The sequence below is a fragment of the Chenopodium quinoa genome, unplaced genomic scaffold (genome assembly GCF_001683475.1).
Source record: "Chenopodium quinoa cultivar QQ74 unplaced genomic scaffold, ASM168347v1, whole genome shotgun sequence".
Classification (NCBI taxonomy): domain Eukaryota; kingdom Viridiplantae; phylum Streptophyta; class Magnoliopsida; order Caryophyllales; family Amaranthaceae; genus Chenopodium; species Chenopodium quinoa.
The window spans coordinates 2,903,073-2,973,389 of record NW_018744874.1 but is presented as its reverse complement, the minus strand read 5'-3'; the positions used below and the strand labels follow the sequence as shown (position 1 = coordinate 2,973,389).

The 70,317-nt window shown below is 35.8% G+C and overlaps 8 protein-coding genes across 8 annotated transcripts; 6 read left to right on the top strand and 2 right to left on the bottom strand.

The window, feature by feature from the left end:
* Positions 1-1,296: 1,296 nt before the first annotated feature.
* On the bottom strand, positions 1,297-2,115 carry LOC110705218 (auxin-induced protein X15-like). Its single transcript, XM_021883076.1, has one exon. The coding sequence runs from the start codon at positions 1,828-1,830 to the stop codon at positions 1,540-1,542; it is 291 nt and encodes a 96-aa protein (XP_021738768.1). The 5' UTR covers positions 1,831-2,115; the 3' UTR covers positions 1,297-1,539.
* Positions 2,116-3,529: 1,414 nt separating this feature from the next.
* LOC110705217 (putative disease resistance protein At1g50180) lies at positions 3,530-8,039 on the bottom strand. The gene is made up of 2 exons (XM_021883074.1): positions 6,852-8,039; positions 3,530-5,398 (listed from the first exon to the last, which is right to left on the bottom strand). The coding sequence occupies exons 1-2, from the start codon at positions 7,906-7,908 to the stop codon at positions 3,816-3,818; spliced, it is 2,640 nt and encodes an 879-aa protein (XP_021738766.1). The 5' UTR covers positions 7,909-8,039; the 3' UTR covers positions 3,530-3,815.
* A 7,665-nt stretch (positions 8,040-15,704) lies between these two features.
* LOC110705216 (uncharacterized acetyltransferase At3g50280-like) lies at positions 15,705-18,516 on the top strand. Its single transcript, XM_021883073.1, has 2 exons — positions 15,705-16,430; positions 17,563-18,516. Exons 1-2 carry the CDS (start codon positions 15,716-15,718, stop codon positions 18,345-18,347), a joined length of 1,500 nt encoding a protein of 499 aa, XP_021738765.1. The 5' UTR covers positions 15,705-15,715; the 3' UTR covers positions 18,348-18,516.
* A 4,498-nt stretch (positions 18,517-23,014) lies between these two features.
* Positions 23,015-36,213, top strand: LOC110705215 (uncharacterized acetyltransferase At3g50280-like). The gene is made up of 2 exons (XM_021883072.1): positions 23,015-24,227; positions 35,349-36,213. The coding sequence occupies exons 1-2, from the start codon at positions 23,585-23,587 to the stop codon at positions 36,140-36,142; spliced, it is 1,437 nt and encodes a 478-aa protein (XP_021738764.1). The 5' UTR covers positions 23,015-23,584; the 3' UTR covers positions 36,143-36,213.
* A 616-nt stretch (positions 36,214-36,829) lies between these two features.
* Positions 36,830-38,427, top strand: LOC110705214 (protein ENHANCED PSEUDOMONAS SUSCEPTIBILTY 1-like). The gene has a single exon (XM_021883071.1). The coding sequence runs from the start codon at positions 36,846-36,848 to the stop codon at positions 38,247-38,249; it is 1,404 nt and encodes a 467-aa protein (XP_021738763.1). The 5' UTR covers positions 36,830-36,845; the 3' UTR covers positions 38,250-38,427.
* A 3,878-nt stretch (positions 38,428-42,305) lies between these two features.
* LOC110705213 (protein ENHANCED PSEUDOMONAS SUSCEPTIBILTY 1-like) lies at positions 42,306-43,961 on the top strand. Its single transcript, XM_021883070.1, has one exon. The coding sequence runs from the start codon at positions 42,391-42,393 to the stop codon at positions 43,798-43,800; it is 1,410 nt and encodes a 469-aa protein (XP_021738762.1). The 5' UTR covers positions 42,306-42,390; the 3' UTR covers positions 43,801-43,961.
* A 9,519-nt stretch (positions 43,962-53,480) lies between these two features.
* On the top strand, positions 53,481-55,352 carry LOC110705212 (protein ENHANCED PSEUDOMONAS SUSCEPTIBILTY 1-like). The gene has a single exon (XM_021883069.1). The coding sequence runs from the start codon at positions 53,624-53,626 to the stop codon at positions 55,049-55,051; it is 1,428 nt and encodes a 475-aa protein (XP_021738761.1). The 5' UTR covers positions 53,481-53,623; the 3' UTR covers positions 55,052-55,352.
* A 6,916-nt stretch (positions 55,353-62,268) lies between these two features.
* Positions 62,269-63,768, top strand: LOC110705211 (protein ENHANCED PSEUDOMONAS SUSCEPTIBILTY 1-like). Its single transcript, XM_021883067.1, has one exon. It carries the CDS (start codon positions 62,276-62,278, stop codon positions 63,698-63,700), a length of 1,425 nt encoding a protein of 474 aa, XP_021738759.1. The 5' UTR covers positions 62,269-62,275; the 3' UTR covers positions 63,701-63,768.
* Positions 63,769-70,317: the final 6,549 nt, after the last annotated feature.

Below are 70,317 nucleotides of genomic sequence, written 5' to 3'. Positions count from 1 at the left end.
ATTAAACACATCAGGCGATTTTTAAAACACGAGAATACATAGTAAAGTACTCCGTAGTAATACATGGTACAAAATCACCACTAAAAAAGGTAACATGGAAAATAAACTTTTCTGTACTTGTTTGATAGGAGTTGTACTTGTCATCTTGTAAGGTAAACGTGATTGGATTTGGATGTAACATGTAAAAGAGAGGACAAGAGTAGTGTACCTCGGATTGTACTGCTATTTAGCATATCTAAGTGCTTTCGTCATGTGAATTAACGCTTATAATCACTCGCATGTTAAGTTCATGTGGTACTCCCTGACGCTCTGATTCCAACCACAAATTTCAACCAATTAAATGAAAAGTGACGCTTTTGAATACTCCCTCCGTTCTTGAAGTAAATGCAAATACGTTGGTGAAGTCAAAGAGATAATGCTTGAATATGAAAAAGAGATTAAAATAAAATTAGAAAAAAAATCGTTAAAGCCTTCGAGTTTAATTTATATCACGCCCTTTCATACGAGAGTCTATTAAATACAAAGTATGGATGGGTCTCCTCATATGTAGCACTAAATACTCTACTTTAGATTGGTGAGGTTTTAGATTGTGACCTTCTTATTACGCTAGCTCTTAATGCTTGTTGTTCGTTGAGAAGCTCCTTTTGGCTTTCTAGATTTTAAATGTCCTACATCTTCGAGACTTAGAGGCGGGGCAGGTGGCTGATGCTCGCAAAACAGGCCAATTAGTATTCGCTCAGATTATCTTAGGAATGATAACATGTTAAAGGACGAACTAATTAAGCAAAATTAAAATTTAAATGTATGGTTGAAACCTTATGTTTGACTTTATATACCATCACGTTACCAAAAATAAGTACATACTACGGAGTACATAGTAACTACAAAAATTACGCTAGTTGACATCACAAAGGGTAACTTTTATGTGATTTGGAGTAATCACAACATTAAAATTTACAATCACTATTATCTTATTATAGACGTGTGGTACGGATAGGAATATATACTTCTTAAAAAATGTTATCAATCCAATGCAATATTCGGTTACACACTTAAACTTTGACTATGTTGCTAAAATTGCTGACTTCTCTTAATGAAAATATAGTTGTCTAATTTTATACATCATACACAATTAAAGTTACTTAGTCAATTAACAATCCATCACCTGTAAATCATCAATTTAATGTCATAATATATTGCTCTATTGTTCATCTCTTTATAATTGAAAAACTTTGAAAGACAACCTTTGGCTTAAAAGTATAAAATGAAATCAACCAAAAGATTATATTAGCAGTTCATTAATCAATAATAATCATCAACCCACTCAATGCATGAAGTGGGGTAAAAAATATACACAAGAAGTTTGTTTCTTGTTGTGCTACTACTTGAGCACACAAGAACCAGAATTAACCAAGAAGTGTAAAAAAAAACACCAGAAAACATAAAAGGGTCACTTCAGCATAAGTTCACAGTTGAATCTGTGAATATATCTCTTATATTTCGTAAATAGTTTCATGTAATTTTTCATTCATTCGACTACTAGCTCAATCGTGCAGTGAGATCGTTGAAGATTTGCTCACTGCACGGAATGGTAAGGCCGCCCATCGGATGATTGTACTCGAACTCTTCTTCAGCTCGATGAAGCAAGTCTAGGAAAGAAGGGTGTCTAAGGAAAGACAAGGGCACTACATGCCTCTTCATTTCTTCGTCGCCAACGTAAACTGCAATGTGGCCTTTTGGAACTGATTTTTGTTGGTTTCTATTCAAGGATGAATGAATCTTAAGGATTTGCTTTGTGTTTGAGATCATATTATGGAATCTAAAACCCATGTTTGGTTTTGTGTAATATAAAACTTTTTTTTTTTTGTTTTTTGAGGAAATAAGTTTGATAAATGAGTGTTTTATGAATGGCTATATATAAACAATATATAAAAGTATAACAATACCATTGGTCATTATGTCTAGCCAACAGAAAACTGATTTTTTTTTTACTCATTTATGTTATAAAAAACCATATAAACCAAAGTTCACATGGCTTTTAGTGCAATTGACAACCATATAAGCAAAAGTGGCCTACATTGTATTTTTTGCAAAATTAATGATTGTTCAAATTTATGAAATGCCGAGTTTTTTCATCAATCATGTGTAGTTTGTTGTCAGTTAAAAGCTTAAAACAATAAAATACTTAGCTTTTAACATAAAATATGTACAGTACGGACCCATTTGTTGGGCAAGTTGAATAGGACTAGCACTGATCTCATCTAAAATAAGAAATGAATCTACTTCTCATGGTCGGTGATCACTGTCTTTTTATGGTTAATTATCGTATTTGAAAATGAGAATATATCGCCTTGGTTTATCCAAAATCTAGATAAAATCTTATCTTAAAATAATAAAATGTCAATTAGTTAAGTCGTTTGCAACTTACTCCTCTCTTCTTAATTCAAGGCCACCAAGGAATTTTATATGACCAACTATATATCATTCTACAATACAGTATTCATCATCCTACAAACTCGAGATTTGTTGATATCAGGTCCCAAAATCTCTAAAATTGGTCCGATTTTGTGTATATTAGCCTACAAATTTAGACAATTTCATACTTTTTCAAACCTCGAAAGAAAAGTGGTTTAAGTTCTTCCCGTGGACCTCACGACACCTCAGGAGACCATTTGGGTAGTTAAAACCATCCACTTTGCTTTTAAACAACGTATTTTGTCATTTTAATACATGCGTCCCTTAATTAACTCAAGGCTACCACAAACCTTTATATGACCAAGCAGTGGTCATATCCTCATTAACTCATATATACTTCCAAACATCATTATATATTCCTAGGATGTACACTATGACCCCAAGAATTTTTTTGATACTGAGTCTTAAAATTTTCAAAATTGGACCAAATTAAAAGCGTAGATTATATTACCTTTAGTTTAAACAATTTTTGAATTTTTGGATTTAAAAGGAAAGTTTCTAATAAATCCCACAACACGCTATTTGAATGAATAGAAAAGTCTACTTTTCTTTTTAACAGGTTCCGCGTATATAGAATATAGTACTCTTAAGGAGTATATAATTCAGAAAGATGTACGGTAGCACAGATAATTTTTAGGAAAAGTACAATGTACTCTGGCTGTCCTATCACACTATATTACAGGGTTGCCGCATTCTCAACTAAAATATGGTATAGTATACTCTGTAGTAGTGGAGACTGGAGATTCATAACTAATTATCAAGTTGAGTCTTCAAATTAGTTTTACATTAAATTGCCCATTGTTTTATTTGTGCATGTAGAGTGGTCCGTGTTTGAAGTAATATCTGGTTCTTTATTTAATAATTTTGCAATAAAATCCCCAGCAATTCAACTAATGATACTTTCACATGTATTTTGCAGTAAATGGCGGTCTTGAAGTTAGAATAATACTTGAAGTATGTTTGACAATTTATTCTGCAATTGAAATTTTAATAATATCTAATGAGGGCCAATATTCCCCCCGTTTCACAATGATGTTTCTATGGAGCAAGAACGTCCATATATGTGATAAGTATCACGGAGTAAATCATATAGAGTAGAAGATCAGATGTTTTGTAAAAGCCTTGGAGCTGCTCTAGATCGAATCTAGACAGTCACATAACTCTTCCAAAACTCCTTTTTGATACAAGTAGTAAAAATATCAAAGACATCATGATTTCAATCAAGTGTGCACAAACACAAAAACACCCAACAGGAGGAAAAAACAGCAGGAAAATTATAAAACCAAAAATGTGTCATAAAGTACCAAACAATATTATTTGCAAAACTCACCAAAATGCTGTCAAATATGTGTAATTTGAACCTGATGAGGAAGCTCTTCAGGAATTTTTGTCAATCGTTCACAAATTCGTACCTCCAAGTACTTGAGATTCGGCATGGAACCATGTTCAACGTTCAGCTCGCGTAAACTTTTAAGGCCATGAAGCCTCAAGTAAGTAAGCTGAGGGAAACCCGAAGCAGAGCAAATCATCTTTTGGCCTACATAAGCTTGGTGATCAAGGCATAGGCTTGTTAAATTAGGAAGCTTTGCTAGGACCGGCATTGGGTCTTGCATAATCCCACAAAAATCTAAGACCAACTTCTTCAAATTAGGAGGAAATTTGAGCTCATGTATTGGTACTGAGACCTCTCCTTTTAACTCGAGTTTGATCAAGTTAGCAAAACTTATTAACGCGTTTACATGCTCTTTGCCAATTATAGCTCTGAAGATAGTAAGGCTAAACACAACCTTAGGAGATTTCTGAATGAATTCAATGTGCTCGTTTTCAAGCATGTATCGCACAGAAGCTTTTCTTAGTTTTTTCATCGAAAGCACATCTTCGAGTAGGAAATGGTTCACATTCTTCAGTGTTAGTAAGTTCTTCAAGTTATCCAGTCTTAACTTTTCAGAATCTTTGATGGTGAAATAGCAAGGAAGGTATAAATTTCTTAGCCTTTCGAGACACCATAATACATTAGGTATCTCGAGCCTTACCTTAGCTCTTAAATCAAGTGTTTCGAGCCACCTTAGACAGCCTATTGTTGGTGGTATTTTTGTAAGAAGCATGTCCCTTAAGCTTAAGTACCTCAAAAAAATAAAGTCCCCAATTTCCTTGGGCAAAGTCTTAGAACTTACAACAACTCCTTCAAGATCTAGGACGCGAATCAACTGAGACTCTCGACAAAGGACTTTAACCGATGCATGATTCACTTCCGGTCTCTCTTTTTGAGAAGGGAACAACAAAAGAGACCTAAGAACAGGGTTTTTCAGGGGAAGTACAATCTGATCGTTACCTTCTTCTCCCAAGTATATAGCCAATCGGCGTGTTTTTCCATTTAGCACTACTTCCATAGAATCGAAGTCCAATATGCTTAGGAAATTTTCATCTTTGAACACTTTTAAGCATAAATCTCTCATAATGGCATGTAATTTACAAGATTTTACACTACCATTTGATGTTTTCCTTTTCCATACTTGAACCAAACCTCTTTGCACCAACTCACTTAAGCAATTTTGAGCAAAATCATCCAATGATTCTCCCCTAGAAACTTCACCACTTGCTAATATCGCGATACCTTCAGCTACCCACATGTTGCACAATTTCTTAGTAGGTACCTCAAAATCTTCTGGAAAGCCACCTAAATGGAGCAAGCAATTCTTGAGGTAATATGGTAAAGCATAGTAGCATATTTCCATAACTTTTTCATACGATTGTTGTTGATTATTCTTCCCATTTTCGTGAGAACTCATGAAACCGAGAAGGGTTTCCCACTCTTCTGGCGTTTTCTTGGTCACCAAAAGACCTCCAAGTGCAATAATTGCCAGTGGAATTCCTTGGCAGAATTTTAACATTTTCTTCGCCATTTCCATCCCCTTTGGAGAACCTACATTGCAATGCAAGATTTATTGATAGATAATATATATTTAGTTTTAGAAGGCCATATTATAAGAAATCTAAATAAGGAATGAAACCGAATTCAGCCAACTATAAGAGATGTGAAAATAGTATAGTGCACCCGGGTGCACCATGCGCATGGTGCACCCGGAAAGAACATTAGACATATTTTAAAGAACATGGGCAAAAAAAAAACATGCTAGTGTTAGAAAAAGAACATACCTATGTTTGACAAAAGAACATGTTTGTGTTTGACAAGAACATGACATTACAAAGAACATAAAGTCTTTACGAAAAGAACATGTTATTTTTCATGGTTATTTAGGTGTTGAACGTGTTTGAAAAAGAACATTATATTTGACAAAAAAGAACATGTTCGTGTTTGACAAAGATGTAGGTGATCATTGGGTGGGCCGGGCCAAGGTTAAAAAATCAGCTCACTTCTCGGGTCGGGCCAAATTTTGGGCCAAAGTTTTTGTGCCCAAAATTGTCCGGACATGCGGGCTTTTCAGGTCGAGTAAAAAAATCAACTAAAATGCATAAAACGCATTCCCAAACCCGCCCAATAAATTAAATTTAAGGGCCGGGTCCGACCCGATTTTGGGGACGAAAAAATTCTGCCCAAAACCCGTCCAAAATCGGGTCGGGCCGTTCTAACTTTGATCACCTCTAGCCAAAGAACATAAAGTCTTTACAAAAAGAACATGATAATACATTAAAGAACATGTTCTTTTTTCTGGTTACTCGAGTGATTGATTTTTTTTTTAATGTACATACATTAAAGAATATACTGTATAATATAAAGAACATATTGTATAATATGAAGAACATATAGTTCAAACTCAAAGAACATAATCATCAAACTTAAAGAACATATTATGCTCATGTTCTTTATAAATATATATAATGTTCTTTTTTTGCCCATATTCTTTTAAATATACCTTATGTTCTTTTCGGGTGCACCATGCGCATGGTGCACCCGGGTGCACCAACCATACATTATAAGAGATGAGGCTATTTTAGAATGCATGAATATATAAACTCAAAAAATTATAGTATAGAATGCATGAATATATAAACTCAAAAAATGCATAATAGTTAAGAGGATCCCTTGTTTTCCTATGTACACGTATAGGGGTTGAGGATTGATAGGTTAATCCTAGAGATCGATAAATTAACATTGGAAACTTGTACACATCAACCTATTAGGCTTTTAGTTCTTATTAATCATATCGGATAAGCTATAAGATCTTGATAACCTTATACGTACAACGTACTAATAATAAACACCCAAAAAATTCAATATAGACATACAAGATGAAGGGTCTAATACCAATTAATTAACATACATCTATACTCGATGAATTGGGGATTAGGAGAAAGTAAAGAAACTAAAATTGAAATATATATGAATGTATAAATGTGAAGTAAACATATTTTACCATTGTTTCCAAAGATTTGTGGTGGAATACGACCCAATTTTGATTGAAGAAGCTCCCAACTTTCATCATAAATTAAACATTTGATCTCATGAACTACTGCTTTCTCATGTATTTGCTCAGCCACCAGCTTATTTTCTGTTGTGAACAAAAATTTGCTTTCAGAATCTCTGTCGTCGTCTCCAGGAAATGCTGCCTTTATACATTCCCAAATATCACAACTCCTTAAATTATCTAAGATCACCAAACACTTCTTTTCAAGCAAAATTTCATAGAGCTCCTTAATTAAAACTTGATCAGTCATTAATCCAATCTCATCACTCGAATTCGTTGCAAGAGAGGTTAAAATCCCTCTTAGAACACCAGAAATTGTGCAATTCTGAGGCACATAAACCCAAGAAAACCTGTTAAAATGTTTCTTAATCACATGATCAAAGAAAACTTTCCTAGCCAAAGTAGTCTTTCCTACACCACTTTTTCCAACTATGCCAAAAACTCTGTTTTCCCCTGCTTTGCCAACCAAATCACCCACAATTTTCTTCACTTGATCATCCAAACCAATATATTTTTCTTCCTTTACAACATCTAGTGAATACCCTCTAGACGTCGATACCTCAGTGTCCGATCTTGTGATTTTGATACCATATGCTTGAAGCCTTGAAGTTAACGTAGCGATTTTAACTCTCAAGGCCTCGATAGCATTACTAGCATCATGAATTGCCTTAGCCTCACCAAGAACCCATAAATACCTTTCAAGCCTATTCTTGATCACAAATGTTTTTCCTGCATACTCTTGCTTTTTATGACTTATGAGTTTAAAAAGAAAACTCTCGACAGCTTCCTCAGCCTCAAGCGCGATTTCTTGTATTTGTACAACCCACCTACTAACCCTTGGATCAACATATCGACATGCATCAGCTTCCCTCAAGAAGCAATGCATCCAATCGAGCTCGTCCCTAAGCTGCTCCACCTTTTCTTTTATCGATACTAGATTTTCTTCTTCCTCGACGAGGAGATTTCCTAGCCGTTGCACGGCTGATTGAACAGAAGACTCTGCCATTGATGCAGGGGAAATCTTATTCTTCTGTTACATATTTTGTTTGAAATTTTTGTAAACATTTTTTCTAAAGAATTTGTGATCAAGTCATGATGAATTTTCATCTTTCATGTTTGAAACATTCAATTAGTTCTAAGCTGGCAGACGGCCTTCGTTGAATTATTTACTCCTACTTGTAATTTAATTAGTAAGTTGATTAATTTTCTTGGTTAACGTGCAATGAACTCAATGTCAAATTACAAGCAAAACTGATCTAACTTGTAACGTAACACCATTGAATGCTACAATTGGACAAACCAGTATAAATATAAATAGATAATTATCATTTTTAACAAGCTAATAATTTTCTTTGACTATAATATATATGGCAATATACTATAATTTAGGAAGATAATTATCTCCTTTGACCATACAACAAACAAATATTATATTTAACTCTTAAATTTGAGCATGCTGCTCCTTTCTTTTGCTGGCCTGGACCGACTTGGTCACTCAAGACAAAATCCTTTGATCAACAATAATAAGGTGGTATAAATTGCATTTAAGGTGATTTGAAATCAAGTCAATAACAAGTCGTGTTAATTTCGAGTCGGGTTAGAAACATATCATGTTGAATTTTTGGGTTGGGTAAATAATAGGTATGGTAAAATTCGGTTCGGGTCAATAACAACTCGGGTTGAATTTGGGTCAAGTCAATAACAAGTCGGGTTGATTTCGAGTCGGGTTTGTAACAAGCTGGGTTAAATTCAGGTCGGGTTAGAAACGGGTCGGGTTGAATTCAAGTCAAGTTAGTAACAAGTCGGGTTGAATTCGGGTTTTGACGGGTTAAAACGGGTTTGGGTCAATTTCGGTTCAAGTCAGGTTCTGTGCAAATTAATTAAATTGGCCGTTATAAACCGGTATATCGGTGCAAGGTGTAAACCGGTAAATTGGCCGTTTAAAATCAAATTGAATGGTTCCACACACCCAATTGGACTCCCGAAAGGTATTAGGGATCATGGTAAAAATTTTGGCAATTTTTATTTCCAGGCGAAAAAAAGTCAAAAATTCCAAAATTGAAGGCTAATATCTACGCTTTTTGAGTAATTTTGGAGGTTTGGGGCCCGGTGTTGAAAAGTCTTGAAATTCTATGAGATACATATCAGGGTCATATAATGCCGTTAGGAACCATATATGATCATTATTTGTTGTCATAAATGTTCGTTGTAACTTGAATTAATGAAATTGGTGCAAGTTGTAAACCGGTAAATTGGTCGTTTAAAGGAAAATTGGATGGTTCCACCAACCCAATTGGAATCTCAGAGGGTATTAGGGATCATGGTAAACAATTCGGCAATTTTTATTTCCAAGCGAAAAAAAAATCAAAAAAATTCAAAATTGAAGTCTTAATATCCATGTTTTTTGAGAAATTTTGAAGGTTTCGGGGCCCGGTGTAAAAAAGTATTAATATTTTAGGGGATACATCTCGGGGTCATATAATGCTGTTTGGAACCATATATGATCATTATATGTAGTCATAAATGTTCGTGGTAGTCTTGAGTTAATGAAATCGGTGTAAGTTGTAAACCGATAAATTCACCATTTAAAGGCAAATTGGATTGTTCCACCCACCTAATTGGCCTCCCGGGGGGTATTAGGGATCATGGTAAACATTTCGTCAATTTTTATTTACATGCAAAAAAAAACTCAAAAAATTCCAAAATTTAAGGCTAATATTCACGCTTTTTGAGAAATTTTGGAGGTTTCATGGCCCATTGTCAAAAATCCTTGAGATTTTAGGGGATACATCTCGCGGTCATATAGTGCCTTTTGGAACCATAAATGATCATTATTTTTTGTCATAAATGTTCAAGGTAGGCTTGAGTTAATGAAATCAGTGCAAGTTGTAAACCAGTAAATTCACCATTTAAAGGCAAATTCGATGGTTCCACCCACCTAATTGGACTCCCGGATTGTATTAGAGACCATGGTAAACATTTCGAAATTTTTTATTTATAAGCTAAAAAAGTCAAAAAAATTCCAAAATTAAAGGCTAATATCCTCGCTTTTAAAGAAATTTTAGAGGTTTCAGGGCTCGGTGTCGAAAAGGCTTGAAATTTTAGGAGATACATCTCAGGGTCATAAAATATCGATTGGAACAATATATGATCATTTTATGCTGTCATAAATGTTCTTTGTAGGCTTGAATTAATGAAATCGGTGCAAGTTGTAAATCGGTAAATTGATCGTTTAAAAGTAAATTGGATGGTTCCACCCACTCAATAGGACCCCCAGAGGGTATTAGGGACCATGGTAAACATTTCTGCAATTTTTATTTCCGGGCGAAAAAAGTCAAAAAAATCAAAATTGAAGGCTAATATCCACCTTTTTTGAGAAATTTTGGAGGTTTCGGGGTACGGTGTCAAAAAGGCTTGAGATTTTAGGGGTTACATCTCGGAGTCATATAATGTCGTTTGGAACCATATATGATCATTATATATTCTCATAAATGTTTGTGGTATGATTGAATTAATGAAATCGGTAAAAGTTGTAAATCGGTAAATTGGCGTTTAAAGGGAAATTGGATAGTTCCACCCACCCAAATGGACACCCAGAGGGTGTTAAGGACCATCGTAAACATTTCGGCAATTTTTATTTCCGGACGATAAAAAGTCAAAAATTTCAAAAATTGAAGGCTTATATCCACGTTTATGAGAAATTTTAGAGGTTTTCGGGGCCCGGTGTCGAAAAGTCTTGGGATTTTAGGGGATACATATCGTAGTCATATAATGTCATTTTGAATCATATATGATCATTATATGTTGTCATAAATGTTCGTTGTACGCTTGAATTAATAAAATCGGTGCAAGTTGTAAACCGATAAACTGGTCATTTAAAGGGAAATTGGATGGTTCCACCCACCAATTGGATTCTCGGAGGGTATTAGGGAATATGGTAAACATTTCGGCAACTTATATTTTTGGGGGGAAAACATCAAAAAAAAATTCCAAAATTGAAGGATCCACGCTTTTTGAGAAATTTTGTAGGGTTCGGGGCCCGGTGTCGAAAAGCTTGAGATTTTAGGAAATATATCCCAAGGTCATATAATAATGTTTGGAACCATTTATGATCATTATATGTTGTCATAAATGTTCATGGTAGGCTTGAATTAATAAAATCGGTGAAAATTATAAATCGGTGAATCAGCCGTTTAAAGGCAAATTGGATGGTTCCACCCACCCAGTTGGACACCCAGAGGGTATCAGGGATAATGGTAAACATTTCAGCAATTTTTATTTCTGGACGATAAAAAGTCAAAAAAATCAAAATTGAAGGCTAATATCCACACTTTTTGACGAATTTTAGAGGTTTCGGGGCCCGATGTCGAAAAGGATTAAAATTTTAGATGATAGATCTCGTAGTCTTATAATGCCATTTGGAATCATATATCATCATTATATGTTGTCATAAATGTTCGTGGTAGGCTTGAATTAATGAAATCTATGTAAGTTGTAAATCGGTAAATTGGTCGTTTAAAGACAAATTGGATGGTTCCACCTAACCAATTGGACTCCTAGAGGGTATTAGGGACCATGGTAAACATTTCGGCAATTTTTATTTTCGGGGAAAAAAAGTCAAAAAATTTCAAAATTGAAGGCTAATATCCACACTTTTTGAGAAATTTTAGAAGTTTCGGGGCCCGGTGTCGAAAAGTCTTGAAATTATAAATGATACATTTCAGGGTCATATAATGTCGATTGAAACCATATATGATCATTACATGTTGTCATAAATGTTCGTTGTAGGCTTGAATCAATGAAATCGGTGCAAGTTGTAAATCGGTAAATTGGTCGTTTAAAGGCAAATTGGATGGTTCCACCCACCCAATAGGATTCCCAGAGGGTCTTAGGTACCATGGTAAATATTTCGGCAATTTTTATTTCCGGGCGGAAAAAGTCAAAAAATTCAAAATTGAAGGCTAATATCCACGCTTTTTGAGAAATTTTGGAGGTTTCGGGGTCCAGTGTTGAAAAGGCTTGAGATTTTTGGGGATAAATCTCGGAGTCATATAATGTCGTTTGGAACTATATATGATCATTATATGTTCTCATAATTGTTCGTGGTAGGCTTGAATAAATGAAATCGGTGAAAGTTGTAAATCGGTAAATTGGCGTTTAAAGGAAAATTGGATAGTTCCTCCCACCCAATTGGACACCCAGATGGTGTTAGGGACCATGTTAAACATTTAGGCAATTTTTATTTTCGGGCGATAAAAAGTCAAAAAATTCAAAAATTGAAGGCTAATATCCACGTTTTATGAGAAATTTTAGAGGTTTCGGGGGCCGGTGTCGAAAAGTCTTGGGATTTTAGGGGATATATCTCGGAGTCATATAATGCCATTTTGAACCTATATGATCATTATATGTTGTCATAAATGTTCGTGGTAGGCTTGAATTAATGAAATCGGTGGAAGTTGTGAATCGGTAAATTGGTCGTTTTAAGGGGAATGGGATGGTTCCACTCATCCAATTGGACACCCAGAGGGTATTAGGGAACATGGTAAACATTTCGACAATTTTTATTTTTGGGCGATAAAAAGTCAAAAAATTCAAAAAATGAAGGTTAATATCCACGTTTTTTTTTAGAAATTTTAGAGGTTTCGGGGCCCGGTGTCGAAAAGGCTTGAGATTTTAGTGGAAAGGTCTCGGAGTCATATAATGCCATTTTGAATCATATATGATCATTATATGTTGTCATAAATGTTCGTGGTAGGCTTGAATTTAATGAAATCGGTGCAAGTTGTAAATCGGTAAATTGACCGTTTAAAGGCAAATTGGATGGTTCCACCCAACCAATTGGAATCCCAGAGGGTATTAAGGAGCATGGTAAACATTTCGGCAATATATATTTTCCGAGCAAAAAAAAGTCAAAAAATTCCAAAATTAAAGGCTAATATCCACGCGTTTTGAGAAATTTTGGAAGTTTCGGTTAGAGCTGTCAATTCGGGTAAACGGGTCGGGTTTGGGTCGGTAAGAGTGGGTTAGGTCAACTCGGGTCGGTAAGAGTGGGTTAGGTCAACTCGGGTCGGGTCAATTCGGATTAATTCCATAACCTATGCAGGTCGGATTTGGGTTAGGTCATGCTTCAGTCGGGTCATACTTCTTATCGGGTTTTTGTCGAGTTTAGTTCGAGTTTATAACTATTCGGGTTACATTCGGGTCGGGTGAAAATAGGTTGGGTTTAATTCAGATTTTCACGGGTTAAAATGGGTTAGGTTAATTCTCGGGTTCGAGTCAGGTTCGGTTTAAGTCAGTAATTTGCGGTTTAGAATCAGGTCGGGTCATTCTCGGGTTTGAGTCGGGTTCGGTTCAAGTCAATAATTTGCTGGTTATAATCAGATAGGGTCATTTATAACTCGGGTCATTCTCGGGTTCAAGTCGGGTTCGGTTCAAGTCAATAATTTGCGGGTTATAATCAGGTTGGGTTATTTTCAAGTCGGGTCATTCTCGGAGTCAAGTCGGGTTATGTTCAAGTCAATAATTGCAGGTTACAATCAGGTCGGGTCATTTCCAAGTCAGGTTATATTCGGGTTCAACTAAATATAAATAGATAGTTATCATTTTTATGAAGCTAATTATTTCCTTTTTACTATAATATATATGGCAATATACTAGGGAACTATAGTTTATAATTCAGGAAGATAATTATCTCCTTTGACCATACAACAAATATATACTATATTTAATTCTTAAATTTGAGGATGATGCTCCTTTATTTTGCTGGCCTGGACTGACTTGGTCTTTCTAGATAAAATGATTTGATCAACAATAATAAGGTGGTCTAAATTGCGTTTTTAAGGTGATTTGGAACCGGGTCGTGAATAATTTGGGTTGAATTTAATTTAGATCGGGTCAATAACAAATCGTGTTGATTTCGAGTCGGGTTAGTAACAGATTGGGCTGAATTTTTGGGTCGGGTTAGTAATAGGTCTAGTAAAATTTGGGTCAGGTCAATAATAAGTCGGGTTGAATTTGGGTCAGGTCAATAACAAGTTGGGTTGATTTCGGGTCGGGTTTGTAATAGGTTGGGTTAAATTCGGGTCGGGTTAGGAAGAGGTCGGGTTGAATTCAGGTCAAGTTAGTAACAAGTCGGGTTAAATTCGGGTTTTGACGGGTTAAAACGGGTTTGGGTCAATTTCGGTTCAAGTCGGGTTCGGTTCAGGTCAATAATTTACTAGTTACATTCGGGTCAGGTCGGATCGGGTCATCTCCAGGTAGAGATGGCAATGAATCGGAGGTGGGTCGGGTGATGCTTCATCCGCCTCCATCCACCAACGATCCATCCATCACCCGACCCATCCATCACCTAATTTTTTTTCATCCACATCTCCATCCGTCATCCATGGATGAATCGGGTGGATCGGGTGATAATTCGGGTGAAATAAATATATAAATATAACTTTTTATTTTCATAATTAAAATCAAGATTTGACAAAAAAAAAGTGATCAATTTTATTAAAACTTTGATACATCTTTCTAATACTTGTTCCTTTTAACTAAATTAAAACAAATGTCAATTCCTAACACTATAATAGACATTAAATTATTAAAAAAGATATTTATTTTTATTTTTTTATAAATAAATTTAACGGGTGGATGGATGGATCGGGTGATGGGTTGGATGTATCATCATCCGTATCCGACCCGATCCATCACCCGATCCATCCATCATCCATCCGTCATCCACTTAAGTTTAGGTTTTCATCCATATATTTAGATCGGGTGGATGGTTATCCATCGGGTTTGGATGATATTGCCACCCCTATCTCCAGGTGAGTTTATGTTCGGGTTCGGGTTTTATATACTCGGGCCAACTCGGGTCTAGGGTTGGTTTTAGTTTGGGTTACCATTTTTTCGAGTTCAGATGGGTCAGTTAATAATCGGGCTTGAGTCGGTATTTTGGGTCGACTCAACTTTTGACAACTCTAGTTAGAATACGAGTAATACATTTTGTCTTGTGAGATTTCTCTTTTCAGTAGATTCCTCTAGAGTAATTTTTAATAAATTTTCAAATTTTGGTAAATACTAATTAAACATTAATGATTAAAATACTTTGATATAAGCATATATTTAAGGCAAATTGGTTAGAATAGCACAAAGTATTGCTTAGGTACACTTAATAGCACGAACTTTAAATAAAGTAATAAACAACATGAACTTTAGAGGTTGAGTGCAGTAAATAACATAAAATGATTTCTAATGTCGAATTTTCCAACGAATTTCATCTATATAATTTAACCCCGCCCCCCCCCCCCACTCCCCACCTCCCACCCCACTCATGCAACTACTATAATCTTTGTAATTAAGATTTGTCTATGGAGCAGGGGTGAGAATCGATCCCAAAATCTCTAGGAATCGGAAAAGAAGCTCTAACCACTTCAACTATCCCTCACTCTCAATATATTACATTACGTAACTTATGTAATTTGTTATGCACATATGTACGTCACTATTACTTCACTAATTTGTGCCATAAACCACACCCAACCCTTGAAAGTTAGTATTTTTTATTACTTCACTCAAAATTCATGCTATTGAGTGCACCTAAACAATAATTTGTGCTATTCTACCAAATTTTACCTCCAATTAATTATTGGCACATACTTGTATTACGGTTAATAAATCATTCTCTTTTCTCAATGAATGACGTTGCAGCTTTATATAGTGGAAGAGAAAAGTGTTTGTAATATGTCATATGTAAACATAGTATTCAGAAGAAAATTGAGGACAATTCTAGAAATAAAGTAGTGATAATAATTCAATTATTAATAATGTGGAAATTTCTTTCTTACAAGCACCATACTATAAAGAAAATTGACCTCTACTCTATTCATTTGATCTTAGCAATAGCAAAAAAATCAAATATGGAGGAAACAAATCATCAACAAATAAATTTTTTTTCAGAATGTTCTATCAAACCCAAATATGAAGTTAAAGCTTCAAAACAACCCCATTACTTAGCCTCAATCGATCTTATGTTCTTATCTTTAGACCATATGCAAAAGGGTCTACTTTTCCATGCTAAACCACAAAACATACAATCTCAACTTTTGGACAAACTCAAAATTTCATTATCTTACGCTCTTGTCTATTTCTACCCTTTAGCCGGTCAACTTGCTACCCAAAAGTTCCCTGATGAACATGCTATTTGGGTTTATGTCGATTGCACCACCGGTCCTGGAGCTCGCCTCATCCATGCTGTCATCGATTTTTCAGTATCCGATCTCTTGTCTTCCTGCGACATACATCCCGTTGTACCTTCCTTGTTTGATCTTGGTGAGAAGGCCGTAAACTATGATGGTCACACAAGGCCTTTGTTGTCGGTCCAAGTGACCGAGTTAATTGACGGGGTTTTCATCGGTTTTACCATGAATCATTGTTTAGCGGACGGGACTTCCTTGTGGCATTTTATCTCGACCTTGTCCGAGATTTTTGTACAGTTGAAGGATGAAAATCACAACGATAATAATCTCACTAAAACTGAAGGTACAAATTTCCAATATCACCACTTTTTTTTTAAACATAAAACGAAGCATATATTAATTAATTTAGAACTTCATTAAATTGATAATTTTTATTAATTGTTACTACTACTTGACTAGGACATGTATGTTAATATATATATTTTTTTTAACATAAAATGAAGCATAGATTACTTGGGCGTGGCTCAAAATATATTTAAGCCTAATATCCAATGATTTGATTAAACCCAAAATGCAAATCATGGACAGTTGTAGTCTTGTACAATAGCAACAGCCTAGCTAATATCACCATCAGTTGTGACTTTTGAGCATTTTGTTTTGTTGAAGTGATTTTTTTAATGTTTCTGCGCGAAACCATAGAATTAGTGGAACTTAACACTAGTAATCTTGTATGTAGCCACAACAACAAATACAACAACCAAAAAATTAATAAAATAAATAAATAAAGAACTCAATCCATACCTTTATAGTCATATATTTTGACATTTGTGTTCAACTTTTGACAAATATGATTATAAAAATTCACAATCATGAATATTAAAATAATATCAATTACTTAGGTGCAATCTTATTAGTTTTGGCTTGATTTATTTTCTAAATATAAATTTTTATAAAAATTTAATTTACTCATTATCATATTAAATTATGTGGTCAAAGATGTTCATTATGGACTGTAAATTAAAAAAAAAATTAAAAAAGTTTATAAGAATAAAAAGGAATGGAGTGATCAAAATAGCTACTACAATTGAGTGAATCTTGACCCACATTTAGCTGCTTAGCTTTATACATATACGCGTAGAAAAAACAAATATTATAAAGGAAAAAAAATTGAATTTATTAATCTAACTATATTTCCATTTTTTTTTATAATCTGAACATTGAAGGAAATTAGTTTTTTTGGTCCTTATAAGATAAAGGTTTGAGATTTATTTATTAAATATAGTTGGTAGTAAAATTAAAATAAAATAAATAAAATACTGTATGTGTTATTCCTAAAACAATAATAATATTAGTTGGTTATTGTCAAATTTTCTCACATGTAAACAAAGTTTAGCAAGACATTTCACTTATTTGGTATATACTCTAATAATTAAGACAAGCCTATGCCAAATTATTAACATGGTTGAATAATGCAGTTTCTTCCATGGACATCACAGTATCTCGAAAACCAATATACAAGCCTTATTTTCCTGAAGGATATGGTCCGATCATCAAGCTACCATACCTCGAACCAGACGAGTTCGTATATAGGTTTGATCCAGGCGTATTAAGAGAAAGAATTTTCCATTTCTCGTCTAAGACGATGTCGATATTGAAAGCTAAGGCTAACGAAGAATGCGACAATGTTATATCCACATTTCAAGCCTTGTCCGCATTTATATGGACGTCTATTACCCGTGTTAGAAATTTGGAACCGAGTATAAGGATTATTTGTTCGTTTGCTTTAAGTTGGCGGACTCGAATTACGCCTCCGTTTTCCCAAGAGTGCTTCGGGAATTACATTGAAGGAGTGCAATGTGCATCCAAGGTGCGCGACTTACTTGGGCTTGGTTTGGGCTCGACTGCGTTGTTAATTCGACAAAGTGTGGAGTCTATAGACGACACTGAAATTCAAAAACGGCTTCATAATTATGCTAAGGCTCCTTATGTGCCGCAAACAGGCTCAAGATCTGCGTATTATGAGCCTAATGGAGTGTTGATTGCCGGGTCAGCAAAATTTGATATGTATGGGCCTGAATTTGGACTTGGTAAAGCAGTGGCTGTTTTAGCTGGGTATGCTAATAAGGATGATGGGAAGGTGACCCTGAACCCGGGTCGCAAAGGGGGAGGAAGTGTTGATGCAGAGATATGTCTGAAACCTGAGACAATGAATGCTCTTGAATCCGATGAGGAGTTTATGAGTTCTGTCTCGATAAAATGATGTAGAAGGGATCGATTCGGTCTCATGTTTTATTTGATTATCTATTTTCCAATACTTTAACCAGTAAGTTTGCATTTATGAAGTAACGATAATAAGAACAAAATATCACGAATACTACTGTATATTATATGGAGTATTAATCTTAGAAATAAACAATTGCTTTGGTGTAGTGACTACTTACTAGTGAGACTGTAGTCTAATACGGATGATAATAATAATGGGCCTATAGAAAATGTCATTGAGTCCATCCCAATTGGTGTTATATACACCATGGTGCACCTAGAATTAGGTGCACCAGGTCCAATACGCGTCCAACAAACGGAGCCAAGACAAACAATCCACGCCCAACTATTGAAACCCAGACACTGACCACACCCAACACACGTGATTCGATTTTTTTTTATAAAAAAAAATAACTGTTCTGAATTTTAAACAGCCATTTTATTTTTTTTAATCATTTTAAAAATATTCTCTCTCCTCTCATAAATTATAAACTTCCTTCAATTAATTCATTTGCATTTCTCTCTCCTCTTTTCAATTTTCTCACTCATCTCTTCAATTTTCTCTCTTTAAAAACTGATAGTCTTCCATGGCGAACGATGAAGAACAACTAAAAACAACTTCAAAAAGGTGAACATCACTTAAATTACTTTAATTTTGATACAATTTCGTTAAATTTGTTAAAATAATTGTCGTTTTGATTTTTTTCTTTCAATTTTTTTTTTTTTTTTTGCTAGAAAATCAGAAGTATCTACTCCTATTGAAGAGGATGAAGATGATATGTAAGTAATTTATTATTTAAATTCACAATTTGAAAATTTTATAATTGAATACTAATTTGAACCATAACTTTTTGAACAGGTTATTAAGCAAAATGTTCAAAGTCAAAACACCAAAAAAGAAGAAATTAGAAGATATATCTAAGTCAAGTCAAATTGTTGATCAAAAAATATTGGAAGAATTAGACAAAGAAATTTCAGAAAGTCCAACAAACATGTATATTTTGGTTTATATATTTCTTGATTAATGTTCATATACGTTGTTTGGTTTGAAATATAATTTATGTTTGTACAACACAAAATAAACCACTGAACATCGCTTATAAACAAATGAACAACCCACAATTCCATGTTTATGTTTGTATATTTGTTTGCATGTTCATTGATTTTAATTATTTTTTATTTTTGTTTGAACAACCATTAAGTAACTTGTGAACAACAAGAAAAAACCACTAAACATCCCCCACTTCAATTTACGTTGGTATATGTTCTATTTAATATTGTGTTGAACACCCTTAAGAAACTTTTGAACAAAAAACATTAAACAACCTCCACTTCAATTTATGTTCATATATGTTTTGTTTATTATGATATTCAATTTGCTTTACATTCATATATTTGTTTCAAATGTTAATGATATTGTTATTTTTTTTATTAATTGTTCAACTACTGGAATGCACCCACTTACATTTGAAATGCCCCCACTTACATCTAAACAGCACCCTGAAAAATCTGATCAACCCTCACAATCCCCTAAAAATTCTGAACCACCAAAAACTTCTGAACAATCACAAATTTCTAAACCCTCTCCAAAACCTTCTGCACAACCTCCAAAAACTTTTTAACAACAGATTCTCCCTGAAACAGAAGAACCCCCTGCGAGAGAAAAACAACCAGAAAACACTGAACCCACTTCAAAACCTTCTTAACAACATCCAAAAACTTCTGAACCAAAGATGCCCATTGAAACAGAAAAAACCTATAAGAAAGAGAAGCCACCAGAAACTTCTGTACTACCTTCAGAATATTCTGAACAACCTTCACAAACTTCTATACCACCCACTCCAGAAACTTTTGTTCCACCTCCAGAAACTTTTGTACAAGCACCATAAAGTTCTGTACAAGCACCATAAAGTTCTATACCACCTTCAAAAACTTCTGAACTTAGTGGAGGCAATGCTAACAATGCAATTGTGCCCATATAATTCATGTTTGATGTTCATATACGTTGTGTATATTATATATATATATATGTATATATATATATATATATATATATGAAGTAATAATTTGTGTATAAATTATATTAAGTATTTTGGTATGATGAAATAATAATTTGTTTGGATGTTGTGTGTTTCCTTATTTTGTTGTTTAATATTTAATAATAAGCAAACCAACTATTGCACACCCTCAAAAAACTTTTAAACAACACAATATAACCACTGAACATCCCCCTAAAGAACAGTGAACAACCCCCACTTCAATATTTGTGTTCATATATTTTATGTTTCATGTTCATATTAATTATTATTTATGATCATATAGCTTATGCTTTATGAAGTTAAAATTTGTTTGGGTGTTCATTGTTTTTCATTATGTTGTTTATTTTTTATTAACAATCCAAAGACATCTGAACTACCCCCACAAACATCTGAACTACCACCACAAACATTTGAACTGCCACAACAAACATCTGCTTAGCCCTCGAAAACATCTTAATAGCAACCAGAAGCCATAGAAAAGCCCCCAAAAGAAATTAAAAAAGCCCTTTGAAACTTCTAAGAAGCAAAACTTCTGATAAGCCACTAGAAGAAACAGAAAAGCCCCCCTGAAACTTCTGATATGCCACTAGAAGAAATAGACTAGCCCTCTGAAACTTCTGATAAGGCATCAGAATCAAGTGAAAAGCCACCAAATTCGTTTGAATGCACATTGCTCATATTCTAATTCTTATTGTTCATATTTTTATGCTTATTGTTCATATTAATTAATATTGTTTAATTTGTTCATTCTAAATACTTATTGTTCATATTCTTATGCTCGTTGCTTATGTTATACAGTTGTTTTGATGAGTTCGTGCTCAAAAGAGAAATATTCTGCATCCAAAAAGACTCACCCTATCATTTTTGTATGGGCGAAGAAATTGGTACATGAATGAATAAAATGAATTGGAGAAAAGAGGAGGCAAGGTTACGAAATATGAGCTGTGTTGCTAGCTAAAAATCCAAATCCAAGTAACATAAGAACATAATAAGGGCGTTGAATTGTGACAAAATATGTTCATAAGTTGTACTCTAATTGTTCATTCATGTACTATATATGCATGTGACAAAATATGTTCATTAATTGTACTCTAATTGTTCATTTATCATATTCATTTTCAATATAATAAATACATACCTATAGTTTTATTATCATGGTTCTTCATTCATTTTAAATTTCTTATTATTAGTTGATTTTTATTATTTTGTACTTAATATTTATTTGTCATTTACATGTTGTATGCCAGATTCTATGTTATTATTTTACATATTTTAACGTATGAGTTTGCTTATAAACCTTTCACCTCATACAAACCAGCTATCAACATATATAGTAATGTGTTACCACTTTCGTTCTTTATTTGAAGCTATTAGCCTATTATACAAGGACTTATTACTATCTCGGTGAGAAAAAAAGCTATAATACAGGTATAGTACTATGTCCATTGATCATATGCTCTTAATAACAACTAATAAGAAAATACGTCTATTATGTTCATTTAAAAAAAAATTAGTGTTCAATTTATGAAAGTAGAATGTTCAAACTTAATACTCCATACTTCGTATCCACTTGTATAAAATTACTTAACACTCGTATATAGAATGAATATATGTTCAAAACCAATGTAACATATAGGTTCATATATCTAATTAATAACAAAATATATAACAAATTCTTAACCACTTATTTAAAAAAAACAATTTTTTTTAAGCAAATGCAAAATATATATGTATGTTCATAAATAACATATGTTCATGAAATTACGTTAGAAGTTCAAATCAAAAAGCATAACCATTATAGCTCAAAAGGCTTCTTTATCAGTTCTGACTTGTTTCTTTATTGAGTTAGAATAGATTTATTCTTTATTCACTGAAAAATATAATTAAAAATATATGTTAATAACCAATCTGTATATTAAGATGTTCATAATTCCTAAATATATGTTCAGAATTATAATTAAGATGTACCGTTCATAATGTTCATAGATCTAAAGAAATGTTCATAAGAAATGTATAGCATGTTCAGAATTATAATTAAGATGTTCAAAATTCCAAAATATATATCGGTAAAAATTTATTTACATAGGATACGTATCATATGTTCAAATTTTTAACAAAAATGTTCGAAATTACCAAAATATAAACGAATACAGGAATGTTCATAATAAAATGAGAAAATGATCGATTCTATACACATGAACTAAATAAAAGGGGTTCATGTATTGAAAATTATATGAATGTGCGTGATTGTTTAATTTTTTTTTTTTTTGACGGGATGCGTGATTGTTTAATTGATACCAACCTAAGTTGATTTTTTTTTTTATCAAATTAACCAAAGTAAGTCAGATATGACTATATGAGGATATACATTAACAACTGTATTACTTTCTGTCTCCAAGTTAGGCAACATTCACCATGAATGAAGCTCCACATACTCTGCAAGTTAGATATACTTTTCCTAATTAAATTCTTCCTAAATTAATCTCCTCATATAGCTAAAATCCACCGCCACCTATTTCGCCTCAACTACTCTGTCGAACCGTCATCATCTTCTCCGGGAAAAAACCAGTCAAATATTAAATTAAATGCAAGATTTTTCCTCTCGATCCTATCTCATTAGTCGAATTTGCTTTTATAATGAAGGTAATTCCAGGAGAATTCCAGCCAAATTCAATCAAAACAGAGGAATAAACAATGGTGATAACCGCATTCAATATACGAAGAGAGAAAGATAGAGAAGAGAGAAAATAGAGGAGAGAGAAATTATGTATGATGATTTAAAATCAGGTAAGTTTAAGAAGAAAATTGAAGAAAAGGAATTGAGAAATTAGAAAATAATTGAAAAAGGAAAGAACACATGAAATAGAAAAGGGAAGAACGTTGAGAATTTGAAAGAAAAAAGCTACAGCTGGCAACTATTAATTACGTGGCATCAACTCATTGGTGGTGCACACAATTTAAGGTGTGCCATGGTGCATATTAGAATTTGCGGAGTCCATCCCTAACAAGCTCTTTTTCCTAACGGATACGGCCCAATTCTCAAGTTGCCTTTTCTTGAGCCCAATGAGTTCATAACTCCAAATATTGACATTGGTCCATTGGAAATTGGTGATTCTCTCACCTACCACAACTTTGATCTTCTTAACAAATCAAATAATTAACCATTAAACTAGCTTAATTGCTGCTAAAACCAAATATGGTGGACTCAAATCATCAACAAATAAAAGTAGTTTCAGAATCTTTCATCAAACCCAAATATGAAGTTGAAGCCTCAAAACAACCACATTACTTAGCCCCAGATGATCTAATATTCTTACCATTAGACCATATGCAAAAGGGTCTACTTTTCCATGGTAAACCACAAAACATACAAACCCATCTTTTGGACAAGCTCAAAATTTCATTATCTCAATCTCTTGTTCATTTCTACCCTTTAGCAGGTCAACTTGCTACCCAAAAGTTCCATGATGAACATGCCATTTGGGTCTATGTCGACTGCACCACCGGTCCGGGAGTTCGCCTCATTCATGCTGTTGTCAACACCGACTTGACTATATCCGATCTCCTTTCCTCCACCGACATACATCCAATTGTACCTTGCTTGTTTGATCTCGGTGAGAAGGCTGTCAACCATGATGGTCACACGAGACCGTTGTTATCGATCCAGGTAACCGAGCTACTCGACGGGGTTTTCATCGGTTTTACCTTGAATCATAGTGTAGCAGATGGGAACTCTTTGTGGCATTTCATCTCGTCCTTGTCCGAGATATTTTTACAATTTAAGGATGAAAATCACAGCAATAATGTCACTTACAACGAAGCTACTAAGTTCCAATCAGGTATATCTTCTTCAATTCATTGTGGATCTTTAATTGTTTAGTTATTAGAACACGTTCATTTTTTGTTTATGACGGAAAATGTACCTTATTAGGAAGGACTAGGATTTGAATCTTGTTGAGTCCCTTAGGTTTTGATTGATAGTTTTGAATGATGACAAACAGCTAAGGGAAACAGGTCTTTGAAAGTGTTCAATACAGTTGGGGGAACCAACTAAAATAGAACACTGTTTTCCTAGATAAGTTATTGATTATATGAGTTATCTATTGAACTAACTTATCTATATACAGGAAACAGTTAGATGATAAATGTGCTATGTACTGGTGGGAAACCAGTATGAACCGTTTCCTTGACTGCTATGCGGAAAAGCAGTCACATACTCTTTATTGTGCATTAACCATGTTACATGTGCAGTAGTTGAGTTGATTCCAAGACTTGGAGCATAGAAGCCTTTCGAAGATATTTCGAAGAAAGATTGTTTGCTCATAATAGAAGTATTCAAGGAAGATTCAAGTCTTGAAGATTACATGAAGAAAAGACGATTTATGCTTTAATATGTTATCTAGGTTTTCATGTAATATGCTCCGTAGTATGCTTGCATGTTTGGGTTATATAAGTGCTTAAAAGTATATTGAAGTATGATATGAAATCTGGTACAAAGTTGGAACAGGTTTCATAACATGTTTCAATTCAGGGAACCAGGTCGGGGAACCAGGTTCACTGTACGAAATATTCGAGCTGCCGTTTTGGAAAAAGATTTTACAAAAAGATTTTTTCGAAAAGATTATTTTGAAAATATTTTGTGCAGCTGGAAATAAGATGAAATATTCTTGGTTACCTAAAAACTAGGAGTATTTATCTTAATTGATTCTATCTTTGTGATTAAATCAAATAAGATAAATACTTTCCTAAAATTACAATATATCTTATTCTCTAAGATTGTGTGATTTAAGGAAACTAGGTTTTAGGAATCTAAGCTTATATAAACTCATCTTATTTCACATATTTCGGGTGCCTCTCCAGAAATTAAAAAGAGCAATTATTTGAGAGCATATACTTAAGCACTAATCCCATTCATCAAGTCATATACAAGAGCATTCTAGTAAAAAAACATTTTCTCTTAATTAGCTTCGTAGAAGTGAGATCAAAGGAGAGTTCTTGATTCTTGTATTGAGTCTTTAACAAAGGGGTTAAAGGTTGGGTGAGTGTTTGTGAGTTCAAACACATTGGGCTTACGAGTGTAAGTCGAGAGCACACTCGGAGTAGAGTGTGGGGTAGACTGGTTCCCAGAGTAGGGAAACAGTAGAGTGTTCTTTGTCTTTGTTTTTCGGAGTAGATTAATAAAGGACTTAGGATAGGAGGACGTAGGCCTGAGTTAGCTGAACCTCGTTAAATTTGTTGTGTTCTTTATTGCTTTGTTTTATTCCGCTGCATAAGGGAACCATCACAACTGGTTCCTTACACATAATCCGAAAAGAAGCAAAAATCGCTAACGATTACTTAACACTCAATTCACCCCCCCCCCTCTTGAGTGCCCATTGAACCTTCAATTGGTATCAGAGCCTAAGCTTCTCGAAAGAGTAACATCTAGAGGAGTTAAGAATGAGTACTCAAGAATTAAGTGCAATCGGTTATGACAACAAGTCACCCAAGTTTAATGGAAATAATTATGCTTGGTGGAAGAACAGGATCCAGAATGTTATCATGGGTATTGATTATGAATGCTGGCTCGTAGTTAAAAATGGTCCTAATATCATTCTCAAGACAGATGTTGAGGGGAACCAGGTTCCCAAGAAAGATAGCGAATTGGTCACTGCTGATCACAAGTTGCTGGAGAAGAATGCTAAGGCAATGTCAATACTACAACAAGCAATAGGTGAGACCGAAACAAATCGTATATCTGGCTGCAGTAGTGCTAAGGAGATATGGGACACCCTTGAACTTGCGTTTGAGGGAACCAGTGAGGTAAAACGGTCTAAAATTGATTTAATCATGTCTAAATATGAATTGTTTGCCATGAATAAAAATGAAAAAATCAATGATTGCTTTCGTAGGTTTATGACTATTGTAAATGATCTTAGATCTCTTGGTAAAAATTTATCTGACGAGGATCTTGTGAGAAAATTATTGCGTAGTTTAACAGATGCATGGACAGCCAAGGTAACAGCAGTATACGAAGCAAAGGATCTGTCTACCTTGTCTCTGGAACAGCTGATTGGTTCCCTTATGACTCATGAGATGCTGATTGACTCTAAGTCTGAGAAGGAACCAGCAAGAGGCATGGCGCTTAAGGGAACAGTAGAAGATGATGAAGATGAAATTAGCATGATTGCAAAAAGATTTGAGAGATCTCTTCGAGATCAAAGAAAGAATTTCAAAGGTAAGCATTTTAAAAACTATAAAAAATCTAACTCTAATTCTTCTTCTACAGGATGTTTCAAGTGTGGAGAAAAAGGACATCTTATTCGAGATTGTCCTAAGTGGAATGACAAACAGTCTAAATCCGGAGATAAACAAGCATACAAGAATGCCATGATAGCTTCCATGTGGGGAGACTCTGACTCAGGGTCAGATGAAGAAGAAGGATCACCCAACTCAGATGTTTGCCTAACTGCCTTTACAAACATCAAGGAAAACAACACTGGTCCAGGAACCAGAGGGGGAACCAGTACATTCAACAAATGCTTTATGGCAAAGAAGGATGTACTACATGAACGCAAGGTAAGCTTAGAGCAAATTAGAGAAGATATGCATGAATATGATAGAGAAAATATGCTTGCTTGTATTGATTCCTTACTAGATGAATGCTATAAATTAAGTGAAACATACATAATTTGCAAAAGAGAATTAAAAGAAAAAAGTGGTGAATGTAATATTGTTATTGCTAGTTGTGATCATCTAGAAGGAGTCTGTTATGAACTAAAAAATCAAGTAGCAGAACTAGAGGTTGAATTGGACAAGTGTAAAGTGGAACTAGAAAAGGAAAGATCGTTTGAACCAATTGATGGTGAAGAGGATCTGACCTCCTGGTTCCCTAGAGACTTATCAACCACTAGTGATACTCTTGATTTTTCAGTAGCTATAAGTAAAGCAAATTCATGTACTAGAACTTCCTTGTTGAAGGCCTTTGAAACATTGGCTTACAACCTGGAAAATTCTCACAAGGAAATTGCTTCACTTAAAGCTGCACAGTTCACTGTTTCCCCTACAGGTACCAGTGTAGATGTCAGTATTATGATTGATAAGTATGAAAGTAATATTTGTGATTTGCATGCGGAAATCAATCAACTGAAAAAGGACAAGCAACCAGTGGTTGTTGACATGTCTATTGACCGTATGGTTTCAAAGCTTAATCTACAATTCGAAGCTTTAAAAAGTAACTTTGATTTTCTTAAAGAGAAAAACGAATTGTTGACTAAGACACTTGAAACCAGAGAAAAAGAACTTAATGATAGTCATAGACATGTGGACAAATTATTGAATGCTCAAAAATCCTTAAATTACCTGACTTCATCAAGAGGAAACAGAGGAAAAGTTGGTCTCGGTTATACTAGACAGAGAACCAGGACTAACTGGTCTCCCAGAGAAACCACCTGGATCAAAGAATATCAACGAGGCAAGTATGTCATGACTAAAGAGATGCATGTGTGTTTTCATTGTGGTAAAAATGGACATAAGATACATGAATGTCCAGCTAAGAAAATTAGTGCTAATAAGAACAGCAAGGGTGCAAAGTGTGTTTGGAGAAGAAAGGATCAACAAGTTGTTAATATTGTTGAAAAGGGACCCAAGTATGTTTGGGTTCCTAAATCTAATGTTTGATTTGCTCTTGCAGGCTAGAGTGAAGGGAGACACCTATTGGTATTTGGACAGTGGTTGCTCAAGACACATGTCCGGGGATAAAGATCAATTCCTTTCACTAGTGGCCTTTGATGGAGGAAGTGTCACCTTTGGGGATAACAGCAAGGGAACCATCACTGGTTTAGGTAAGGTTGGTAAGACACTTTCTAACGCAATAGATGATGTTTATTATGTTGAAGGCTTGCAACATAATCTCTTGAGTATTTCTCAATTATGTGACAAAGGTAATAGAGTTGAGTTTCAAGCCAACCTATGTCACATAGTTAACTCACAAACAGGAGAACTTGTATGTGAGGGAACCAGGAAGCATGATGTTTACATCACCTTCTTAGATAAAATCCCTCAAGACAAGTCCATCTGTTTGAGAGCTGTTTCTGACAATAATCAATGGATTTGGCATAAGAGGTTTGGACATGCTAGCCTAACACTTCTAAACAAACTTAAAATACGTGACTTAGTTGTAGGCCTTCCTAACATTAAGTATGAAGCTGATAAAGTTTGTTCTGAATGTGTAAGGGGGAAACAGGTCAAAATTTCTTTTAAGCCTAAAACTATTATGAGTACCAGCAGACCCTTCGAACTTGTACATATTGACTTGTGTGGTCCCATGAGAGTACAAAGTCGAATAGGTCATAGATATGTCTGTGTTATGGTTGATGATTATTCTAGGTACACTTGGGTAATGATGTTACACACAAAGGATGAAACGTTTGAAGAATGGGTAACATTGGTGAAACAAGTGGAGAACCAACTCACCCACAAGCTGGTCTCGGTAAGATCAGACCATGGTACTGAATTTGATAATGCTAACTTTATTGATTATTGTAGGGAACATGGAGTTAATCACAACTTCTCAGCCCCTAGAACACCTCAACAAAATGGTGTTGTAGAAAGGAAGAATAGAACTCTTGAGGAGATGGCGAGGACGATGCTCATTGAGAGTGGTCTCCCAAAGAGTTTTTGGGGAGAAGTTGTTGACACTGCTTGCTATATATTGAATAGAGGTCTCATTAGACCAAAGTTAAATAAGACTCCCTATGAACTTCTTAAAGGTCGAAAGCCCAACATCACATACTTTCGTGTCTTTGGATGTAAATGTTATGTGCATAATAATGGGAAGAATCAACTTGATAAGTTTGATCCTAGAAGTGATGAGGGAATCTTTCTTGGATACTCTTCTCACAGCAAAGCATATAAAGTCTTCAATAAAAGGACTCTTTGTGTTGAGGAGAGTGTCCATGTCATTTTTGATGAATTTAACATGTCTTCTGAGATTGCGCAGGTACAACCTGATGAAGTGATTGGATTGATGGATTTCACGGAGAACCAGTATACTGGTCCCACGGATGAAGTGCAAGCAGATCTAGGCCTACCAAATACTCCACCAGATGATAATGATGAAGTGCCTAGAGAAGAAAATGAAGATAATGAGGACTCTGAAGGGGAACCAAGTCATGATGGTTCCTCAAATAATAGACAGGTAATGAGTTCAGGGGGAACAGAAGAAGGTACCACCCCTGAACCTGAGGTAAGTAATGATAGAGGAAACAGCATGAATGTGAATCCTCCTGGCTCCTCAGAAGAAGGAGAGATCCATGAACATGCTGGTTCCCAACTTAATGAGAAAGCACAAAACAGTCTTAATTTTAAAAGTTATAGATATCAATCTTCTCATCCCACTGATCAAATAATTAGTGATATAAATAAGGGGATTCAAACGAGAACAAATGTTTTTCAAAACTTTTGTGCTTTCTATTCTTTCTTGTCTAATGTAGAGCCTACTGACTATAAAATGGCATTGACTGATCCTGATTGGGTACTAGCTATGCAAGATGAGTTAAATCAGTTTCAGAGGAACCAGGTTTGGCACCTGGTTCCCCGTCCCAAGGAAAGATTAGTCATTGGCACTAGATGGGTCTTTAGAAACAAGTTAGATGACCTTGGTACTATAGTCAGAAACAAAGCAAGGCTAGTGGTGCAAGGGTACAATCAACAAGAAGGAATTGACTATGATGAGACGTTTGCACCAGTAGCTAGGCTAGAGGCTATTAGGATTTTAATTGCTTATGCTGCTCACATGAATTTTAAGCTGTTTCAGATGGATGTAAAGACTGCCTTCCTCAATGGATATTTAAAGGAAGAAGTATATGTGGAGCAGCCACCTGGTTTTGAAGATGCACTGTTCCCCCAACATGTGTACAAGTTGGACAAAGCATTATATGGGTTGAAACAAGCTCCGAGGGCTTGGTATGAAAGATTGTCCAATTTCTTGATGGCAAATGATTACAAGAGGGGAACAATAGACAAGACCTTGTTCATAAGAACCAGGGGGAAACACTTGATTGTAGTACAAATTTATGTTGATGATATTTTATTTGGTGCTACTAATCAGGTTTTATGTGATGAATTTGCTAATCTTATGCAGAGTGAATTTGAAATGAGCATGATGGGAGAACTAGGATTCTTCCTAGGGCTGCAGATTAAGCAAATGGATGATGGAATAATGATCCATCAACAAAAGTACTTAAAAGAGTTGCTGAAAAAATTCGGCATGGAGAACAGCAAAGCTTATGATACACTTGTTCCCCCATTTACAAAATTAGATGCTGATCTTAAGGGAAAAGATGTTGAAGCTTCTCTTTATAGAGGAATGATAGGTTCTCTACTTTACCTAACAGCTAGTAGACCTGACATTGTGTTTTCTGTTGGTTTGTGTGCTAGGTTTCAAAGCAATCCAAAGGAATCTCACTTGAAGGCTGTTAGAAGGATACTTAGGTATCTTGTAGGAACAGCAAATCTGGGATTGTGGTACCCCAAAGGCAGTACCATTGATCTTATTGGATACACAGATGCAGATTATGCTGGTTTCTTAGTTGATAGAAAGAGCACATCAGGTATGGCACACTTTCTTGGCTCTTGTCTAATTTCATGGGGTTCTAAAAAGCAAAATTCAGTGGCCCTATCCACAGCAGAGTCTGAATATATAGCTGCAGCTTCATGCTGTTCCCAGCTACTGTGGATAAGGAACCAGCTGAAAGATTTTGGTGTTATTTATAAAAGTGTTCCTATTTTTTGTGATAACACTAGTGCAATCAATATTTCAAAGAATCCTGTGCAACACTCCAAGACAAAACACATTGAAATAAGACACCATTTTTTAAGAGACAATGTGGAAAAAGGATTGGTGGAGATGTTGTTTTGTAAAAGTGAAGATCAAATTGCTGATATCTTCACAAAGCCTTTGTGTAGAGAGTCTTTTTGTAGGTTAAGAGTCCTTTTAGGTCTAGTTAGATTTTAGGTATTGGCTTCAATTACTTCCTTCAATGATTGGTTAGAATGGTATTCTCTTGTATAGTGTGTGTACATACTTATGTTGATATCTTTCAAGTGTTGTGTAGATGGTTCAAAATCTCAAAAGGATTGAGAATCATTGTTGTAAGAAACAGGTGAAATCAGGCTGAATTGCCAGAAACAGCGTGACATGGTTCTATACAGGTACCAGCAAAGGAAAACAGCAGACCAGCTCTGATATGTCATCCGATAATATCTTTTATTTTCGGAAGATTACTATAAGATATTTCCTTTTGGAAGGAATTTATCTTATTTCAGTTATTTAATCCCATATAAAAGGCAAACATATCATATGCCTTATTTATAGTTGGTTGAGATAATTATGGTAAAAGATAATTACCAAATTTTTGATTTCAATTTAAAAAAATAAAAAAAAAAATATCCTTTACAGTTGCTTTTTATTGGCTCAACTAACTCTTTTCTTTCCTTCTTCTCTCTTTGTGCTTCATTGTTAAAAATATACACTAACCCTTTGTGCAGATCATCAATCATCATCACTCGAAATTCTCTTTCTCTCTCTCGTATGCTTTAAATTCATCATTGTTCATTCGGTTACTGTTCACTCAAGGAACCAGCTTAGTCTCAGGGGGAACATCAGAAGGAAGCTCAAATGTCCTTAAGCCCGAAGTTGGAGGAAATTCGGAAAAGTCAGAGTGAAGAGGATGAAATAGAGATTGTTGGTTACAATGAGGAGACACTCATTGTTAAGACCATGGTACGAAGTAGAGTAACTCAATCTTCATTAAAGAAGTTCACTGAGAAGGTGTAGGAGGAACAGTCCATTAATTCTCTTCCGGAAACCAAGAGAAAAAGGGTACCAGCAAGAACCTTTCACACCACAAAAGGGTGGAGGTCTTTGCTTGATTGATGTGGTGCTAGTCTTGTACTCGTTATGCAACAAGGAGAACTTTATGAATAAGTGCGGATCTCTCATGATTTATAAAAAAAAAAAAAAAAAAAAAAAAAAAAAAAAATAGAGGAACCAGCAGGTCAGGAAGTGGTTTTGAAACAGATTGGGGAATCACAAGAATATGCTTAGTAATATAATGATTTTGGTTTAAGCAGAGCATGGTGACAAGGATGAAGAGGAATCAGATGATAATACAGAAGATGTTGCAAAGTTCGAGGAGGAGGAAGGGAACGAGAATGATGATGAGGAGTGATGCTGTTTCTGTTCTTGTTTCCTCACCCTCATGTTTATTCTAAAATAACTGATTTTGTTGGTCTGTCTACTTCTCTCCATTCCATGAACTTTCTTTTTGGATGGATTTGGGCTTCTTTGGTTGAACTTTGTTGGCTTGTATGAACTACTAACTCTGCTATGGTATGAACTGTTTGACTAATCTCTTTTTGCAGCATAATGCTTGAATGGTGGTTGATGCCATTGTATGGATAAGCACATTAACTTGTGCACATTGCTTTTACTTGTGGATACTTTTTAATGATGCCAAAAGGGGGAAGTAGTTTGAAGTTGAAGCCTAAGGTTTAGCTAGTTTAGATTGAGTCAGTTTGAGTCTTTTTATTTCGTATTTTCTATTTTCTGTTTAGGGGACCAGTTAGCCTAACTGACTTGTTCCAAAGAGTTTTGAGTCCTTGAAGGTTTTGACGGTTTTCTTTTTGAGCATGTCCACAGGTTCAAGAACTTCAAGAGTTTGTCATCATCAAAAAGGGGGAATTTGTTGAGTCCCTTAGGTTTTGATTGATAGTTTTGAATGATGACAAACAGCTAAGGGAAACAGGTCTTTGAAAGTGTTCAATACAGTTGGGGGAACCAACTAAAATAGAACACTGTTTTCCTAGATAAGTTATTGATTATATGAGTTATCTATTGAACTAACTTATCTATATACAGGAAACAGTTAGATGATAAATGTGCTATGTACTGGTGGGGAACCAGTATGAACCGTTTCCTTGACTGCTATGCGGAAAAGCAGTCACATACTCTTTATTGTGCATTAACCATGTTACATGTGCAGTAGTTGAGTTGATTCCAAGACTTGGAGCATAGAAGCCTTTCGAAGATATTTCGAAGAAAGATTGTTTGCTCATAATAGAAGTATTCAAGGAAGATTCAAGTCTTGAAGATTACATGAAGAAAAGACGATTTATGCTTTAATATGTTATCTAGGTTTTCATGTAATATGCTCCGTAGTATGCTTGCATGTTTGGGTTATATAAGTGCTTAAAAGTATATTGAAGTATGATATGAAATCTGGTACAAAGTTGGAACAGGTTTCATAACATGTTTCAATTCAGGGAACCAGGTTGGGGAACCAGGTTCACTGTACGAAATATTCGAGCTGCCGTTTTGGAAAAAGATTTACAAAAAGATTTTTTCGAAAAGATTATTTTGAAAATATTTTGTGCAGCTGGAAATAAGATGAAATATTCTTGGTTACCTAAAAACTAGGAGTATTTATCTTAATTGATTCTATCTTTGTGATTAAATCAAATAAGATAAATACTTTCCTAAAATTACAATATATCTTATTCTCTAAGATTGTGTGATTTAAGGAAACTAGGTTTTAGGAATCTAAGCTTATATAAACTCATCTTATTTCACATATTTCGGGTGCCTCTCCAGAAATTAAAAAGAGCAATTATTTGAGAGCATATACTTAAGCACTAATCCCATTCATCAAGTCATATACAAGAGCATTCTAGTACAAAAACATTTTCTCTTAATTAGCTTCGTAGAAGTGAGATCAAAGGAGAGTTCTTGATTCTTGTATTGAGTCTTTAACAAAGGGGTTAAAGGCTGGGTGAGTGTTTGTGAGTTCAAACACATTGGGCTTACGAGTGTAAGTCGAGAGCACACTCGGAGTAGAGTGTGGGGTAGACTGGTTCCCGGAGTAGGGAAACAGTAGAGTGTTCTTTGTCTTTGTTTTTCGGAGTAGATTAATAAAAGACTTAGGATAGGAGGACGTAGGCCTGAGTTGGCTGAACCTCGTTAAATTTGTTGTGTTCTTTATTGCTTTGTTTTATTCCGCTGCATAAGGGAACCAGCACAACTGGTTCCTTACACATAATCCGAAAAGAAGCAAAAATCGCTAACGATTACTTAACACTCAATTCACCCCCCCCCCCCCTCTTGAGTGCCCATTGAACCTTCAAATCTTAAACCTCCTGCCTTAAAACTACTCCATGATATACTAATTTATACATACACCATACTAGTAGTAATAATCAATGTACCCCAATAATTTAAAAGTAAAAACGAATGATATTAAGTTTAATAATTTATTAGGGAGTAATAAAAGTAATTTATACATAGGGGCCGGTCCAACCTGACCTGTTAGGTGGAAGGTCGGTCCCCCTAGGTTTTGAGACTTTCAATTTTGATATTTTGAAAGTTGCATGATAATCCATGCATGTGGCTCATATTATAAAAATAAAAATAAAAATAAAATAATATAAAAAAAGCCACAAATTGATTTTGATATTGAGATAAAGGTCACAAGATCGTGGCAATTTTTGAAGCACTGATTCATTCATTGAAGATATTTATTTATAGGAAATAATTTTTTTATCTTCTTCTTGTAATCATATGTTAAAAGAAGTGGGAACATTGTGGCACATCGATCTACTCTGTAGTTGCTAGATTAGTTCCTTCTAAAGGAGTAGAGCAAACATTTTTAATCTCTTTTCCACAAAGATGTGATAATCTTGACATGCCCCCAATAATATATACATACGGAAATTTTTACCGGGCCTATTCGGGGTCAGACCCCCCTATATTATTATGATTAATTAGTTAATTAATTTAGACAATCTATATTTACTTATAAAATATTGGAATACAGTGATTAGTTTTGAGCGAGAGGTAAAATATTTAAATCCCACTCCTCTAATATTTTCGGCCAAGATTCGCCACTCAATATATAGTCCGTTAATTCTACTATTGAATGCAGATTTGTCCAATAATATCGTAATCTCTCGAAAACCAATATTTTGCAAGCCTTTGCTCCCCGAAGGGTATGGTCCGATCATCAATTTACCATACTTCGAACCAGATGAGTTCGTATCTAGGTTTGATCCAGGCATACTTAGAGAAAGAATATTCCATATTTCATCTAAGGCAATGTCGATGTTGAAAGCTAAGGCTAATGAAGAATGCGAAAATATTAATGATCACAATGTTATATCCTCGTTCCAAGCCTTATGTGCATTTATATGGATATCCATTACCCGTGTTAGAAATTTGGAACCAAGTTTAATGACAATTTGTCCATTTCCTTTGAATTGGCGAGCTCGAATTACACCCCCTTTATCCCAAGAGTGCTTCGGAAACTACGTTGAAGGATTGCAATGTGCTTGCAAGGTAGGCGACCTACTCGGCCATGGGTTGGGTTCGGCTGCATTGTTGATTCAACAAAGTGTAGAGGCTGTAGATGATAGTAAAATCCGACAACGCCTTTGTAGTTATGTTAAGGCTCCTTTTTTGGCAAAAACAGGCTCTACATATTATGAGCCTAATGGAGTCTTAATAGGCGGGTCTGCTAGATTTGATATGTACGGACCCGAATTTGGGCTTGGTAAAGCAGTGGCTGTTTTAGCTGGTTACTCTAACAAGGCTGATGGGAAGGTAACCGTGAACCCGGGTCGCGAAGGAGGAAGTTTAGATTTAGAGATATGTCTTAAACCGGAGACAATGAATGCTCTTGAATCCGATGAGGAGTTTATGAGTTTTGTCTTGGCAAAATGATGTACATGGAATTCGATTTCAATTTTTGAATAACTTTAATAATTATTTGTAACCATATTGGTTTTTTTTCCCTACCTCTGTTAATTATTATATGAAATAAAGGGGTATTATTTGTGAAACATAAAATATTTCTTTGTTGCCCGTAATAATTAACAGAGGTAGTATTTTATTTGGAAAGACAATTCGTTTTTATAAAATTCTTTTGAAATTTCAATATTAGCGCTTGGCCATTCATAATAACAATATTTTCTATACAATTGAAGTTTACAAACAAACTGATTTTAGTCACTTAATCAAAGTTATTAATAGTCAAATATATGCATTAAAGCTTCTACAAGTGTATCAAGCTTCTAGAAAGCAATGATGCACATAAATCTAATTATTAAAATTAATTAAATGCGACAATAATATTACATTTTATATTAGTTTCTATTGAAAGAGATAACACGAAATCACACACTAAGATTTTTAAGTCGTTCTATGTGAACCGTGTCTTATTAGCTGTGTCCTTGAGTAAATGACTAGATCTAATAATTTTGTTGTATTATTAATTTATTATGCCGTGTTGATTAGTGTTTTCATATTATTGTATTAATCGTTGTCCGTTGGCAAATTAAGAAACATATAATTTTGATAATTACTATTCGTAGTAGTATATAGAGTGAATAATTCAGCACAATTAGTTTATTTAGCTTAGCTTTACATGGAAAAAATCAAACTCATTTCAGAATGCTTTGTTAAGCCAAAATATGAGGTTGAAGCTGCTAAACAACCTTATCACTTGTCACCTAAAGATTTAGCCTTGTTATCACTTGATCCTATACAAAAAGGTCTTCTTTTTACCCTTAATACCCCACCTTCAGCTGATCATGTTTATGGTCGAATCGAAGTCGTATCTCATCTATTAGAGAGGCTTAAACACTCACTATCTATTGCCCTTGTTCATTTTTATCCGTTAGCGGGGCGTTTTGTAACATGTAAATACCCCGACGAGCACGCTTGTTCGGTCTACATTGATTGCAACAAAGGCCCCGGAGCAAGGCTCATTCATGCTACCGTGCTAGATGTTAGTGTTTTTGATATTATATCTTCGATTGATGTTCCGACTATTGTTTCATCTTTCTTTGAGCTTGGTGAAAAGATGGTTAATTATGATGGTCATACAAGGGCTTTATTGTCAATTCAAGTAACGGAACTCGTTTATGGGGTGTTTATGGGGTTTACCATAAGTCATAGTGTTGTCGATGGTACTTCTTTCATTCATTTTGTAAGTATCTTATCTGAAATTTTTAGATCAAATAATGAGCATATTAAAGATACCACAAAAATCTCACGTACACCCATCTTTAGTTATAATCCGTGTATAAAAAATGGTATTGATAACCAAAATGGTACGATTTTTAAGTTGCCTCATCTAGAGCCTGCGGAATTCATAACCCATGGATATGATCCTAGCCCGTTAAGGCATCGAATTTTTCACTTTTCTCATAAATCGCTAGTATCTCTGAAAGCCAAGGCTAATCAAGAATACAAAGCGAACAATGTAATATCCTCGTTTCAAGCTTTAACTGCTCTTGTTTGGAGGTCCATCACCCGAGCTCGAAACCTAACAACAGATCAATTAACCTCTTGTATCATTATACTCAACACTAGGACTCGGTTAAACCCAGTTTTATCTGATGATTACTTCGGAAATTTTGTTACCAAAGCCAAATGTGAATGTACTGTAGATGAGTTGTTGGGCCACAATTTGGGTTGGGCTGCAAAGAATTTACAGGAAGCCATTTTGGCCCAAGATGAAAAACGAATACTTGAGTTATGGAATCCTACTAAGGCCCTAGAAGTAAATCGTCGCAACCCAACTAATAATGGGCCAGAAAGTATCATTATAGGTGGGTCAGGAAGGTTTGATATGTATGGGCCTGAGTTTGGGCTGGGCCGTGCTTTGGCTATTCGTATGGGCTGCGCAAATTGGAAAGATGCAAAGGTGACTGTAAACCCAGGGTGTGAAGGCGGAGGGAGTATGGATTGGGAAATCTCTTTAAGGCCCCATGCTATGGCTACCCTTGAATCTGATTTCGAGTTTATGAGTTTCGTATCACTTTGATGTACTACCGTTACTTTTATGCATTTAAGGTAAGGAGAACGACACTTATCCTTAGAGTAACACTTTCCACTCGAAAACTGAATGTATCCAAGTGTATCTACTTGTACTCTGTATGTCTCGGCTCACATTAGTTGCACTATTTGTTTATAGAAACATTATAATTTCTAAATTACGTGCACCACATGTGGTTGCGTTAAGACAAACTTAAAGAAATATGTCACCATTTGATTGAGACGGATGAAATACTTAATGGTGCATGCCAGAGTAATCATCCAAATAAATCCACCAAAAACAAGCCAAGTGAAGTACACTTGAACAATTTGAGCACAACTACCATGGTCGAAATCAAACTCATCTCAGAAAGTTTTGTTAAACCAAAATATGAAGTTGAAGCTTTTAAACAACCTTTACATTTGTCACCTATTAAATCATTGTGTAGTCTTTAACACAAATAGGATACTTATATTATAGCATGATAATGCCTAAGGTGAAAAACACCCTGCCAAAAGAGGATAATAGGCTGCCAAAGGCTGTTGGCAGACCAGAAAATCGATAATTAGGGGGCAAACTAATCCTCTCCCAATTATTTGTGTAGTCGATGGTACCTCTCTCATCCATTTTGTTAGCATTTTGATAGCTCCAAAATTGATAGATCAAACTAGATTAAATCATTGTGTAGTCGATGGTACCTCTCTCATCCATTTTGTTAGCATGTTATCAGAAATTTTTAGATCATCTAGAATAACTTAGAACCGAAAGGAAAGTTTTAACCACTTAGGGTTATCTTTCACTCTCAAGTCTTGACTCTAGATGATTGTTGTAATTAAGATAAGGATAGAGGAAATTCTTATACAGACGAGTTTTGGTCAAGTAAATGGTTCGCCTTTTGTCTTTTTGTTTTGATTAGTATATCATCTTTGAAGTTTCTATTTTTAAAGACGTGTAAAATTGTGCTACTCACTCAATTTCCTTTCATTGAATTGTTGTGTTTTACTATAGAAAAGCCTAGTGCTCATAGACTTGAAGCAAGTTTTGTTTATATATATATATATATTGGTGTTTAGAGAACCGCAAAGACAGGTGTGAGAATCAATCTCAGGATTTTCTGAAATCGAGAGGAAAGCTCTAACCACTTAAACTATTCCTTACTCTGGGGCAAAAATATAGTGAATTGTCTTTTCTAATTTTCACCAAGACCCTACTACTAAAAAAATGTTTACTCAAAAAAAAAAAGGATTTTTGTAGGTGGTATTTTATTATCTATTGTGTGGTAACAAAAGAAGGGGCAGATTTATCCTAAATAAAAGCAAGTGTAAAACTTTTCTTTTTTTACAATATGCATTTACTTCACTTTGACTAACATTGATGATTTATATTTTAAAAAAGTTATATAGTCATATATAATCATGTTAGATTCGTCTCAAATTATACGTACTATTTTAATAATATTAAATGTTTATAATTTTTATATATTGGTAATTAAATATATTAGTGATTGAAATAACGCATTGACAAGCATGATAAGAGAAGTATTGCAAGTAAAAAAAAAAAAAGTAATTCAAGATATTGTATTAACATATTTCACTTCAATTACATACAAGTTAAGTATAACAGATCTTATTATATACACTTTAATTACATTTACTATATACATGTGTTTACTTTGTGTTCCTACTTTCTTTTTAGTTTGCATAACTTAACTAAAGCGGAAGTTTCAGACGAGTATTATTTGCATCACTTTCCTTTGTAGTTAATAAATTCTTTCTATTTCTATCTTATCATATCAGGCCATTTTTTTTATTAATCCCTTCTTTTTTTTATGTATCACTTTCCTTTTATAGGTGTTTTCTTAAAAAAATCACTTTTTTATTTGATAATTTTATACTATATTTTATCATTTCTATCTAAGTTGTGCCTTTATATTTCTTCAATTTCTCAATTGTACCCATGCTTTTACAAATTTACACACTGTACCAGTGTATCCTCAAAAGAGCAAAAAATTATACTACCTCCGTTACATATTATTTGCAACAATTTGACTTAAATTAGAGAGAAAAAATGTCTAGTATTAGCAAATAATGTGTAACGAAGGTAGTATAGGGTGGAGTGCATGGCCATCATTAGTGATGGTAGGTGAGACGACATTAAAGTCTGTCAAGTCTTCAACCCCTTTTCCCACTAAAAAGATAGTACACCCATTTTCATCTTAACTTGGCCCATCAATTATGCTCTGTTATACTTATACGAGCCCCAAAAAAAAAATCTAAAAGTTCAAAGATAATAAAAAATTCTGGAATTGTGTTCAAGATTGAATTCGAAAGTGAAGAGTAAGAGCAAAGGAGATTAAATTACGATAGAATGTATGAGTAGATACAGAAAAAGAAGGATTTTTTTGAACAATTTGTGTTTTGCGATTTACTATCGTTGGAATTATGTAGTAGAATTGTAGGACAATTTAAAATGAAAATACCATCAATGGCCAGTACCTTGTTGAACTGATGACACTTAGGGCATGTTCTCTTACGTTGAAGTTCAGTTCAGTTCAGTTCAGCTCAGTTCAGTTCAGTTCAGGTTCTAATTTCCTTCTCTTATAAAATATTCATTTCAGTTCAGCTCAGTTCAGTTTAGTTCAGCTCAATTCAATTCAGTTCAGTTCAGTTCAGTTGAGTTCAGTCAATCAGAACAAGCCCTTAGTTCGTAAATTTAGTTGTTTTTTTTTTTTTTACGGAAATTTAGTTGAATTTAGGGATTGTATAATTGGAAATATAGGTTGCCTGACCAAAATTAACCAGCCAAATTACAAGACAATCGTAATTAACTTAACTACCTGAATGCATTTTAACGGCAAGGATATAAATTGTTACAGTGTCAAAGGTTGAGAGTACGGTGTGTAAGTTTGTAAAAGTGTGGTACAACTGAGAGATAGATGGACTTGCATGAACCTATTATTGTGGACTCGAGATTTATACATGCGTAACTGACATTATATTAAATATAGTGACTCTTATTTTCAACATATTAACCTTATTTTTAACATACTAACCTTTATTAAAACTTATATAACGGTTAATATTATTGTGAACTTAATTGAATACGACGTTATGACCCTAATTTTAACATAGTGACCTTTATTATTCATATTGATCAGTATATAAAATTTTTCATTAAAAAAAATTAACCTCTTATGCCTATATATTTCTAAAATGACTTTTTATTTCAACATAGTGACCTTATTTTCTATTATAGTGACTTTTTTTATTAATCAAACAACCATAATTTCTCTAATATTAGTGATCTACAATAAATTAGTGTGAACCAGGTTCATTTAAGAATTTGTAACTGGGAAATTGAATAAAGATGGGGCATAGCTTAGAATTTCCCTAAATTATTTGTCATTTCTCTCTCCTCTAAGGTCCCCACTTATATAATATAAATATTTGCTCTCACTCATATATTTTATCTTTCATGGTCCTCATTTTACTTTGATTATAATAAATTATTCACTCATTCACAATATTATATTACTCTCCTAAAACTCCGCGCAACACCAAGTAATGCAAATAAAAAAAACAGAGGGGTATTATAATTATTCTCTATATCTACAAAAATTACCTAGAAGTTTGCAATCTGCAAAATGTACAAAATTATACAACTAAAAAAACGAGGGAAAGATATTGTTACATTTATTTATTTTTAAATAATTTGTATCAATAAAAAAATTAAAGGTAACGACGTTACACAATATGAATAATTGAAGCTATGCATAGTAATTACTACTTTTTTGTTATAAAACATTGGTGGGGTGTGGTATAACTTAAGTTATAAGTGAAAGTGTGACTTAGGGTTTGTTCACTTTAGCATAATTTTAGTTCATTTCATTTCAGTTCAGTTCAGCTCTTAAATTTTCTCTCATAAAGTATTTAGTTCAGTTTAAGTCCAATCAGTTCAGTTAACTCCAGTTCAGCTCAATTCACTAAATGTGAACAGACCCTTAATAAATGACAAATGTTATAAAAAAAAATGAAACAATCAACTATATATATATATATAAGCTGTAACGGTGCATAAGTATTAATAAGCCTAACAAACCCACCAAAAACAAGTATAAGCTGTACAGTTGAACAATTTGTTCTCAGCTTCTATGGCTCAAATAATACTCATCTCAGAAAGCTTTATCAAACCAAAATATGAAGTTGAAGCTTCAAAACATCCTTACCATTTATCACCTATTGAGATTGCCATGTTATCCATTGATCCCATTCAAAAAGGTCTCCTTTTTACCCTTAATAATACAATAACATCTAAAGATCGAACCAAACTAGTCTCTTGCTTGCTAGAGAAGCTCAAACATTCACTCTCAATCGCCCTCGTTCATTTCTATCCGTTAGCGGGTCGTCTTGCTACGCGAAAGTTCCCTGACGACCACGCTTGTTCGATATATGTTGATTGTAACAAAGGCCCCGGAGCAAGGCTCATCCATGCAACCACCCGTTTGAGAGAAGTTAAGGTTTCTGATATTATATCTTCAACTGATGTTAACAATATTGTTCATTTTTTCTTTGAACTCGGCGAAAAAATAGTTAATCATGATGGGCATACGAGGGCTTTGTTATCGATCCAGGTTACAGAACTCCTAGACGGTGTGTTTATAGGGTTTACTATGAACCATAGTGTAGTCGATGGTACATCTTTTACCCATTTTGTTAGCATGTTGTCTGAAATTTTTAGATCCGATGATCATACCACAAAAATATCTCATGTCCCCATATTTAATGTTAAGCCTTGGATAAATAATTATGTTAGTCCGAATAATACGCTAAAGCTACCCTATCTAGAACCAGAGGAGTTTATAGAACACGGGTATGAGACTGGTCCATTAAGGGAGCGAATCTTTCACTTCTCACCTGCATCATTGATTGCACTCAAGGCAAAAGCTAATGAAGAGTGTGAAACGCACACCAGCATATCCACATTTCAAGCATTAAGTGCTCTTGTGTGGAGATCCATCGCCCGAGCACGAAATTTGCCATTAAATCAATCAATTAGTTGTTCCATTTTAGTCAATGGGAGAAATAGATTGGACCCACCTTTATCAGATGAAAACTTTGGAAATGTTATATCGGTAGCCCAATTTACTTGTAGCGTGGATGATTTATTGGGCCATGGTTTGGGTTGGGCTTCTTTGAATTTGCACAAAACTATTGTGGCCCATGATGGAAAAGCAATACTAGACATGTATAAAGAATTTTCTGATGATCCAGTAGTATTTGGGCGCCAAGCGACATCGGACTTTCATGGGCCAAACAGAGTAATTATAGGAGGGTCAATGAGGTTTAATATGTTTGGGCCTGAATTCGGGTTGGGCCGGGCTGTTGCTGCCCGCATGGGCTATGCAAACAAAGAAGATGGTAAGGTCACTGCAAACCCAGGATGTGAAGGTGGTGGGAGTGTTGATTTGGAAATTTGCCTAAGACCTAATTTTATGGCTACTCTTGAAACTGATTCAGAATTCATGAATTATGTACTTTGTAGTCAAAATCCTTTACTATAGTTCATTTAACTGTTTTAATTCAATAAAAATGCGGTTAGAAGTTAAGCAGGTAGAAGTGTCTGATAAATCTACAGATAAATCTAATTAGAGAATTTTTCTAAAGTTTTATTAAAAAGTATTTATATGAATATATGAGTTAGATATTAGATGAATTCAAATTATTAGCCCTTTAATATAATTTATTGAATTTTTTTCACTTTTTGAATTTAGATATTAATGCTTGTCAAAAACTCAAAATCATATAATATTATACTCAGTATATATTATTACACATATCAATTTTATTTATTTAATTGATCACAAGACCTGCTGAAATCGGGAGAAAAGCTCTAACCACCTGAGCTATTTCTCACTCTCATTTTAAGCATTATTTTGAGAATAATTAAGGTTTTATTTCATTCTCAAAATAATTAAGGTTTTATAAAAATATCTTGAAAGGATACTCACTGATCACTATGGAGTATTTACTATAGAGTATAGAGTAGTAATGTACCAGACGTCCAGAACTTTTCTTCTTCAGTTTGTTTATGTTGACGAATGGTTCCTAAGCACAAAATAAATTACGGAGTACCTTGTTAACTCTTCAAAAAAAAAAAAACAAAAAAACAAACAAAAAAATTAATTTAAAATAATTGATTTTTTTTTTGACGGAAAAACAAGAAAATGCAATCAATAATATGGTAACAATATTAGATTGCGGGAGCTTTCAAAACCCAAGCCGAAATAAATTTTGGTACGTATCAAGATGTTAGTCGACAATATTTTTGAAATCAAGTGGAACCGTGGAAAGTTAACAATGTCGACACTATTGACAGGTTGATTATGACATTAGGCAATACTTTCTATTTGCGGTTATTTTTAAATACTTGCTCAATTTTCTTATTTGGAAAGCTTTTATAATATTTAATCAATTTATCTCACCTAGTGGTCCCAACATATATTCTCTCTCCTCCAATTCTCTCCATTACTTTTTCTTTCTATGGAGTATAATTTTCTATTCTTCCACCAACCCCACAACCTCCATATTTCATTACTTTCTCTAATTTCGCCTAAAATTCCGCGCATAGAGAAATAGAGCAAGTATTTAAAAATGGAGGGAGTATATTATAAAATTTAACTTTTAGTCCATAGTATATGACATAGTTAACATTGCTAATGTACGGAGTATTACTTTGTAATTTTACTTTATTTTTATATTATTAAATATTGATGAAAATTATATTATAAAACCCTATATTAATACCTATCAAATAATATATTTTATAATAAAATATGTTTTATTATGTTAGTAAAAAAATTATAATCAAAGTTAATACATAAATGGTGAAAAAAGTCTTACGTCTCATATATTCTGAAATGGAGGGAGTAATAACTTTTACTTCTATCTTTAGTTTACCCCATATCTTATTTTGATCTTTTTCTTAAAGATCAATAGTCCTTTTTCTTAATATAATAACACGCTCTTATCACTAAACCCACTATCATTCACTCATAATAGTGAAAAATTAAAGATAAATACACCTTCATTCACTTGGAATTTGGTTTAATCCTTAGCCTAATAAAGCACACTTTGCCTACGGGGCAATCAAACAGATGTGAATACAATGAGAATTAAGTATTCTCATTAAGTTATTAATGTCAGTGTGTTATTGTTAAATTCATCTCAATGTATACTTTTACGACATCAAAAATTTATAATTTTTGTCTATTACGATGAGTATCAAATTTTATGTTTTTGTCAATATATAAACAATTTGAAGACTATGCAAATTAGATATGAACCCTTTTGATTAATGAAATAAATTAAATGATTGAGTCTCCACCCCTTAATATGATGTTTGCTTCTTAATTTAGTGTGTAAGTACTCTAGAAATGTAATAAGGGAAATAAATTAAAACATTTTGAATTTGATTCACCAAAATGTAATCCTTTTGAAGATTAAACTACTATTATAAGTACTGATGAATACTTTAATTCACATCATGCTTCATTTGTATTTAAAATAAACTTTATCAATCAATTATGGGTAATTGTAAACTAATAATCCCACCTTTAGGTGGTCTTCCACAAACAATCCCACCTTTCTAAAATCCAGAAACAATCCCACCTATTCCCCCTATCTTCCATTAACGATCCTTTTTACAGGTTACCCCTTAAACCGGTGAACCTATTCTATTTCCCTCCCTAAAGTCTTTCTTCTCCAACGGTTTCCCCCCAAAAAAAACATAAGTTTCGCCATTTTTATGAAACAAAGTAACAATTAAAAAAAAATTAACTTTCAGAAACTTATCTTCATCGAAAGGACTGCAATTGTTCATTGATTGAAGGAAATTAAGGTCCTTAGCACAGCAATTCAAGGTGGGCTAATTAGAGGTAAATTTTCGACAAACCCTAGCTTTCTTAAATTTGCGAATTAAAGCAATTAAACGAAGATAGCTTCGATTTACATAGTGAAGAGTAATTTAAGTAGTTATTGAGACTGTTTGCGTATTGTAATGGGTCTTGCATGTTTGAGAATATATCATGGTGGGAAGTTTAAATTTGACAGTAATGGTTACTGGGTTTATTTGGGAGGGAAGTTCAGAACTTTTGATGTTGATGTTGATGAGTTGTGTTGGTTTTATATGAAGGAATTAGTTGCTAAATGTGGTAATTATTCTGGAAATTTCAAACTTTATTACTTAAATCCTGCACTTGACTTAAGGGGTGGGTTAAAGTCTGCATTTACTGATGATGAATTCAGAGAATTGGGTAGGGTAATGGTGGAGAACAGAACAGTAGACTTGTATGTAGTTGTTGATGATGTTCAGCCTGAATTTGTTAAACAATCCCAGACTGGATCCAATACCACAACCCAGCCCACTTCAGCCATTGTTGCCACAGAACATGAGCCCAATAGGCCCAAAAAATTGATACCTAAGAGAGCTGGCATTTTGAGTCAGGCATCTAGTGCAGTTTCAGAGAAGCTGCATGTGTTGGAAAAGTCTAAAGGCAAAGCAGTAGAAGTGGTCCCCACTCTAACAACAAACAAACAACTTCAACCATTTCCTAGATCTAGTACCTCCATTTCATTACCAAAAAACCCTAGTCAAACAACAGCAACCCCAACTCAAACAGAAAACACATTAAAGCCTCATTCTGAATTCATTAGATGTGAAGTGTCAGGGGACTATGATTGGGAGGAAGACAGACCTAATAGCCCCATTGCCATAGATGAGTTACTGTATGGTTTAGGAAGTGATGAAGATGATGATGATAGAGATTATGTGTTAGAAGATGATTTGGAGGGTGAGTCTGATGCAGATGAGTATGAGGATGAGGTTAATCTCAGAAATGAGTATGAGGAAGAGGATTGGCTAGGTGATTATGAGATTTATCAAGCTAACTTTGATTTAGATGGGGAAGATGATGATGTTAGTGACATTGAAGAGTTGAAGGAGCCAGAGGATTTTGATGCTGATAGTAATGATGATGAGCAAAGGGAGACAAGGGAAAGAGTGAAAGGTTTCAATTGTAGTGTAGTAGAATTGGCACAATCACTACAAGTTCAAGCTGCTAAGGGTAATTTAGCTGCACAACAGGAGGGGAACAAAGGGGGTGAGAGTAGTATACAGGTTGGGGAGACTAGTAAACAAGCTGGGGAGGGTGGAAAACAGGCTGGTTACAACTCTGAATATGAAGAATCTGATGAAGAAATTCACACACCTAGGGGAAGTGATGAAGAGGAGACAATTGGGGAAAGAAAGAGCAGGAGAGGTCTACTTGTAGGGCTTGAGACTGACTTTACTCAGTTTCAGTGGAAAGTTGGGCATAGATTTGCAAGTAGGGAGGACTTCAAGCAAGCTGTTGCTAAGTTTGCAATTTTTCAAGGTAGAAATCTAACTATTGTGACAGCAAATAAAAGTAGGCAACAAAGAATTGGTGTGAGGTGCAGTGAAGGGTGTCCTTTTAGGTTGTATGCCTCTTGGGACTCCTGGAGAGGTTCCTTTGTAGTTAAAACAGTAGTGTCAAACCATAGTTGCATCAGAACTATGGAGAAAAACAAGCAGCTGAAAGGGTCATGGTTGGCAGAACAACTACTTGATGTGTTTAAGGCTAGGCCTCATTGGCCAGCTAAAGAGATCATTGAAACAGTCAGGAGAGCTTACAGGGTTATCATTAGGAAAGAGTTTGCTTACAAGGTAAAGTGGCATGCTCACAAAAAGCTTCATGGCTCCATGAGAGAGCATTATGGGAAGGTTGGCAGGTATCTTGAAGCCTTGAAAAGGTCCAGTCCAAACACACAGTTGGACTTAGTCACATACATGGACAAGAATAAGCCACCACAGATTTTTCAGAGGTTGTATGTCTGTTTTGAGGGATTGCAAAAAGGTTGGATGGAGGGTTGCAGAAAAATTATATGTGTTGATGCTTGCTTTTTGAAGACATTCCTAGGGGGACAGTTGATGTCTGCTGTAGGCAGAGATGGGAATGATCAGATGTACCTAATTGCTTGGGCAGTGGTGGAGGGTGAAAATAATACTTCCTAGGAGTGGTTTCTGAATAACCTCAACAAAAGCCTTCAGCTTGGTGATGGTTCTGGAACTGTGATTGTGTCAGATGAGCATCAGGTATAAACTTCAACTGTTTTTGGTTTTTTTTTTTCCTGAATTCATTAATACATATATTTGGTTATGTTGGTTTTTTTTTGCTGAATTCATTAATACATATTGTTTTACTAGGCCATTCTAAGAGGGGTTAGTGTGACACTCCCTCAAGCTGAGCACAGACATTGTGCAAGACATATTTTTTCAAATTGGCACAAGAATTTCAGAGGTGATGAAATGAAATTGATGTTTTGGAGCTGTGCAAAGTCATATAGTGAAGCTGACTATAGAGATGCACTTAATGAGTTGGAGACAACTAATGCTGCAGCTGCTGCAGGCTTCAAAAGTTACAACCCAAATGTCTTCTGCAGGGCATTTTTGAAAACTGATGTGAAGGCAGATGCCATCACATCTAACATGGCTGAGACATTTAATGGGTATATCATTAATGCTAGGGCAAAACATTTTCTTTATATGTTGGAGGATATAAGGGCAGCTGTAATGAGGAGGTTGGTGATTAAGAGGCAGGAAATGGAAAAATGGAAGAGTGTTTTATGTCCAAGGATTCAGAAGAAGCTAGAATCAGAGAAAGAGGAAGCTGCTAATTGTGAGGTCATTCCTTCTTCACAGAGTGTGTTTCAAGTGAGCCATATCTTGGACACTATGTCTGTGGACCTAGAAAAAAGAACTTGCACATGCAGAAAATGGGACATGTGTGGGATCCCATGTTGCCATGCAGTGGCTGCAATTTTTTTCTGTCATAAGAAGGCAGAAGATTATGTTGATGAGTGTTATAAGAAGGAGATGTACTTGAAATTATATGGGAATTCAATCCCTCCAATTGAAGGTGAAAGGCATTGGCCTCAATCAGAGTTGAGTATGGATCCACCCCCCATCAAAGTAGGACCAGGAAGGCCAAGGAAGAATAGAAGAAAGGATCCATTTGAGGACCCTAAAAAGCCAGGAAAGTTGACCAAACATGGCATGGAAATGACATGCTCTGTGTGTCAACAAAAGGGCCATAGTAAGAGAAGGTGCCCTAACAGAGGAACTACTCTGCCACAAGCCCCACAAACCCCAAATGAGCCTCCAGCAAAGAGAGCAAGGGGTAGGCCAAGGAAAGAGGCTGCAGCTTCCCAACCTATGCACCCATGCTCTTCTACTCATCTAACAGCAACAGCTGAACCTTCAAGAATAGGAAGGGGAGGTAGAGTGATCAGCAGGGGAGACAACTCAGCTGGAAGGGGAACTGGCAGAGCTAGGGGAAGGGGTGCTCCAACTAGTAAGGGTGGGAGAACTGGTAGGGGAGGGGAAGCTTCAGGCAGTATGGGAAGAGGTGTTACCACAACAACAGGAGGTAACAGAGGTGGTAGAGGAACAAGGGGTGGTAGAGGATCAAGGGGTGGAAGAGGCAGAGGAAGAAATCAGGTCCCCCAAGGTTTTGGTGTTTATTTGACATCAGATGGCTCTACATTCACTAATGTATGACAGTAACTTATTGACTATTTTATTACAAAGCCTATTTATGTGGAAACAAAACTAACTCCTTTTTTATTTCAATGCAGCCACCAGGAAGTGCAGGACCTCAAGATGTTTCAGCATACACCACTACTTTCTTCTACAACTTCAGTAAGGGTTCCTCAAATTAGAACAACATGTAATAAGGATGTATTAGTTAGTTAAGATCAATGACATTCCTAAGTTTATGCAATTCAAACCTATGTTTATGTATCTTCATTTGAACAGAGTTTGTCTTGTATTTTGAAGAATTTCATGTTATGCTATATATGCTCTCTGTTTGTACAATTTTTTCATAGTATATATGTTGTATTAAAGTGTTTAAAACCATGGCTGCAACAACAATTAAATTGCAAGAATTTCAGCAACAACAATTTAACCAAGCAACATAAGTCATATATTCATTGAAATTGCCATGGTTACAAAAGTCAGTGAAGGTCAGCACCTACACTACAGTCAAGCCCTACTTCCTTCTTTAAGTCAAGCCTAGCCTACTGAATACCATCCTAGCATGCCAAATTAAGCAAAAAAACCAAACACTTTCACATCTGAAAACTACCCAAAATACAGATGTCCCAACCAACCCACAACCCACTTATACTACACATTCACAGCAACCCCAAAAAACTACCTTCACCCCATCATCAACACACCCTATTTCATCAACAGCACAAGGGTGAAAAATGCCCAAGAGAAGACCAGAGTAAGCATTAGCCTTTTGTCAGTGTTGTTTTCCTTGAGTTCAAACATTGTTTCAGTCGTTGCAATGCCCATTTCCTCCACCTCTTCAACCAGCTTCTCTTTCTTTGCCTTGAGCCTCTTCACTTTATCCTTCATCATGTCCATTTCATACTAAATCTCACAAATTCTGGTCTCCTTCTCCATAACCAAATGCTGCAGATCACGAACATCATCCACCTCATCAGCCCACTTGAAAAAGCCACAAGTCCTCTGCTCCTACAAATCACCCAAATTAGGCTATTACAGCAATAACAAAGCAAATTAAAAAAAAAACAACAATTTGGTGCGCAAATACTTACAGGCCAGTATGAGCACCCAAAAAACCGCTTCCCCTTTGTTGGACCATCGTAGCGCACTGTCCTCAGTGGTGCAATTTCATTGTGGTAGCAAACCACCTGAGAAGACGAGGTTTGCTTCGACCTCGACCTTGAAGAGGAGCCAATTGAATTATGACTTGCCATTGATAGCGAACTGGAAAAAAAAATAAAAGAAAGCTTTGAGTACAAGAGAAGAGATGAGATGAAGAAAGATGAAGAAAGATGAAAAAATTAATTGATGGGGGGGCAATTTATAAAATTCTCAGAGAAGAACAGGGGAGAAGGCATTAATGGTGTATAAGCTTTTTAACGGTTGGAAATTAAATTAGAAGAAACCGGTTGTTCTAAGCAATCTAATTTTTTAACCGGTTTCAACAGGTGAAGGATCGTTAATGGAAGATAGGGGGAATAGGTGGGATTGTTTCTGGATTTTAGAAAGGTGGGATTGTTTGTGGAAGACCACCTAAAGATGAGATTATTAGTTTACAATTTTCCATCAATTATTCAGTACATTCATTTCTTTCTTAATTGGTTAACCAAAAATGTGAGTGCTTCTCCTAAAAATCACACCACTACGTGTTCACGTTGTGACTACTTTTAATTTCGTTTTGTTTTATTAGGTTGATGATGACATGAGCGCAAACGCAACCCAAACCAAACGTCCAAATATTCCTCTCAATTATTCAGTACATTCATTTCTTTCTTAATTGGTTAACCAAAAATGTGAGTGCTTATAAAACGTATTGCATTAAAATAAACCTAAGTGTACTGCATTTACTTGTGTACATAATTTACCGTTCTCCTAAAAATCACACCACTACGTGTTCACGTTGTGACTACTTTTAATTTCGTTTTGTTTTAATTTCGTTTTGTTTTATTCAGTTCAGTTCAGCTCAGCTCAGTTCAGCTCAGTTCAGCTCTTAATTTATGTCTAATTATATTGCTAATGATATAAAGCCAAAACAACAACAACAACAACAACAACAACAACAACAACAACAACAATAATAATAATAATAATAATATTAATAATAATAATAATAATAATAATCAATAAGTAATAAGTAATAAATAATAATAATAACAATAATAATAATAATAATAATAAGGAAAAATTGATTCTAATAATCCCACCTTTTCCCGGTTCGCTATTAATAATCCCACCTTTCGATTATTATTTAATAATCCCACCTTTTACACTTTTTTCTTTAATTATATAGTATTTAATATATTTTCCATAAATTTTATAATTATATAGTATTTTTTCGTAAATATTTTAATATGTACATTTGTATATACACGTATGTATAGTAATAAATAATAAAAGATCACTAATCCGTAGTTAAAAATCACTAATTAATAAGTTCAGTTCAGTTCAGCTGAGTTCAGTCAATCAGAACATACCCTTAAGTGACTAAATGTAGTAGTTTTAGACTTTAATGCTCAACCCGCATAGGTTATGGAATTAATTCGAATTGATCCGACCCACTCTTACCCGACCCAAACCCGACCCGTTTACCCGAATTGACAGCTCTAGTTTTTCCTACTAAAAAAATACCTCAATCTGTGTGAAATACGTAAAATGAGGCATTTTTGATTAATTTTTGTCAATTCTGACCTCAACTTGGTCAAATCTATGAAAAACATGTTTTGTGCAAAAAAATCAAAGATTTATTTTGCATAAAACTATTTTTAGAATTTTTTGTGATAAAATATAACTTTAATTTTAGAAGTTTTGGAAGTAAAAAACAATGTTTTATTTATTTATTTATTTTTAATTTTGTGATAAGAGTAAAACCTTTATATATTTCCAAAAAAAGAAAGTATATAGGATATACTCGTACAGCGGTACAGTCATACTTACCTTTCTTTTTCATTCTATAAAAATCTTTTATTTATGTTTAGAATCTTTAATTTCTGTTTGGGTCCAATTTAGTCCAATTGGGCCTAGGTATTAAATGATCCAATTAAAAGCCCAAGGTCAAGGTTCATCTCTCCAATTGTGCTAAAGTCAAAGATCAGTCCTCAAGGCAAGCCAATTGGGCTAAGGCCCAACTTCTCCATATATGAAAAGGTATAAAAGCCATCAATATTACATTTGTACATTCATTCAAGCAAAGCCTCAAGCAATTAATTCTCTTGCATTGTGTTCTCTTTCTACACACTGTACTGACTTTAGCATCGGAGGGGTCTTACTCGGCAACACCACCGAGGCTAGTTTACGTGTGTTTACTGTGCAGGAAACCTTCGGCCCAACATTACTTGGATCGAATCTAGTCTTCTCCACTTCATCGGACCTTCGACAAGGTCCCATTGTTTTCACCCGAAACAATTTCTAAATGTAAAGTACCCCTCTAAAACCAGTGTCTATCAGACTTCTAGAAGCAAATGTATGAATGGAATGGTCCAGGGCAGATTCGTCAAAAAAATCTTACAATTACGTGAATCTTTTTACTCTATGTACTTCGACAAATTGACAACTAACACCATATATACACACCCACGAATAATAAAGTAGGCTACCTTATCTCAATTCAACCCTTGTGTACTCTAATTTTCCACATAAATCTAGCACCAAAGTAATCAACCTCAATCATTTATAACCTAAAGTTTTCATTCATTCATTCATTCCTTCTGCCTTTTCCATCCCATTTTTCTTCAATGGCTCAACAAAAACAACCATCAATTAAACTCATTTCAGAATGTTTTGTCAAACCAAAACATGAAGTTGAAGCTTCTAAACAACCTTACCATTTATCACCTCCTGAAATAGGCATGATGTCCATTGACCCTATTCAAAAAGGTCTTCTTTTTGCCATTAATAACAATACACCTTCTAATGATGCTAATGATCGAGTCAATGTTATTTCTAGTCTTTTAGACAAGCTTAAACACTCTCTTTCTATCGCCCTCGTTCACTTCTATCCGTTAGCCGGTCGATTCGTTACCGAGAAATACCCAGAAGAGCACGCTTGTATAATCTACATTGATTGTAACAAGGGTCCTGGTGCAAGGCTAATTCATGTTACTGCCCTAGAAGTTACGATTTCGGATATCGTGTCATCCACCGATGTTCCGCCCATTGTTCGATCATTTTTCGAGCTCGGTGATATAATGGTTAACCATGATGGTCATACGAGGGCTTTGTTATCGATCCAGGTAACGGAACTCCTAGACGGGGTGTTCATAGGTTTTACTATGAACCATAGTGTGGTAGATGGTACTTCTTTTTTACATTTTATTAGCCTGTTATCTGAAATTTTTGGGTCCCAGGAATATATTGGTCAAAAAAATACTTTGAAAATTTCACGTCCGCCAATTTTTAATTTAAAGCCTTGGGTAAGTCATGATCCCGAAAATATGGTTCCTGAGGTGATTAAATTGCCCCATTTAGAGCCCAAGGAATTCGTAGTCTATGCGGATCAAGGTCCGTTAAGGGAGCGAATTTTTCACTTCTCACCTACGTCGTTGGCTAATCTGAAAGCCAAGGCTAACCAAGAATGTGAAACCAATAATGTTATATCGTCGTTTCAAGCCTTAAGTGCACTTGTGTGGAGATCCATCACTCGAGCTCGAAACCTACCTTTGGATCAACCAACCACTTGTTCCGTGTTAATTGGTGCTAGGAGTAGGTTTGAGCCACCTTTATCTGATGAGTATTTTGGAAATTACATAAGCGGAACTCAATGGATATGCATTGTAGAGGAGTTATTGGGCCATAATTTGGGCTGGGTTGCAATGAATTTGCGAAAGGAAATTATGGCCCAAGATGAAAAAACTATACTTGGTATGTATCAGTTTTTTACTAAATCCCCAGTAGTGTTTACGCCTGGTGATGGTGGAAAAGAATTTCATGGACCAAACAAAGTGGTCATAGGAGGATCAGCGAGGTTCGATATGTATGGGCCTGAATTTGGGCTGGGCCGTGCTTTGGCTGTTCGCATGGGCTATGCGAATAAGGTTGATGGGAAGGTGACTGCAAACCCGGGGCGTGAGGGGAAAGGGAGTGTGGATTTGGAGATTTGCTTGAGACCTCAATTTATGTCTGCCCTTGAAGCTGATATGGATTTCATGAGCTACGTGTCGTGAACTTCGTACACTAAAAAGCTAGAACGACCTAACGAAAAATTATTGCAATGTGGATGTCGACTAGCTTGTTAGAATTTTTAAGGTAATATCGAGATTAAATTTTTACATTGAATATATCAAGTAAAATACATGTTGGTTTGAATTACTTTTCATCGTCATGTCATGTGTGATGTCATGGGCTCATGCCTCATGGGATGCAAGTATGTAACAATAAAGATTGAATTTTGTCCTGGTGATGTATGTTTGTTTTTCGATTTAAAAAAAATGATATGACTCACATGCGCACAAACGCAATTCAAGATATGCGTGCCAAATTGCCTGCTCTGAAAAAGATAGTGTTTGACTGTGGGAATTGGACATTCATTGAGGTGCTCATCTGCTGATTGGCCCAGGAAAATTAAATATACTGCGTAGGCTCTAAAATTGCGACCAAACAAAATAAAAAAGAAAAATAAATAAAATAAAAAATGGTGGAAAAATGTAGGAAGTTGAGCCCTTTTTTAAGCTTCTGAGCAGAGTTGAGTAGAGCAGAACACGTGTTATCAAAGTAGAGCAAATATCGACAAAGTAAAGCAAATTATTAATATTAAGTGGCAGCAGAATAGAGCTGGTGTCAACAGAGTTGGCAGATTATTAAAACTAAGTAGAGCTGGAAATAAGAGGATTTCAATAATAGAGCAGAACAGACCACGACACTCAAAGAAACAAGGCCTAACTTTAGAGGACAGGAGGAACATCCCGTAAATTAGATTGATATTGATTTACAAAAAATGTAAAACAACCACCTTTTAAGGGGAAAAATCAATGGATAAAATGAAAAGGTATCCTTCATTTATTAAGTGAAATAATAATGTACACCTTATTTATTTGCTCAAATGACCATGTAATCCCTTGATATACAATTTTTTGTACTTCAGACTTATAAATTTAATTTTTTCTCGTAGCTATGATCACGTACTACAACACATTATATCAATACGGAGTATAAAGTAGCTTTTATTACCTCATCCGTTCTTTAAATATTACATCATAAAGGAGAAAAAAATAATTTAATTTTACATTTTTTTTTGCAAAAATATTTGTTTTTCTAAGTTGGATATAGTGAAATTTTTGTTGTGAAACTTTTTTAAAAAGATAACTGGTGTAATACAAATTATTTCTATAATGGAGGAAATGTAAGATATCTATTCATACAAACCAAAAATTAAAGGCTGGTTAAGTATCACAGTATATTTTAATTTCTTACGTAATTTTTTTTTTGTCTGAAAAAATTTGTCAATTGCAGTCATTTGAAGTTTATATTTTACAAATTGTAGTAATTTTTTATAAAAAAGTTGCAAACCACGCCTAAAATATACTAATATCTTGATAATTGCCCCCGAATCCAAAATTTTCACTTAATTTGCATGTCAAGAAATAATTTACTGAGATTTTACGAGTCATTTCAGAATTTAAGAGACCAAATTGAGCTTGGAATCGATAAAAAATTAATGTAAGTGCCTCTAACCGTTGATGGTTAGACTCGGATCCCTTACAAAGATTTTTGGTCAAACATTTTTTTTAATTTCAAGGGAAATAAATAAAAAAAGGGATAAACGAATCCATATCCAGATATTAATGTATTATTATGGTTAGACTAAATCCATATCCTTTTTTTTTCAAAGGATCCGAATCCATTGAACCTGTTGATAAGTATTAGGTGACTCGTACTTCGTAGCTTTGTCCGCCCGATCGGGCGGACATTGCCCGGTCTGACCGGGCGGTGGGGGTTGGATACGTTGAAGCATTCGTATGGAGTTTTCTTCTCGCGCCCGATCGGGCAGACCTTGCCCGGTCTGACCGGGCGGAGAAGGAAAAATGCGGAGACGCGGATTTTACGATTTAAAGTTATCTTTTATGTTATCTTTTTGCCCAAGTATCTTTTATTTTAGGGATTAATTTAAAACCTCCCTAATATTAGTATAAGGGTTAAGAGAGAGAGAGTGAGAGCCGTTCTTGAGAAATACAAGAATCATCTTTGTAATCTTTGCAGTTTATAGTGAAATCATTCGATCTCGGTGCCCGTGGACGTAGCTATCACATCGATAGTGAACCACGTAAATTCTTGGTGTTGTTCTTATTGTTTGCATTGAATTTCTTTATTGTTTTCTTGTTTGTTTTTCGACCTTTGCTTCCGCTGTCGCACAACAATTGGTATCAGAGCCAGGTTCAATCCTTGGAGAGTTTCTTGAAGATAACAATGGCAGGAGATTCAACAATAAGAATTGAGAAGTTTACCGGGAAAAATAGTTTCGGGCTATGGCAAATTAAGATGAAGGCTCTGTTAAAACAACAGCAGATATGGCGTCCGTTGGCTCCAAAGAGTACTACTTCGGAGTCAGAAGATGGACCGACTGACCCGCAGTTAGAAGTTATGGAAGAGAAGGCACACTCTACCATATTACTTAGTCTTGATGATCAAATCATCACGGAGGTGGCTGATCAGGAAACGGCGGCTGGATTGTGGCTGAAGCTGGAGTCATTGTATATGACTAAGTCGTTGACCAACAAATTATTACTGAAACAGCGGTTGTTTAGCCTCCGGATGCAGTCAGGTACTTCCTTACGGGAACATCTAGAAAAACTTAACTCTATTTTGCTTGATTTACGTAATTTAGATGTTAAAATTGATGATGAGGATGCTGCGTTGATTTTACTTGTATCTCTACCGTCTAGCTTTGAGAATTTTGTAGAGTCTTTTGTTGTTGGTAAGGATTCTATAACCTTAGAAGAAGTGAAGGCAGCACTTCATACTAGGGAACTCAGAATGAAAGCTACGAGTGATAATGGGGATAATGGTAGTGGGTTGTTTGTTAAGTCCGGAAAGTCTAAAAAGAATAAGGGGTTTAACAAGGGGAACAATGCTGGGTCGGGTGCTGGAAACGGCAAGGATGGATCTAGTAAAACTACTACTAAAACATGTTATTACTGTAAAGAACCGGGTCACTTTAGGAATAATTGTCCGGTGAGGAAAAACAAGTCCCAGGCTGCTGTAGTTGAAGAGAAACCGAATGAGAGCTATAATTCAGAGGAAGATTTAGCATTAGTCAGTTCTGCTAGGTCTGATGATTTATCTGATAACTGGGTTCTAGATTCGGGGTGTTCGTTCCATATGTGTCCACGTCGAGATTGGTTTGATACATATGAACCTCGCAATGGGGGTATGGTTATAGTCGGTAACAATGCTCCATGTAAGGTCACAGGTATTGGTTCCATGAGGTTGAGGACTGTTGATGGGCGGAGGTTAACTTTGACTAATGTACGGCATGTTCCTGCTTTAGGAAAAAATCTGATTTCATTGGGTACCCTGGATGACTTGGGGTACAATGGTGTGTTTTCAGATGGGGAGTTGTGTATTTTCAGAGGTTCTGAGTTGGTACTTAAGGGTATCAAAAGGAACACCCTCTATGTTTTTGAGGGTGTTACACTGCCTAGTTCTGCGGTTTGCGCATCTGTATCTCACCAGGAGATGACTAAGATTTGGCACATGAGGCTTGGTCATATGGGGGAGAAGGGGATGCAGCTATTGTCCAAGAGGGGTCTTCTATCCGGGGTCAAGGTTGCCAACCTTGAATTTTGTGAGCATTGTGTGTTTGGTAAGAAACACAGGTCAAAGTTCAGCAAGGGTGCTCACATTACTGATGCAGTGCTCGATTACATCCATTCAGATTGCTGGGGTCCATCTAGAGTTGAAGGTATGGGAGGTTACCACTATTTTGTGTCATTTGTTGATGACAAGTCCCGATACACATGGCTTAGGTTGCTTAAGTCAAAGGATGAGGCCTTCAAAGTTTTCAAGCAATGGAAAGCTTTGGTGGAAAATCGACAAGGAAGGAAGATCAAGAAGCTACGAACGGACAATGGGCTAGAGTTTTGCAAAGACGAGTTTAATCAGTTCTGTGCAGATGAGGGTATAGGTCGGCATCATACTGTCAGGAAGACACCACAGCAGAACGGTGTAGCAGAACGGGTTAATCAGACACTGCTAGAGAGAGTTCGATGCATGCTCTCTAATGCAGGGCTTGGGAGGAGGTACTGGAGTGAAGCTGTGTTAACAGCTTGTTATGTCATTAATAGGGGTCCTCATTCTGGAATTGATTCCAAAATTCCGTTTGAGATCTGGAGTGGTAAGTTGCCTAATTTTTTCGAATTTGAAGATTTTTGGTTGTGTTGCTTATTATCATGTTATTGAGGGTAAGCTGGATCCACGAGCCAAGAAGGGGTGTTTTGTTGGGTACGGGGATGGTGTGAAGGGGTTTAGAATTTTTTCACCTTCGGAGGGTCGGGTCATTCTTAGTAGGGATGTTACTTTCGATGAAAACACCATGTATTCAATTAAAAATGCAGAGATTTCAGATTTGAGAAGGGAAGGAGACAATTTATTACAGACAGATGGGGTACTTGAGGTACATCAGTCTACCATTGCTGATTTACCTCGGGTACAATATATTGATGATGATGCTGATGTTCCAGTGCCGGGTACTCCTGAACCTGAGATTACTCCTACTCATTCTAACTCTGGGGATGAGGTGGAGCAATCTAATCAGGGGTCATCTAGTCAACCTGACACCATTCTTGAGATGCCTAAACGAGTTATCAAGAAGCCTGTTAGATTGATTGAAGAGATGGAGGGAAGAAATTGCTGTGTTGATGCGATGACAGGTTATGCATTGAGTGTAGCTGATGATGTAGAGTCATTTGAACCTGCCACATATAAACAAGCAATTAGTTGTAGTGAGTCTGCGCAATGGCTTGCCGCAATGGGTGAAGAGATGCAGTCTCTTTACAAGAACAGAGTGTGGGAACTGGTAAAGGTACCGGAAGGGAGGAAGCTTGTGGGTTGTAAATGGATTTACAAGAAGAAAGAAGGGTTGTCGGAAACTGAGCAAATACGTTTTAAGGCTAGGCTAGTTGCTAAGGGGTTCAGTCAGGTAGAAGGGGTTGATTTTGTTGAGATATTCTCACCTGTGGTTCGACATACTTCTATCCGTGTGTTATTGTCAATTGTAGCACATTTTGATCTTGAGCTGGAGCAGTTGGATGTTAAAACGGCTTTCCTTCATGGCGATTTGGAGGAGGAGATTCTGATGAAGCAGCCCGAAGGATTCGAAGTTCCTGGAAAGGAACACTATGCCTGCAGATTGCTAAAGTCATTGTATGGACTTAAGCAATCCCCCCGACAGTGGTACAAAAGGTTTGATTCTTTTATGGTTTCACAAGGTTTTGACAGGAATTCATATGATTGCTGTGTGTATCATAGTAAGCTGGATAATGGTTCCATGATTTATCTTTTGTTATATGTTGATGACATGTTGGTTGCCACAAAGAATAAATCTGATATTGCTAGATTAAAGGAGATGCTTAACTCGGAGTTTGACATGAAAGACTTGGGTGCAGCTAGGAAGATTTTGGGTATGGAGATCTACAGGGATCGGGCTAGAGGTAAGCTTTTCTTGACTCAGAAAAGCTACATTGAAAAGATTTTGTCTCGTTTTGGGATGGAAAAATCGAAGCCTATAAGTACGCCAACTACTGTTAGTTGTAAGTTGTCTTTGTCTATGTCACCTCAATCAGAGGAGGAGTTGTCTTATATGTCTAGAGTTCCATATGCAAACGCGGTTGGTTGTTTGATGTATGCTATGGTCTGTACTAGGCCGGATATTGCGCATGCTGTTAGTGTTGTAAGCAGGTTTATGGCTCGACCTGGGAGGGAACACTGGCAAGGGGTGAAAAGGATTTTTCGCTACCTGAGAGGGACAACTGATATTGGTCTTGTGTACGGGAATGGTAGGGAATGCTTGGTCACTGGGTACAGTGATTCTGATTATGCAGCTGATGTGGATACCAGGAGGTCTGTGACTGGTTATGTGTTCACTTTGGGTGGTTCTGTGGTTAGTTGGAAGTCTACATTGCAGTCATCAGTTACGTTGTCAACTACTGAAGCTGAGTATATGGCTTTAACTTCTGCAGCTAAGGAGTCTATTTGGCTCAAAGGCCTAGTAGGTGAACTGGGTATTGCACAGGATTTTGCTACAGTGTATTGTGATAGTCTAAGTGCGATTTGCTTAGCTAAAGATCAAGTACACCATGATCGGACGAAGCACATTGATGTCAGGTATCATTTCTTGCGTACTGACAAGAGGATTAAGGTGAAGAAGATTGGGACTGCTGACAACCCGGCTGATTTCTTCACTAAGCCTGTTCCGTTTAGCAAGTTTAAACATTGCTTAGACTTGCTAAATATTGATTACTACGTGATGTAGTAGGCCCTGAGGGGCGAAGTTGGGGAGCTCCTGGTGTAGGTGTGTTGGCCTTAAGGTGGAGCTTGCCCGGGGCTTGTGATGCAGGTGGAGCATTATGAGTTGTTATACTTGGAGACGAGTATGTGATGGGTCTTGGTTGAAGACTTATCGGGATGTATGGCTTATGCATGAGTCTTGCATCGGGTTTGGCTTGAGATGTTTTTCCACTATGTCTTGATGGGGTCGTTTGCTGACTACGAGTTCTCGTCAAGGTGGAGATTGTTGATAAGTATTAGGTGACTCGTACTTCGTAGCTTTGTCCGCCCGATCGGGCGGACATTGCCCGGTCTGACCGGGCGGTGGGGGTTGGATACGTTGAAGCATTCGTATGGAGTTTTCTTCTCGCGCCCGATCGGGCAGACCTTGCCCGGTCTGACCGGGCAGAGAAGGAAAAATGCGGAGACGCGGATTTTACGATTTAAAGTTATCTTTTATGTTATCTTTTTGCCCAAGTATCTTTTATTTTAGGGATTAATTTAAAACCTCCCTAATATTAGTATAAGGGTTAAGAGAGAGAGAGTGAGAGCCGTTCTTGAGAAATACAAGAATCATCTTTGTAATCTTTGCAGTTTATAGTGAAATCATTCGATCTCGGTGCCCGTGGACGTAGCTATCACATCGATAGTGAACCACGTAAATTCTTGGTGTTGTTCTTATTGTTTGCATTGAATTTCTTTATTGTTTTCTTGTTTGTTTTTCGACCTTTGCTTCCGCTGTCGCACAACAGAACCTAAATTTTAAATACCCATATTTGTATAAAAATGAATCCGGATCCACTGTTTTGGGTTGGGTCCATATCCATCCCATCTTTATCCACCTAATCAATTAAAATCCAACGAAGAGCTATAAATGAACAACCAAACATTACCATCCATTCATAAAAATGGCCAATCCTCAACAAGATAAAAAAGCACCCATCAACTTAATTTCCGAATGCTTTGTAAAACCAAAATATGAACCCACAAAACAGCCTTACCACTTAGGACCGATTGATTTACTTTTCTTAACTATTGATCCCATACAAAAAGGTCTTCTTTTTACACTAAATAATTCCCCAAGTTTTTCATCCTGTGAATCCCAAAATATTGAAAATGTTCGTACCAAAATTGTGTGTAATTTGCTAGAGAAGCTCAAATGTTCGCTTTCTATCGCCCTCGTACACTTTTACCCGTTAGCGGGTCGTTACACTATACAAAAGTACCCCGATGATAACGCTTGTTCGATATATGTTGATTGTAACAAAGGCCCTGGCGCGAGGTTCATCTATGCTACCGCCCTCGGCCTAGCCGTTTCGGATGTTCAATCCCCCGTTGATGTTTCCATCGTTCATCCTTTCTTTGATCTTGGTGAAAAATACGTAAACTACGATTGTCATACTAAGGCTTTGCTATCGATCCAGGTAACGGAACTTTTAGATGGGGTGTTTATTGGGTTTAGTATGAGTCATAGTGTTGTCGATGGTACCTCTTTTGTTCATTTTATGAACGTGTTGTCTGAAATATTTAGATCATTAGATAATCATAATAGTGAGGATGATGTCACAAATATTTCTAGTAGTGTACCAATTTTTAATTATAGGCCTTGGGATGTTCCGGTCCTTAAATTACCTTTTATTGATGTAGAGGAGTTTATCTATCGTGGGTATGATCCAGGCCCGTTAAGAGAGAGAATCTTTCACTTTTCACCGAGTTCGATGGCTAAGCTCAAGGCCGAGGCTAACCAAGAATGTGATACCAATAATGTTATATCGTCTTTTCAAGCCTTAACCGCGCTTGTGTGGAGGTCCATCACCCGGATCCAAAACTTACCTCAAGATCAACAAACCACTTGCTTTTTAGCTATGGGGGCCCGAAGCCGGCTTAACCCGCCCATATCAGATGACTACTTTGGGAATTTTATTAGTAGGGCCCAATGGGCTTGCAAGGTGGAGGAGTTATTGGGTAATAGTTTGGGCTGGGTAGCAATGAATTTGAATAAAATCATTAAGGCTAATGATGGGAAAGAAATACTTGATTACTACAAAATGCTTGTTAATCCACCAATTGTGGTTCCAAGAGGAATCGAACCTGATGTTCATGGTATGAATAGCGTGATTATGGGTGGATCTGCAAGGTTTGATATATATGGGCCTGAATTCGGGTTGGGTCGGGCTTTGGCTGCTCGAATGGGCTATGGGAACGAGGATGGGAAGATCACTGCAAATCCTGGATGTGAAGGTGGTGGAAGTGTTGATTTGGAGATTTGCCTTGGGCCTCATATTATGGCTGCTCTTGAAGATAATCAAGAGTTTATGAGTTTTGTATCTTGAGTTGATTACCACTCTTTAATGGCTCATTTGATAAGCGATTATCAATCATGGCAATGGTAAATTGGTAATGAATATGTGTGTGAATTTGTGAAGCAAAGGATACCACTTACCACCCACATCATATCCCAAGTAGGTGGGATGCGTCCTAAATAGAGACATAAGAGTAAATGATGTAAAACGGAATTTAAATTTGGGTTTTGAGTATCACCCCTCTAGATTTTAATTAATTAAGTAAAGTAGTTGATCATCCACTTAAATATACTGCGTAATATGTTACAAAGAGTGGACACTAGATTTTATAATTTACTTAGTATTTATTTATTGGGATTTTATCACTGGTTCCCTCAAAGATTTGACTTTTATCAATGGTGCACCTCATTAAGTTTTCATTATCAGCGGTGCCCCTAATATATTAGCCTAATTGCTACAGTGATCTTTTTTTATTTCAACCGTTAATTAAACGTTAACTAAGGGGTTTTGGCTTGTTTAAGGAGTATGGGAGATAGAAATACTAAAATGCCCTTACCCTAAGTACTCCCTCCAAAATTCTTGTTATTTTTCCCTCCCTTTTTATTCGATTTTTCCCTCTTTCCTCTCTCTTCTATTTAAACTCTGTGGTTCTTTACATTTCTATCTTCTCTTCCCTACTCCTCTTCTCTTCTCTTATTTTCTCTTTTAAAACTCATACTCATCAATGGCTTCTTCTGGCAGGGATGAATCTTCAAGGAGAATCAGTGTTGAAGGGGCTTGGTTCAGAGGCATGAACTGCAATTGCCAACCACCAAGATATGCATACATTAGGTTTTCGAACTCAATATCGAATCCTAGAAGGGCGTATTATAAGTGTAGGGTCTGTGATTTTTTTATGTGGGTCAGGGAAGATCAAATGTTAAGGGACAGTGGAGGGAGGCAAGGAGATGCAACATATATACATGCATTAAGGGCTGAATTTGCAGAGTTTATGCGCAAGACTGATGAATTTGCTAATTTTATGTACATGGTAGTGAAATTGGTTGTGGTGATGTATTTGGTGTTGCTTGTAGTTACTTTGAAATAGATGAAATTAGTTAATGTCATGTAATTGTGAACCTCTAATGTAGTTGGTGTTTTATTTTGGAATAAAAACATGGGTTTATTGGGATATTTTGCATATTTTGGAATAAAGACAGGAGTAAATTTTTGACAATAAAATAAGTGCATTACCAATTCACAAAGTGTCAAAAACAGAAGACTTAATTGATCATAAGTAATTGATCCCAAAACAAGAGGTCAACTGTTTGCATAAAATTTGTTCCAAAAAACAACTTAATCATAGTTATAGGTTGATGCTAAAAACCTCTTGACATTTGTTCCAACACTAAAAAAAGTAAGTTTCAAGACAAAAAAAAAAGTAAGTTCCCTAAGATTATTACATCAGCAGAACTAGACAACTAGCATATTAGCTTCATGGCTGTGACTGAGACAAGTCTTGAGGTTGGCTAGACATCTGAGATGAAGAGATCTCTGTTGCAGCTCCAGCAGCCTTGGAATTTGCAGCAGCTTCCTTGGAAGCCTTTGATTGATCCCTCACCCTTGGATTTTTAACCACCAATGCCTCACTTGCCTTTAATTCCTTCCCAGTTAGACCTCCCTTGCAAGTCTTTTTGTTGTGGCTAAAATTACCACAGCTGCTGCATCTCACAGTTCTTGCCCTCTTTCCTGGTTGCTCTTCACCCTCTTCCCTTCTTCTGTTTCTGCTGGGCCTTCCAACACCTCTCTTCATCTTTAGTGGGGCAATCTGGTTGGGGTGGTTAGGATCAGCTGGTGGCCACTGAGAGAAATCTGGAATTGGGTGTATGGCATGGCAGTAGACCTGCTTGTATGTCTTTGCTGAATACCAAGAGCTCACATAGTTGTGAGGATCAACTTTAGCATGAAGCATAGCTCTCACTGCATGTCTGCAGGGGATACCAAACAACTGTCAAGCTCCACATGAGCATATTTTGTTGTTGAGACTTAGAGGGAATTGAGACTTCCCCTCATGAATCTCATACTCTCCAGGACTTGACTGATATTCTCTGCATGTGCTTGTAGCTTTGCTGATTTCTCTGAGAAGCTTAGCTATTTTAGGGCACAAGTCCTCATCATTCCAGTCTTGTGCCCTTTCATGCCTTGATGCAATTCTCACCATGCAGACTCTTCTAATTCCTGTTTCAGATGATAAATAAAGGAACATTAGCACACATTTCATCCAAGTCAGCAAACATTATATTCATTTATAGTCACATATACCTTCAAGCAGTGTTAAAACTGGTCTGCATCTGTCTACCCCAAGTGTTGAATTGAAACTTTCAACAAAATTTGAGGTGTTGGAGTCATTGCACACATTTGGATCAAACTTATGTTTGCTCCACTTTGCCTGATCACCCAAATCAGCAAAACATTTCATCACATCTGCTCCCCCTTCCTTTTGTAGCCTTTCCATAGCCTTTCTGAAGCTGTACACATTAGTGGCATTGCATGCCCTCCAGAACAAGATGTACATCAAAGGCCAAGGAAAAGCTTTCTTGTAATTCCTACTCAAATGTCTGCAGCAGTATCTTCTCTTTGCATCTGGCCACACATTGGTCAATGCAATATCTACTCCCTGAGATCAGCCAACATACACAAGCATTAGTTATAATTATGTAATGAACATACTCAAAATTGAACAAAAAAGAGAGGTTAAGACTTAAACCTTCTGTCTGTCAGAAATGATGGTCCAGTCTTTCCTCCTGATTCCTTGATAATGTTGTAGATTTGCCAAAGAAAGTATGACCATGTCTCTTTGTCTTCTCCACTTACTATAGCATATGCTAATGGGAATATTTCATTGTTGCCATCAATTGCAACTGCATACAACAGTACACCCCCATAATTTCCTTTCAAATGGGCCCCATCAACCCCAATCAATGGTCTGCACCCAGCAAGGAATCCCTTCCATTGTCCAGCAAAGCTGATGAACATAGTACTGAACAAGTTGACCCTAGGTATGCTCTCACTTAAGGTCCAACCAATAAATGCCTTAGACTCTGGGTTAGTGGCACATATCATGTCAGCATACCTAGGCAAATGAGAGTAAGGCTCATCATGGCCACCAAAAAGCTCTTCAATCACATACTTCTTTAGCCTGTATAATGATGCTTGTTTCATGTATATCCCAAACCTTTGAAACAGAAGCTCATTTAAAGCCTTCCCTGGAATATCTGGAGCTGCCCTGATATCTTCCATCACCTTAGGAGCAGCCCACTTGACAGTGCATATAGGGTTGTAGGTCTCCAAACCTCTGCAGTTATGAACATCAGGCCAAATCTTCTTAATTGCCCATGTCTTCCCATCAGACAACCTACTAGCATGAAGTCTCCATTCACAACACTCTGCATAGCATTTGACAGTGTACCTTTTGTTGTCTGCAACTATGACATTCAAAGCAAAACCCTCTTGCACAACATAATCTTTAAGTGTTTCTCTCAAATGGGCCTTATCTATGAACAACATCCATGGTCTAACAGTAATTTTTCCAAACTTGACCTCTTCATACACCTCTCCCTGCCCATACAGCTTCTTGAAGTAGTCATCATCATCATCTGAGTCCACAAACCCAGCCCAAAACCCAGCCTCCCAGTTGTCTTCTATGTGGGGTACACAGTTCACTTCCACCCTTTCATCTTCAAGTACCTCTCCAGTAGGGACCACCTCCAAATCAGAATCATCATTAGCATCAAAATCATTACCCTCAAAAATCATCATCTTCACTATCATCACCAGTAGAACTGCTAGACTCACTAGGGTCACCCCCACCATCTCCAGCATACACTATCTTCCTCCTAGCTCTAGGTTCACTAGGCTCAGCAGATTTTTTTGCCTCAATTGTTCCCTTAGACTTAGCACTAATCAAAATCCCTTTCCTTCTAGCAGTGGTCTTTGAAATTTTCCTAGCAAATAAGGTAGGGTCAGTGATAGGTGTAGTCTGTCTAGGGTGAGGACTAGAAGAAGGAAGCACATTGGTTTGAATTGTGGGTTGGATAGGTGAGAACCTAGAGCTTCTTTTAACTAGCAATGTTTTGAAGACAGTGTGTGGGGATATGGGAGATGGGGGGTACTTCTCACCACCAGAGGTTACTACCCTCTCCATGTCTTTCTCACTTAATTTTCCTTTCCCTTTCCCTTTCCCTGTCTCACTTACCTTCCCTTTCCCTTTTGATTTTACCCCAGGAGAACTCACTGTAGCCTTAGCCTTCTCACAAACTTTCTCAAACTCTTTCCTACCCTTAGTATATTCCTTCCTTGACTGAGCATTGTCCTCATCATTGCCTTCCTCATTCTCTTGCATCAAATCAGCCCAAGTAACATCAGGATCATAGTTAAACTCACTCCCTAGCATATTCACTAATGGGGGACTGGTAGGAGCTTCACAGTCATTACCCTCATCAAGGTACTTCTTTACTAGCCTCCTTCTAGGTTTAAGCTTGGTTGTCTCACCCTGAATTGTATAGTTAATGGTATAATTGGGTGAAGCTGGTGCATGAGTAAGAGGTGGTTGTGTTTCAATTGTAGGAGGTGGTTGTGTTTCAATTGTTGGAGGTGGCTGTGTTTCAATTGTTGGATTACTTACAAGGGGTGGTGAGTCTGGTTCATCTGTTGGAGGTGGTGGAAAGTTTCCTACTTCAGCAACTATTTTGTTTCTCCTAAACTCAGAAACAAGGTCATTCATGTAACTACTCCTAACAGGGTTAGTACCAACCAGAATCTCATACATTTTTGCCCCTGGAAAAGTCCTAAACATCCTTTGCACACCACCATCATCATCAATAGGCTAATGTTTGCCTCTATAAGCATAAGCAAATATAGGATTCACTATTACTACCCCTCTTTTTTGTAACTCATCCTCAAAATCTATAATCAAATCCATGAGGTTACATCTATCAACATCCACTTCAATATCAACTCTATGCACTTTATACTTAAATCTGAACAATACTATGTCATCCATTATGCACAAATCATAGTACACTACCATTTAAACAATACTCAACACAAAATATCATCACACACTCAAGAACAACAATATAAAAAGACCTAGGTTATGAAATTGGAAGAACTGTAGCATGCTCCAAACATAATCGAATTACATATGAAAAAAACCAAACTTTATGCATCAACAGTTACTACAATGCAATTCTAGCATGAATTCAACATAAATCAAACAATAATACTCATAATTCCATATTCGAACTTATATTAGAACACCCAAACAAAATAGCATTAACTAACCTAAAACATTAGAATTTATACAAAATACTTCACAACAACAAAATCGAGGATGAGTACTAACCTTATAGAGCAATTTGTCAGAGCAATTCTCCACAAACTTTTCTTCAAAATCGAGTTGCTGTGTGCTTCAGAACAGGGGAGAGAGGAAGATGGACGATCAAATTTTTTGGAACAGTTTTGAAATAAATGTTGTCAGTTGGGCTTGAGGGAAAGTTAATGAGTGGGGGGGGCATTTTGGTAATCTCAGCAGCTGACCCTTTTTTTTAGGAAAATCTCAATTTCTGACCTTATTTCTCCCAAATTGACTTTAGTTAACGTTTAATTAACGGTTGAAATAAAAAAAGATCACTGTAGCAATTAGGCTAAAATATTAGGGGCACCGCTGATAATGAAAACTTAATGAGGTGCACCATTGATAAAAGTCAAATCTTTGAGGGTACCAGTGATAAAATCCCTTATTTATTTATGCAAAAGAGAAGCAACAAGCAAGCAAGTCCCCCCCCCCCAAAAAAAAAAAAAAATTAATAATAACAAAAACTATGGAGGAATGAAGCGTGGCCAAGCCACACCTATCAGGGGCTAACGGAAGGGGGGGGGGGGGGGGGCTGGTGGAGGCCCGACCAATCCCTGGTCCAGATTTGCAATTCATGTTTTCTATACTGTGGTCTCCCTTAAAATTATTACATATAAATTTTAGTAAACAAGACTTGTTATGCTCGTTGAGGAGTGGTGTTTTTTTAATGAGGGAGTTGGGATCGAATTTGTTTATTCAACTTGGGCATGGGTTTTTTTCAAATAAAGATTAATATATTTATATTATTTAATAAATTTGGCTAATTTTTTGTCAATTGAGTGACAATTTAGGCTAATTGCTTACCTTTAATATGAAATATCAAACTTTTAGGGTTATATGCTAGTTAATTTGATAATTATTGTTTTTGTATTAATATCGTAAAATCAAAAACACTAGATTTTTTATTTTATTTTTTATTTTTTTTATATAGAAAGTTAATAAGAGATTGCGGTAAATATTAGTGATGAATCTTTATTGATGAATTTGCTATTATGAAAGTAAAATTTAACTCTTTTTTTTTTAGTAACAATAAAACATTAGTACATTTTAATTTTTTCAATTATCTATTAACAGTCCGGCCCCATGATCTAAAAATTCTGGTTTCGCCCCTCCTACAATGTCATCATGCATAATGCAATCAAGAGCTAAGAGGGACTTTGAATTGAACCAACTCAATTTTGTAGCTTTGGATCAATCTTTGATTCGCGAGCCAATCCACTGCTCGATTGCCTTCTCTATTCATATGACCGAC

What these genes read in the sequence shown, in the direction of transcription:
- LOC110705218 (XM_021883076.1), bottom strand. Translation starts at nt 1,830, where the DNA reads ATGGGTTTTAGATTCCATAATATGATCTCAAACACAAAGCAAATCCTT.
- LOC110705217 (XM_021883074.1), bottom strand. Translation starts at nt 7,908, where the DNA reads ATGGCAGAGTCTTCTGTTCAATCAGCCGTGCAACGGCTAGGAAATCTC. An exon ending in ACAAATCTTTGGAAACAATG is followed by an intron (nt 5,399 to 6,851) that starts GTAAAATATGTT and finishes ATTGCAATGTAG; the next exon opens with GTTCTCCAAAGGGGATGGAA.
- LOC110705216 (XM_021883073.1), top strand. Translation starts at nt 15,716, where the DNA reads ATGTGGAAATTTCTTTCTTACAAGCACCATACTATAAAGAAAATTGAC. An exon ending in TAATCTCACTAAAACTGAAG is followed by an intron (nt 16,431 to 17,562) that starts GTACAAATTTCC and finishes TGAATAATGCAG; the next exon opens with TTTCTTCCATGGACATCACA.
- LOC110705215 (XM_021883072.1), top strand. Translation starts at nt 23,585, where the DNA reads ATGGTGGACTCAAATCATCAACAAATAAAAGTAGTTTCAGAATCTTTC. An exon ending in AGCTACTAAGTTCCAATCAG is followed by an intron (nt 24,228 to 35,348) that starts GTATATCTTCTT and finishes TATTGAATGCAG; the next exon opens with ATTTGTCCAATAATATCGTA.
- LOC110705214 (XM_021883071.1), top strand. Translation starts at nt 36,846, where the DNA reads ATGGAAAAAATCAAACTCATTTCAGAATGCTTTGTTAAGCCAAAATAT.
- LOC110705213 (XM_021883070.1), top strand. Translation starts at nt 42,391, where the DNA reads ATGGCTCAAATAATACTCATCTCAGAAAGCTTTATCAAACCAAAATAT.
- LOC110705212 (XM_021883069.1), top strand. Translation starts at nt 53,624, where the DNA reads ATGGCTCAACAAAAACAACCATCAATTAAACTCATTTCAGAATGTTTT.
- LOC110705211 (XM_021883067.1), top strand. Translation starts at nt 62,276, where the DNA reads ATGGCCAATCCTCAACAAGATAAAAAAGCACCCATCAACTTAATTTCC.